The 72,089-nt window shown below is 39.9% G+C and overlaps 2 protein-coding genes across 2 annotated transcripts in view; both read right to left on the bottom strand.

The window, feature by feature from the left end:
- Positions 1 to 26,721, bottom strand: part of prickle2b (prickle homolog 2b) — a 96,273-nt gene extending 69,552 nt beyond the window's left edge. The window contains exons 1-2 of the mRNA XM_026307887.2: positions 26,575 to 26,721; positions 26,090 to 26,175 (exon numbers count right to left, since the gene is read on the bottom strand). Of these exons, the coding sequence (XP_026163672.1) occupies positions 26,090 to 26,175; positions 26,575 to 26,616 (128 nt within the window). The 5' untranslated portion in view covers positions 26,617 to 26,721. The remainder of the gene's footprint in view (positions 1 to 26,089; positions 26,176 to 26,574) is intronic.
- A 3,751-nt stretch (positions 26,722 to 30,472) lies between these two features.
- Positions 30,473 to 70,552, bottom strand: adamts9 (ADAM metallopeptidase with thrombospondin type 1 motif, 9). Its single transcript, XM_026306145.1, has 40 exons — positions 70,181 to 70,552; positions 69,491 to 69,894; positions 67,794 to 67,956; positions 65,405 to 65,742; positions 64,638 to 64,721; positions 64,406 to 64,530; positions 64,075 to 64,115; positions 63,875 to 63,980; positions 62,618 to 62,764; positions 62,002 to 62,143; positions 61,446 to 61,550; positions 60,533 to 60,678; positions 59,950 to 60,131; positions 59,663 to 59,799; positions 58,632 to 58,749; positions 57,954 to 58,049; positions 56,781 to 56,947; positions 56,408 to 56,537; positions 55,369 to 55,495; positions 55,031 to 55,241; positions 54,757 to 54,915; positions 53,922 to 54,083; positions 53,139 to 53,258; positions 51,359 to 51,466; positions 51,111 to 51,278; positions 49,331 to 49,579; positions 48,380 to 48,541; positions 48,076 to 48,252; positions 42,984 to 43,154; positions 40,891 to 41,067; positions 38,534 to 38,704; positions 38,125 to 38,319; positions 37,554 to 37,683; positions 37,048 to 37,142; positions 36,347 to 36,441; positions 36,097 to 36,230; positions 35,626 to 35,717; positions 35,315 to 35,419; positions 34,024 to 34,132; positions 30,473 to 33,415 (listed from the first exon to the last, which is right to left on the bottom strand). The coding sequence occupies exons 1-39, from the start codon at positions 70,275 to 70,277 to the stop codon at positions 34,043 to 34,045; spliced, it is 5,826 nt and encodes a 1,941-aa protein (XP_026161930.1). The 5' UTR covers positions 70,278 to 70,552; the 3' UTR covers positions 30,473 to 33,415; positions 34,024 to 34,042.
- Positions 70,553 to 72,089: the final 1,537 nt, after the last annotated feature.

Below are 72,089 nucleotides of genomic sequence, written 5' to 3'. Positions count from 1 at the left end.
CCCTCCTGCATCATTCTTTAGTTGATCCAAGTCCCTATGTCTCTCAATCACATTACTCATTTGCTGTTTTAGGTGCTCCAATAATGATACTTGATATTGCTGGACTCCACTCACCAAGTGATTAACAGCTCTCTGGGAAAAAACAAACCCACCCCCCCCCGTGAAATGAAGTCAACATGTCAACTCACAGACTTACTTTTCTTTAAAAAGAACCTTTCAAATAAAACAAAAGAACCTTTCAAATAAAACAGACTCGATAAGTCAAGATGCCCGTGTCTGTCACAATGACTGTCATTCTACACTAAGTTTATTGCTTTTAAGGTTGCTAATAACAATGCAATACAATTTATTGGAAAATCAATGGCATAAATTACCCCTGTTAAACGATGTGTTTCTCTTGAAGAAGAAATGCTGTTGCAAGTTTAGAAAGGTCAACATTCAAGGGAGCATCTTCTTGAAATTCACTCTGAAACAGATTACCAAAAAACATATCTATTAAAACAGGGAAAACAGTGGCATTGTTAGGTAGCACTACAGACATTCTGACTACCTGGGTAAGCCAGCTATAGCCAGATTCCTCCTGTAAAAGTGATTAGTTACTCTGAAAACAAATTTTTGTTTCTTTATTTATTTACTTAAATTCTCTTATTAATGCGCAGATACACAACATTTTATTTTACAGTACCTACATTTTTCTACACTATGATGACTTTTATTTACCTTTGCCTGTCATTTTACTGAGCCGACCCTTAACGCGTCAGATATATGTAATGTAATGGCAACTACTTAGTTAAGTTGGCTAACTTGCTTTTACTGCCAATTTTACCACTTCAACATTGGAAGGATGAGTAACAAAAACAGTCTGCCTCGTGCTGCCGCAGCCACCATCCACGTTTCAGCCAGGTGAGTATCTCCATATTTTTGCAAGCAAATGCTAGTTAACTGATGAGCGTTATTACAGTGCTATAATGTGGCTAGCTAATGTCTGGTGATAGGTTATAACTGGGGGGACTAACGAACCGTGTAGTGATAACTTTTGTAAAAATAACGACTTACCGCTCGAGTGACCATCCCTGAAGAATGCGCAGCCTCAGGCTCAGCCAAAGGTCTGGCATTACTTTGGTCGTTTGTGACTGTCCTCCCTCACTCTCCGGGTAAACCATGGCGAGTCGATCCTTCCTCCTCGGCCACTTCAACTAGGAGATGATGTGCGTGTGTCCGCTTTACGTGGTAGTAAAATGAGTTATACACCCTGTACTCAATTGGGCAGCCATCAATTCCACACACCACGCGAAAATCAGGGCTGCGACTGTACATGTTGTTAATGTGACTCAGAAGTTGTTTCAGAGTCAATGCCTCGAAAACGTAGCATAAGAAGCAACGCCAAATCATGTTGGAAGTTATGGTGTTACAGGTGGGAGGGCAAGGTTGAAGTTCTGACTATCATAAAACATGTTACTATAGTAACGCCAGCTAAACCGGCCGTTAAGTTGCCGTAAATGAGAACGTGAGGGTAAGCCCTTTCGCGCCTGCTCTTAGTGGTAAAAAGTAGGTGCTACGTCCGTTGTAGCTGAACAAACAGTAAACATAAATGCTACAGAAACGAATGCTACAAAAAACTAAAGAAAAATGCACAGATAACCTGAAGACAGAATGTAAGGGGAACTAATTGGTGTGCAAAGAGCGAAAAGGTGCCAGTGACATAGTGCAGGTGGTAGGAGGGAATGGTGGAGAGCTATGAGTTTAAGAGTTGGATGGCCTGAGGGAAGAAGCTTCCTTTGTGCCGGGCTGTCTTGATGTTTGGAGCTCTGAAGCGCCGGCCAGAGGGTAAGAGCTGGAAGAGGTGGTGGCTTGGGTGCGTGGCATTCAGAGTGATTTTCGGAGCTCTCACTCTGGAGATGAACAGGTCTTGTAGGGTGGGTAGGGGAACACCGATGATCTTCTCAGCAGTCCGGACTGTCCTCTGAAGTCTTTGGATGTCTGATTTAGAGGCGGAGATAAACCAGACAGTGATGGAGGAGCACAGGACAGACTCGATGACCACTGAGTAGAACTGGATCAGCAGCGTCTGTGGAAGGTTGAACTTCTTCAGCTGGCGCAGGAAGTACAACCTCTGCTGGGCCTTCTTGATGATTAAGGCAGTCGATGTTGAAGTTCCACTTCAGGTCCTGAGAGATGGTGGTGCCCAGGTACCTGAATGACTCCACTAGTGCCACAGTGCTGTTCATGATGGTGAGAGGGGGGTGGGTGGGGGCACTTCTCCTGAAGTCCACAACCATCTCCACTGAGCGTGTTTAGCTCCAGGTTGTTGTGACTGCACCAGAAAGCCAGCTGCTCCACCTCCTGTCTGTATGCAGACTCTTCACCGTCCTGGATGAGACCAATGACAGTGGTGTCATCTGCAAACTTCAGGAGTTTCACAGAAGAGTCACGGGAGGTGCAAAACATATTTTTTATGTTTCTCATAACTTTTGTATTCAAAATTAACACAAAATCTACTTATGAAACAAACAGTAACGTTACTCCATAAAGTAAAAAATAATCTAATTTTTTCATTTTCATTTTCTATTCACACTGACATATGACGCTATCCAATGACTTTATTTTGTTTTAGTTATGAAAATAACTCTTTTATGGATGTCATTGAATCATTCATGATGCTTAATAATACATTTGCATGTGTGTGGCATGCTTCATGTGTGCTGTTTGAATTTGTAGATTGAAAGTTCATAGGTTATTGTGCGGGTGTTAAGATGGCTGGTTATTCCAACATACATTCAGTCATTACTGTTTTATGGCCAGCATAATTAATAGGTGTCTTGCCCAGTGTGTGGTGTACACTTAATATACACTGTATTATTGATGAATGCTCATTAATGGTTATTGTTAATGTCATTTTTTGTAACATTCTGTCTCATACCTGGAATTCATGCCATTTTGTTGCCCCGACAGTTCAAAATATATACCTAATTAAATTTATAAATTCACCTGCTTGTTCAGGTTCTGGTTCGTTGTGTTTTGTTCATAGGAATGCACACACACGTGTGGCAGTGCCCTATAGTCTGTATCATTAATGGGAAACACTGCTTCTAGGGCATGGATTGATCTTGCTGTGTTTGTCTTCCAATGTGTTCACAGCTGAGAACATCAGCAAGGCTATGATGGGCACCCTGTCTCGTGAAGACTTGCGGGATCTATCCAGAGAACTTCTTAAAAGCCATCTGGCGTGCTTGTCATGGTGTATTAGAAGAGGTCAGTTTTGCAGTGCCTTAACTAACCAGCTATAACCAGCAGCACATAGAGCAAAATATTTTTTTTGGAATGGTCAGCCTACTGGTGTGGTTAGTTCTATTTTTGTCAGTTAACTTAATTTTGTTTTTGTTTATTTAGTAGTAATTCTTTTCTGTTGTAACACCAAGGGATAGTCACCAGCCTGACCTTAATTAATTTATTATACCACTAAACACAATAATAATGCAGATATTCATGTATGTACAGTACCAAGAAACCCGTGGTGGAATGTGTTTTGTCTCCTTCCTTGTGACAGTAGGCTGTTGTCAAGTGTTTCAATGTTTAGCCTAACGTTATTCTAACATTAGCCTAGTTAACACTAGTTCATTATCTACTGTTTTACAGGAATGTGGCCAAGAAGACTTCAAATCATTGGGCAATATCTCCATTAATGAATCAACCATGCAACAGACATCCACTGTTGCTAATGCGAGTTCTGCAAAGTACACAACCCCTGAAAAGGTTGTGAAATTATCCTTTCCAGAATATGTATTGCACACTGACACTGAACCTGAGCAGGTCCGACAGCAATACTTTGAGTTGTCCAAGACAGGTGAAGCAGGCAACTTCCAAATGTCAAAGGAGCTCAGATGACAGCTCATCTGAAACACCATGACTAGTATGATTGCAATCTTGAGGGCAAAGGGGGATGGAGAATCACACAGATACCCATCAGAACCAGAAATTACAGTAGTGGCAAAGAGAATAGTACTGTACTATCCCATGCTACAGGACCAAGGCTTGAAGAATACATGGGTAAGTGGAATGCATCCAGTTGATGACCAAAGTGTGTCATATTGAACATTTTAAGTAGGGATTTGAAAAATGTATGAAATTTCTTGTGCAGGTCACTGTGTATGCGCAGCTGTACAAAAGATTGCAAAATGTGAGATCCCCACAAAAAACACTCCAGATAAGAGACATACAAAGAGGTAAGGTTGCAACTAATCATTATTTTCCATCAATGATTAATCTGTTGATAATTTTTCAGATTCATTGATCAGTTGTGTGGTCAATAAAATGTCAAAAATGTTGATTGCCTTTACCCAAAGCCCGAGCAGATGTACTCAAATCTATTGTCTTGTCCTCAACTTAAAAATATATTCACTTCACTGTCATCAAGGCTCAACAACCTAGAAAAGATTCACATTTGTGAAGCCGAAATCACATATGGACATTATTCAAAAAAGAAAATGGACGGCTCAAAATGATCAATTATGTCAAAGTACTGGGTGACTGATTTAATAGTTGACAACTAATTAGTTAATTAATCTTTGCAGCTCTACAAAGAAGCACCGTCTTGAGCAGCCAAGTGACACAGATGAAATTGATACAAGTGATTCAACAATCAATAGATCTATCCACGGAAGGAAGTTGCAGGTTAGACTCAAGCAGCAATGAAAGAGGTTAGTTTCATTGCATTTACAAATTTGCATTCAGGGACAGTAGGATTTTTCAGTATCATGCAATCATTTTTGATTGCTTACATTTTAAACATTTTTCCAGGTTTTTGCACTTGCATGTTTTCTGCAGTTTCCACCTTCACGTTTTTTCAGCAATCGCATTCAGCACAATGTGATCACACCCTACAGTTTTTTCAGAAACTGCACTTTTTTAGTTTTGTTCTGTCTTTTCTCTTGAGAAGTCAAAAAGTGTTGCATTTGAACGACACACAGAAGGTTCCATTGGTCTGTAGAGGTCTTTTACATGTTCTCTGTGGTGTCCATGGGGTTAACCCAACTGTTGGCGATGTAAGCAAAATTCAGTCATATTTTTTTCTGAGCGCCTACTTTGTCAACGAGCCAAGGACTTAAAGTGTATTATCCTGACAGTGGGATCTCTGTTTTATGTGTTTAAGGAAAAGGAAGACCCCAAAGCCTATTTGAAAAACAACCCTCTCCCCTTGTTCAGTCCTGATAGTGAGTTCATCCAACTGCGGGGGGTGTTTGTGCATCTTTGTATCGGTGTACTTGTGTGCCTACATGCAATTTTATGTTATTGCATGACCATATGAGCTCAGAGCAAGTAGTTCTCAGGCATTTAGTATACATAAAATAATAAAAAATTGGGTTTGTTGATTTTTTTTTATTATTAGGTTGTTATGATCAGGGCAAAAGTTTGTTGAAAGATTTAACTCCATGAAAATGTAAACTAATACTAATGTATGATTTTTATGTTAGATTTTTACACACTGTTTTCATGTCAAGATTTTAATGTTAGGCATATTAATTATATAGTTTTGTGTCTTCCAGCTAACGAGCCTGCAGATATTGACAGTCGAGACATCTACAGTCCAGCAACTTTGGCCAAGCACTACAAGACCCTACAAATGTTGTATAAAAGAAAAAAATCCAAACCACCAGGATGTCTCTCATCTCCTGGATTTGGAATTTGCAGCCAGAAGAGCATTCATTGATTCAGATACCATTCGTGAGGAGGACAGACAAGAAGGTTCTAGAGGCCTATTCTTGTTTTAAGGATATTACACATGTAAGTCATTATTGACTGTGTATGATTAAGTTTTTTTCCTAAGTGATTCAAATGTCTGTATTGGTATATTAAATACTCCATAGGTCATGGAAGAGCTTTAACGCATTTTGGACAAGGATAATAGCAATTTCATCGATGAGCTGAAGGGAAGATGGCATGATTTCTGTCAGAAGGTGCAGTTTTTTGGTGTATGGAGAAAGATGCTGAAACCCCCAGTGGGAAAGGACAGAGGTAATGTCCTGACATGACAATGATGTTTTGGTGTTATTAGTGATCAGTGTTTAGCGTGGACCTTCAGGCATGTTAATTGCTAGTGTCTTGTCACCTTCTTTTTTCATCTATGTTGGCCATCCCGTCACTGTTTATTTCTGTATACTTTGTGATCCGATTTGATCTTGCGCATTTTATCAAAATCTCTAAGTAATAAAACTTTTCTTGTACAGCTGAACAGGCTCTTGAGATTCTACATGTGCTGCCATCACTGTTCCCCCTCTACATCTGCTCCTCCAAAGCGGGTACAAGACGTGAGTGAGGCTCTGCATGTTGCAAGATCATTTTACTGAAGTATTGGTGGCTCCCAATGTATTTTCTATACAGATACTGTTTGTTTTAAGCCTTTAGAGACAACCAAAACATTTGGCAGTTTGTGGAAAGAGGACTTTTACTGGTTAGATATCTGTGGCTCTCAATGTTAACGTATGTACAAAAATAGATGCATTACATGGGGGCAGGTATTTTCACCATAAGAAAAATCAAGAAACAAGGCACCTAGTCTTGGTTTTCAGTGTTTTGGAAGGCTAAACATGAACAGTATGCATTGGTGTAGTTAAAAACAGCAGTTTCAGCTGTAGCTTTCTCAGTTCTGCAGTGATTTTTAGAATTTTGCTTTGTAAACTAACTTAACTAACCTTACAACCCTATTATCCTTTGGCTTAGCTTCCAAAATATCAAAATTATCCTTGGAAAAAAAGTACATTTTCCTGACAGATGGTTGTCTGTGTTTTGTGTTGAAAGAAAAAGAAGACTAATGCATACTTGAAGAAGGGCCCTCTCTTCTGTCTAGTCGTGATTGTGAATCCATCCAACTGCCTCCTAGCGGTAGATGTGCCCATAACTACCTTTCCAAAAGACAAGGTTACCGAGGGTGCTTTATACCTTATGGCCTACTGTTATACCCTACACCTTACAGTTTTGTATAAAATTTTAATTTTTTACATATAATTTGAAGCCGTAATAGATAATGAAAAAAAATGGACACTGGATTAGAAATGTATAATATATATTACAAAAGTAATATACATATAAAATATTTATTTTATGAATATTTTATGAACATTATATCATTATATAATTTATTATATTACATAATTCTATATGAATTTATACATTCTATTTTTTTTTGGTTTGTTTTTTTGAAGATGTATTATATGAATCATTACAGTTTTTCTTCACCTTTTAACACAACCGTTTTGGTGGCTGTGGGTGGCTGAGGGTGAACTGATTTTGACTGCCACATGAATTTACTGGAGATGGGTGGAAGGTCTTTTAATTTTGGTTTGATGTATGGGACTGGGCTTGTCTGGTTCCCTTTTTTTATCAACAGCACAACGGTACCTGACTGGTCCTCATGAACGTCTTTGTCTCGACTCTTTAAGGCCTCCCTCAAAGGGTGAACTGATTTTGATTTTGACTGCCACATGAATTTACTGGAGATGGGTGGAAGGTCTTTTAATTTTGGTTTGATGTATGGGACTGGGCTTGTCTGGTTCCCTTTTTTTATCAACAGCACAACGGTACCTAACTGGTCCTCATGAACGTCTTTGTCTTGACTCTTTAAGGCCTCCCTCAAAGGGTGAACTGATTTTGATTTTGACTGCCACATGAATTTACTGGAGATGGGTGGAAGGTCTTTTAATTTTGGTTTGATGTATGGGACTGGGCTTGTCTGGTTCCCTTTTTTTAGCGACAGCACAACGGTACCCGACTGGTCTTTGTCTCGACTCATTAAGGCCTCCCTCAAATCCATGTTGGGCATTTTCTCATTCAGGTACAACTTTTTGGTGGTTGCTAACTGCTCAACCAGATTCTCATTCTCCCTCTTGTACTCTTCAGCTTTTGCCTCAAACATATTAAGCTGTCCAGCTAATGCCTGAATCTGTTTATCTTGCTTTCTGATTATCGAGTGGCACTTTGGGAGTTCCTGTAATTTCTCTGTCTTTGGGACATGTTCCATGTGGGCTTTGTTTTCTTTAGGTATGGCTGAAAGTCGAGTCTCAGTAGTGCCCTTAAACATTTTGATGTCTGTGGTGTTATGCAAGCTAGTTGCCCTTCAGTTTATGTTCTCAAAATGACGAGGAGTGGATGTTTATCGGTTTAGGTGTATAACGTTTTTGTGACCTTGCTGCTGTGAAGAGTCCACATTCAGGTAATTCCATGATGACATCATCCCCCATTTTTGCCTTTATTGCATCATCACATTCCGCCTTTATTACATCATCACATTCTGCTTTAATCGGAAATCCCCAGACTCACCCCCACCCACAGAACGCCACCCTGGCATTCAGCTACCAGCATGTTTTACAAAATAAAGCAGAGGAGGGAATACCTTATATACCTTGTGGATATGTAATGTGTAACATGGACAACCAGAGGGACACTGGGAAGACCGGTCACCACTCAGTGTAGCAAAGCCTTAATGTTTTAAAATTTGGTGATGGCAGCAAAGCTCCTGAAATTTTCACTTTGATTTATTTTTGACAACCACTGTTCATTTCACTTAAAGACTTATGGATATTACTGTGGGGAGAAGAATCTAGACAGACATGACCTCCTTTTATTACAACAGAGCAACTTTGGTGTATATCAGCCTATTCCAGCTGAGCTGAAGAGGTCCCTCAGTGGATACAGAGCTGGTACTAAACTAAAGGCTGGGAGATGGAGATACAGATATTCCCTACCATCCATCATCATCATCAGCGGTAGGAGATGTGCCCATAACTACCTTTTCAAAAGACAAGGTTACCGAAGGTTTTTTATACCTTATGGCCTACTATTATACCCTACACCTTACATACCCAAAGTGTGTAGCCACTCTGCTTTCAGTCATGCAGACAGAAGTCCTTTTGGACACAATCCATGAGAAAGATCTCACATCATCTTACAAGAAGAGCATGGCTGAGTGGAAAGCTTTTACTGATCCATAAAACGGACAGTCAGATTTGGACTATAGGATAGTGCTACCTCTTCCCCTCCAAGGCTACTACAGTTAATGTTTATTGCTAGTAAATACCTCAGTGTTAATTACCAGTGTGCAAAAATATCAGCCAACATAGCGATAAAAAAAAAAAAACCAGGTTGGTTAAATGTTAAAGGCTAACTGTTTATTTGAATGTTACAGGTTGGGACTGGGCTTGTCTGGTTCCGTTTTTTTTTTTTTTTTTTTTTAAAATCGACAGCACAACGGTACCTGATTGGTCCTCATGAACGTCTTTGTCTCGACTCTTTAAGGCCTCCCTCAAATCCATGTTGGGCATTTTCTCATTCAGGTACAACTTTTTGGTGGTTGCTAACTGCTCAACCAGATTCTCATTCTCCCTCTTGTACTCTTCAGCTTTTGCCTCAAACATATTAAGCTGTCCAGCTAATGCCTGGATCTGTTTATCTTGCTTTCTTATTATCGAGTGGCACTTTGGGAGTTCCTGTAATTTTTCTGTCTTTGGGAGGTCTAACATTTGCATTCAGTATTCAGCTGGCTGTTGATATCTTCATGCAGCACTTCAAGCGCTAGCTTAGCATTAGCCTGTGGTGGTATGTAGACAGCTGTGACAACAATAGCAGCAAACTCTCTCGGGGTGTAAAAAGGTCTGCATTTCAGTGACAAATATTCGATGTCCGGGAGCAATGTGACCTAATAATGTCCGCCGATGTACACCAGGCATTATTAATGTATATACACACTGCCGCCTTTGTTCTTACCAGAGTCAGCTGTTGTCTGCTCTGTATACGGAGCGGCCCGCTAGCTCGATAGCCGCATCGGGAACAGCGTTATCCAGCCAAGTTTAGCCAAGGCTACTACAGTTAATGTTCATTGCTAGTAAATAGCTCAGTGTTAATTACCAGTGTGCAAAAATATCAGCCAACATAGCAATAAAACAAAAAACAAAAAAAACAGGTTGGTTAAATGTTAAAGGCTAACTGTTTATTTGAATGTTACAGGTTGAGCAGTTTTACACTGTCTAGTCATGTGCCGGACGATGCTGTGAGTTTGCCTGTGCAAAGATTTTCCTGGTACATCGAGTCAGATGTTGGTCAGATGTTTGTATCTGACTTTTCGCTTTTGGGACTTTTCACTGTCTAAATAAATTTGTGTTGGTTTGCAAAACCTGTTTTCATTTTTTCTGTCTTATAACAAGTAGGTGAATGTCCTAAATCTCGAACAGTATTACTGTTATACAGTTTAAGGTAAACATATTGGAAAATATGTATGGTTTATCATAGCACAAAAAGCATTTCCTAATACGAGTCAAGATTTCTACCTTTAAGACATTTTGTCTCAAAATGCCAATTTCTTATCTTATTTCAAGTATGTGGTGGACCTTAATCCAGAACAGTGTCACAATTGAAACTAAAAATCAGTTAAATATACTTAAAATGAAGATGATGACAAGGAAGAAAAGTTAAAAAAAAAAAAAAAAAAAAAAGAAGGTACTTTTGAGGTAAAAAATATACTATTTTTGAGCATCACAAGTTTATTATGAGACAAAACTTCACAATATTAGTGAAATATAGCTAAAAATGAGTTATAAGAGCTAATTTCAAGATCTGTCCTATGCTTTAAGGCTTAAATATGTCTTATTTCATGAAATCTTTCCAACAGAATTTTCACTTGCTCCATTGGCAGATTTTTTTGCTTGTTACAAGCAAAAATATCTTGTATTAATTGTTTTTTTTACTCGTTATTAGAGGGCCATTTTTTCCAGTGATGTAACTGTTACAGCCTCCTGCAACATTAAGTTCATTTTGTGCTGAACTTCAGAAATGAAGGTACTAGTTTCTTCCATTTTATGCATGCAGCTACAGCGACTGTGCACTGGGTGACCTACAACTCAGTGCTGAGTCTGAATGCATTGTGTGCAGTCACAGGTAACGCACTCAGTCTTTTGACTGCTGCTCCTCTAAACTTTTCCATGGGAAGCTCAGGGCTATGAATCCACTCACAGAGCTAGTTTGCTAACTGTCAATTAAGAATTTCTGTAGCTCTGCTATTAATTCAGCAGTTACCTATTCAGTGGTGAGACAAGGCAATATTTCCCATCACCACTCTATAACAAAAAGTGGATGAAAATATAAGATGAGATAAGATAAACATTATTCGTCCCAGAAATTTAGGTAGACTTACAGTCATCCTTCCACTGACTAAGGTATTGTAGAGCCTAATGGCAGTGGGGATGAAGGATCTCCTGTATCGTTCAGTCCTGCAGCTCAGTGAGGTGAGCACGTGCAGCATCTTCCTGCAGGCGTCTAGGGACCTAAGACCTTAGGAGCAAAAGTCGTCCCTGTCCTTTTTTATATAGGACATCTGTATTTAGTGACCAGCCCAACTTATTTGCAACTGAATTCACACCTTAGCAGATGGGAGCAAAGACTTGTAGCTCTTGCAGTTTTCACTTTTTTTTTTTTTTTTAAAATATTTTTGACAACTGCTGCTCTATTTCACGTAACCACTTATGGATAATACTGTGCGGAGAAGAATCTACACAAGAAATGAACTCCTTTTGAACATTATATCTTATAATTTATTATATTACATAACCATCTGAATTTATAAATTTATTTTTTTTTGGTTTGTTTTTTTTGAAGATGTATTATATGAATCATTACAGAATTTCCAGATTGATTGACTCCTGCACAGTGGAAATCCCTTGCAGGATTTAATCCACTTGGTTCTGGTCATTCTTTGGGTTCAGTCATGAAAATTTTTGTCTCTCCACTTTTTGTCTGACTTTCATCTGTGGACTGCCTCCAAGACCTGCTGGAGATGGGTGGGAGAGGGGTACGAGTGAATTTGTTGTTCTGGATCATTTTGGGAATGACATCTGGTTTTTCTTCACCCTTTAACACAACCGTTTTGGTGGCTGTGGGTGGCTGAGAGTGAACTGATTTTGATTTTGACTGCCACATGAATTTACTGGAGATGGGTGGAAGGTCTTTTAATTTTGGTTTGATGTATGGGACTGGGCTTGTCTGTTTCCCTTTTTTTTTTTTTTTTTTTTTTTTTTAAAAATCGACAGCACAACGGTACCTGACTGGTCCTCATGAACGTCTTTGTCTCGACTCTTTAAGGCCTCCCTCAAATCCATGTTGGGCATTTTCTCATTCAGGTACAACTTTTTGGTGGTTGCTAACTGCTCAACCAGATTCTCATTCTCCCTCTTGTACTCTTCAGCTTTTGCCTCAAACATATTAAGCTGTCCAGCTAATGCCTGGATCTGGTTATCTTGCTTTCTGATTATCGAGTGGCACTTTGGGAGTTCCTGTAATTTCTCTGTCTCCGGGAGGTCTAACATTTTCTGCTTCAGCTGCTCATACTGCGTCTGCTTTCTGCTTATAATCATATTCTTCCTCTCCAGCTCCTTGCACTTGTCGGTCAGTTCTTGGCAATTGACGGACAGCTGTTTTTTCAACGCTATATTTTTTTCTTTATCAGCTCCCTTGTCCATGTGCACATGGACCACTACATTTTGTGAATGGCCTTGCTCCTGATTTTTGATTGTCCGTTTTAGTTGTGTCACAAGGTCACGGCATCTTTCGTTTTCTGTGTGCAATGCTTTGTTGTTTTGGGCAAGTTCATCCTTGTTGGCTTTTTCAGTAATTACTCTGTTTTCCAAAATGCTATTCTGTTTCTGAAGTTCATCTGTCTTCAGCTTGAGGGCAAAGATTTGCTTCTCTAGATCTTTCTCCTGCCTGTTCTTGGCTTCCATGTTCATGTTTCTCAGCACAGCACATTTATGTTTGTAGACTGTCAGCTGCTTACTGAGGACGTTTTTCCCTGCAGTCACCTGGCTCAGTTCATGCTCTTCTTGAAAGAAAGGTTCTTGGTAATCCTTAGAGATTTTAGTTAATTCATTACTTATCTGATCCAACTTACAGTGGAAGGGTTTTTTCTCTTTAGACCAGAAAGGTTGAATTTTCCTAGGCACTCTGGTATTTTCTGATTCACAGTTCTCCATATGGACCATTTGGTTTTTGAGATACATAATCTTATGTTCCATGTGGGCTTATTTTTCAGCATTCAGCTGTTGTTGTAATGACCAGTGGGTTTTTGCTGGAGCTAAGCTAATCTAGCCTAGCTAAGCACTGGCCCTGAACTAAACGGCTAGCAGGATGCTAGCAGCTATAGCCGTACTTGGTAGCGAGGGAGAGCGCTCGTGCCCCATACACCGCACGACCCCGAGCGTCTCGGTAAGTGAATGCAATCTTCTCTATTGACCAGCAGGAGGCAGTGTTCGTCATCCACGACAGTTTATTGCTCAGAAAACAAGCCATCAAACTCGACAAAACTTACAAGCGCTGTCACCAAGCCCCTTTTCCACACACATCGCCCAGAGTCATGGTGACAGCAACTCCCACAAAACAACCCCCACACAAACACGCACAATCCCTCCCTAACACAACCCAAAGTACACAATAACACCAAACAGAACGTAACTCTTAACACATTTGAACAGGTAACACATTTGAACACTGATAACAACTCCCCGGCCAGGTTGCTACAATATTAAGCTGTCCAGCTAATGCCTGGATCTGTTTATCTTGCTTTCTGATTATCGAGTGGCACTTTGGGAGTTCCTGTAATTTTTCTGTCTTTGGGAGGTCTAACATTTGCATTCAGTATTCAGCTGGCTGTTGATATCTTCATGCAGCTCTTCAAGCGCTAGCTTAGCATTAGCCTGTGGTGGTATGTAGACAGCTGTGACAACAATAGCAGCAAACTCTCTCGGGGTGTAAAAAGGTCTGCATTTCAGTGACAAATATTCGATGTCCGGGAGCAATGTGACCTAATAATGTCCGCCGATGTACACCAGGCATTATTAATGTATATACACACTGCCGCCTTTGTTCTTACCAGAGTCAGCTGTTGTCTGCTCTGTATACGGAGCGGCCCGCTAGCTCGATAGCCGCATCGGGAACAGCGTTATCCAGCCAAGTTTAGCCAAGGCTACTACAGTTAATGTTCATTGCTAGTAAATAGCTCAGTGTTAATTACCAGTGTGCAAAAATATCAGCCAACATAGCAATAAAACAAAAACAAAAAAAACAGGTTGGTTAAATGTTAAAGGCTAACTGTTTATTTGAATGTTACAGGTTGAGCAGTTTTACACTGTCTAGTCATGTGCCGGACGATGCTGTGAGTTTGCCTGTGCAAAGATTTTCCTGGTACATCGAGTCAGATGTTGGTCAGATGTTTGTATCTGACTTTTTGCTTTTGGGACTTTTCACTGTCTAAATAAATTTGTGTTGGTTTGCAAAACCTGTTTTCATTTTTTTTGTCTTATAACAAGTAGGTGAATGTCCTAAATCTCGAACAGTATTACTGTTATACAGTTTAAGGTAAACATATTGGAAAATATGTATGGTTTATCATAGCACAAAAAGCATTTCCTAATACGAGTCAAGATTTCTACCTTTAAGACATTTTGTCTCAAAATGCCAATTTCTTATCTTATTTCAAGTATGTGGTGGACCTTAATCCAGAACAGTGTCACAATTGAAACTAAAAATCAGTTAAATATACTTAAAATGAAGATGACAAGGAAGAAAAGTTAAAAAAAAAAAAAAAAGGTACTTTTGAGGTAAAAAATATACTATTTTTGAGCATCACAAGTTTATTATGAGACATAAAACTTCACAATATTAGTGAAATATAGCTAAAAATGAGTTATAAGAGCTAATTTCAAGATCTGTCCTATGCTTTAAGGCTTAAATATAATTTATTGTACTCACACAGACACAACGGGCAGAGGTTTGGAAGTGTTTTTGAATACAACTGATTTTTTGTCTTTTTTCAAGAAATCTTACCAAGAGAATTTTCACTTGTTCCATTGGCAGATATCTTGTATTTATTTATTTTTTTACTTGTTATTAGGGAGCCATTTTTTCCAGTGCATTAATCTGACATAAATTCTTTTGGTATACCTGCAAGCTAAATCTCGAAGAATGTCTCATAGACACAGTTGGGAGCCATCACGCCTGTGTGTCTGCACTCTGGTTGGTCTGGGATCAGCCTCGTGGTGTGGGAAAACCCCAGGGCAGAAGATTAGATGGGTCGGAAACAGGATTTGCTGATTAAAAGCTGACCTCTGACATGGATACAACAGCTTTTTGATTCAACAGCTCATTTAGCTTTATGCGTCTGGACTTTTCAGTCATGTCATTTAAATGAAGTCACTATCATGGCTGGAATGGGATAACATGGCTCTACATAGAGGTCTGCTACATGGCAGAAGACTGATGGGACAGTAGTGAGCCTTGAAGCACAGAAAGTTTGATTGCTCACTGCTGGCATTACATCACCCACTGGGATTAATGTGTGATACAGTTAAACCACTCATGTGAATCTTTTTCTGCAAGACTGGTACAATTCTGAGGTCAGACTGCACTGCATGATCTTGTTTTGATTTTATTTCCAGGTGCACATTTGGCTTTTTTTTTTTTTTTTAAGCCTGAACTATTACGCCTACATGTTCCCAGTGTTTGGTATCACAATCGCAGTCAAAGCTAATTTGTGCTCTTTCAACATCAAATTGAAGAAATGTTACAGTCTGTCTGTAGCCACAACTACAGCAGTATCAAGTTGAGGAATAAATCAGAAAGGGCTTTACAATGAAAGGCTGACCTGCTGGTGAGTTTCTCTATTCTCTGGTTTCACAAGATTTTCAAACTTTACAAATGGAAGGCATAATGTATCTCCCACAGCTAAGACACTCCTCAGTGAAGACTGAACCAAGAACATTTCTTTACACATATCTCAAAGCATTCCACTAATGGAAAAGCGTGGTTTTGATTCTTTTGATGGATGTGTGTCATGTCATTGCAAACTGTTATCTAACACAGGAATTTCACACTGATTACAACTCCCCGGCCAGGTTGCTACAATATTAAGCTGTCCAGCTAATGCCTGGATCTGTTTATCTTGCTTTCTGATTATCGAGTGGCACTTTGGGAGTTCCTGTAATTTTTCTGTCTTTGGGAGGTCTAACATTTGCATTCAGTATTCAGCTGGCTGTTGATATCTTCATGCAGCTCTTCAAACTATCTATTGTTGTGCAGGCAAAAATAAAATTCACCATAAGTGTAACCAATAAGTATAATGCATCAAATCCAGGTTTGCGACTGAGTTTGGATACTGGGATTTTTTTGTGTGTGTGTGATTGCTACAGCTGAATACAGATCTGATTTCGATACAAGAAAAGTGTGTCCCACAGGGCTGCATTCTTAGCAGAGGTCAAAAAGCTAGCATTGTGCTAAAGTTCTAGCTGAAACAGCACTCACTACATAAAACACTAAATCATTTGTTTCAACCATGGCCAATAAAAACCACAAGAACAACACATTATCAATTCTCTGGATATCTGCTCTATCATGCAACTCTTATCTAGTGTGCATTTCTGACCGCAAGGACAGTGAAAAACATGACGCGAGCAAGGTCTGACGTCAAGTGAATAACACCAAACCCTTTGTTTCTTAGTTTTCCCTTCCACTCCTTTGCATGTTTATTCTGTCTATCCTATTTCTTCTGCTGCTATTGTCGTACTGAAAACGCAGCATTTGTCTGGCCTGTTGTCAAGGTAGCAGCAGCAAACCTACAGCTCTCATCGCCTTGGCAACTGGACAGCATGCACAAATAAACTTGGGAAGACGAGTGATAAATGCAGAAGAGAGATAATGTGAGTGCAATGTACAAATATGCAGAGCTCGATGGAGTTTGGCTGGAGCAATAAAGACACTTCTGAAATTAGGGTAACAATGGTTCAATCTGATAATCTCACTGATGACATTAATGATGAGGCAACTTTGTCATTGCTGGTTGCCATTTCCATCCATCTTAATCTAAATGACTCAGTGTCTGTGCCTTTGAACAGTGGCCACGCTGTCTCTTAAAAGCTCTCATCAAGGTACTTAACATCCTCATGTCTCAACTGGCTACAGCAAACTCCAAAGACTTCAAATGTTTTGTGTTTCAATTTTGCCCTGGGGCGCTGTCATTAAGCTATCTTAGGCTAATCATTAGTGCTAATCCATTTGTGTCATGCAATTTATCTCTCTCTTCACCAAACTGTATAATAATATACAACATTTAAAAGATAAATGTGTAACTTTTTTTTTTTTTTTTTTTTTCAACCAGCCAACATAAAAGCTAAACATATCTTTAGAAGTGTAGGAACCTCATTGTCATGACCTAATTTGTTGACAAGAAAAAAGTTCTGATTTGATGTTCTCAACTTCTCATCTAGTTGTAGCATGAGGCTGATTTCAATAAAATACATATCTCCACATTTGTATCGATTTTCCTAAACTTTGGTACAGATATTCATGTACCCCTCAAAAATGAGTACTGCTATCCACCCAAACAATCTAGCATCAGTTAAGGCATGTTATCTTAAAAATGGCAAATTTCAAAATCTTATAAATTGTTTTATAACCAGAGCTTTTAAAATGAACAGCAGTTGTCTTGGTGGGTTCTGTGTGTGTGCTGGTCTGAGGTCTTAGTGAAGCAGTGTATTCATTTAGACCTCTATGTGCACAAGCTGGCCATGCTTCAGTGTTTTTTTCATCTTCTGCTTCCTGCTCTCCTTCCATTCTCCCTGCACCCAGATCACTTGATAGATACCTGCGCAATTTGGCATTGAGAGGCAGCCCACTCTCTCATCCACGAAATACAGCCTTCATGTCGTCCCTGCTATTCTTACTCACACAGACACGTGCATACACAGACACATGGGCAGAAGGAAAACGGCAAATACACAACACAAAGTGTCAACGAACAAGTTGAACAGAAGCAGGAAGAGCATCACAGCTCATCCAACCTATTAGAATCAGCTTTGACTCATGCAGGACTGTGAGCGGAACCAAGACGACACATCGCCCACTCCTCAGATGACGACAAATCACACATAGGAAGAGACAAACGGGGGAGGAAGATGGAGAAAAGAGATTTAGAAAGACAGGAGGTTAAGAGAAGTTTACATGACTTTAATTAGGTAAAAGAGACAAGCAAGCATAATTTAGAACACACAATCAAAATTCAATACACACACATACACTTTACAGTTTGATTTCCAGCTAATTCATTTAGTCAAGTGCAAATGAGGTATCAAAGTGATCTGACAAGACAGCAAATAAGTTCTCCTCAGTGCTGTGTGATAGAGCAGCCCTTTCTCCATAATTAGACAGCAACAGCCAATTCTCTTAAGTCAATATGGCACTTATGCCAACCAATAATCAGTAGGCTTGCTGAATCAATAAACCAATCAAATAACTTAACACCACAGAGTCATCAAGCTCGTCTTTTGCAGTTTGGACAAATGAAGCTTTAGGCTTCACTGGGATTTTGGAACTGTAATGAAAATGGGACACATCATTAAAGCAATGGGAAAGTCAAAGAGAGCCTGTCAGTGCCTCTCTAACTTATGAGATTAACCAAACAAACAAAGTGATCTGTCTCCAGCGTCATATAGGTCTGGGTATTTGACCATTCATTTTAAAAAATGAATCAATCAGATATTTTATGATAATTTATGCATGAGCCAAAGATAAAAGGATGAAGACAGTACAAGAGGCCACATTGCTGTTGTACAATGCTGACCTCTACTGGCTGGTGCAATCTTCAACAGAACATTCTCCTTTCCAAATTTCCCATCAGTTTCGCTTTTTGAGAAACTATTCCAAAAACATGAAATCCATCCATTTAGCACTGCATTTTAAGACCCCCCCCCCACGCACGCACGCACGCACGCACACGAACAGGTGGCTAGACAGCGAGAACGTGGGGTGGGATAAAAAAAACAAGAGGAGGAGAGATTCAAACAGCTCTTTGAAGTGGTGAACTGCTTAAACCTCACTTCAGTGGGCAGGCAGTCTTTAAACTGCACAGATGAGGAGACGCATGGATGGATGTAGGGAGGAAGAGAGAGAAGGTAGCAGGGATAGAGGGTGAGTGAGCTGCAGTGGGCGCTATGATACCAGAGAGAGTACCAGCAGACTGAGAAAGAATGAGCTCAAATTTGTGAGAAAGCAAAGGATAAAAGAAAATCAAAGTGGTATTGAAGAAAAAGAAATGCCATGTTGCTCAGGCAAACTGTTTAGTGCAAATTCACAAATGCTCTCACGCTAAATTAATGAACCAATATTAAAAATGAAACCTACTGATGCATTATCATTGTAAGAGTTCAGAATGTGACAAAGCTGACCCACTAACTCTTTTCAAGCAATCTGTGATTTAGTGTGTAGCTGCGAAAAATCATGAGCACTTGTGGACCTTTGTAGGAGACGTGGACACATACAGTATGTATGACAGCTCTCAGAACAAAAATACGTGGAGTAACTAACAGAAGCAGAATGACAAGAATTAACTCTCTGACCTGGGTGGAGGGTTGGAATTGTAAGCCTGAGCACAGTAAATGCTAACCTGCTATTCATATGACAGCAATGAGCCTGCCTCCCTTTATTTCCAGTGACAGTGCAAAGGCAGTTGAGCACACTAAGCTTTCATTAGGACAGGGATCAACACCAGGGCAAAAATCGAGGTGAATTAGCCTCGCTAGAGCACCAGTCAGAGAGAATTACAGAGGTTTGCTAATGTGAGAAGGACGAAATCTTGTTATATGCGGTACAAGGCTATGAGCATGTTGGTCTAATGACTCACAGCAACGAGAAGGGGCATCACAGTGATGCCAAACACTGTAGCTTGTTTGTAAAATCCAAATTTATTTTTACACCAAATGTTTGTAAGGCTGTACTACTTTGATGCACTTCTATCAGCAAAGCTCTTTCATAAAGAGTGTCATAAAGAACATCACTATACTTCAGAATGTATTTCTGGACTTCTTCCTGTCTGTGCTTGATCCCCTGATGACTGACAGGCACAGAAGGAGTTAGTTAGTTAGACAGGAAAGAAAATACCCCATTAAATGATAGCATTCATTCATTATTTGGTCTGTCTTCATGCATGAGCACTCTATATGAGCGTACACACATATAGACACACAGACAACCTTCTGTGAGAAACTAGACAAAGAATTTTCTGATGCCAATCACTTAAGCCAAGTGCATGAGCACCTGTTAGAGATGACCTTGATAACAGAAGCAAAGAAAAACAGCGGACCTGTGGGTGAGAGTGAAGCTACTGGCTCTACTGCAGAATATGTCAGAAAATATTACAATGTCACACTGATCTCTATACAATACATCTCCTTTAAGACCATAATGAACAGAAAAGGTTGATTATACACCAAACTTCTATACAGCTTAAGAATAGAAATTTTGAACAGAAGATTGTGTTTTTTTTCCAATTATGGATTGTAATGTGTTATCATTTGGTTTCTTCAAAGACAGTTATTTTTATAAATACACGGGAACCTATTGCTACTTCTGGCTGTATCTTGAGACTCCTTCCCATCACCAAGAAGCAAATCAAAATCAATCACTGGTCTTTGATCTTGAACCTGAATAAATGGGTTATTAGCTGGGTGGCTACTGGAGTTCACTGTGCTTAAGTTGGACATGCTTGCCTCCTGCTGGTCACTTTAGTGTCCTTCACCACCATAATGACAAATAGTAGTTTTAAAGGATCAGTTCTCACCTAAGTTTTTTTTAATATCACAAATAAATACTAGATGTTTTAAAACTGTTTTAGATGTTAGACTGCTACAGAAAGGGTTAAAATAAGAAGAGATTACTGAAAAGAGTAAATCAATGTGTCAGTCAAGGAAGGAAAGTCAGATTGGGGAGTTGCTAATAAAAATCAAATTTTCATACAAAATCAGCAGCTTCTCTTGTTATGTATCACTAGATATATCAAATCAACTATTAAATCTGGGGAACAAAAAAAAAAAAGTATCATTATGATGATGAAACAAAAGGTGTTATACTGGAAAGGCAAGAGGAAAAGTACAGTCGTTACAGCTAAAAATATACAGCCCATTTGATCAATAAATTTACAGTCGAGCTCAATTGAGCAAAACTAAAAACAGGAGTGATGAGGGTGCCTGTCAACGTCTCTGAGGCGCAAAGGCTCTTATTTTGACAGCTGACCCTCAAAAACTGTCTAACGTCTCAAAATGTGCTGTTTTAAAAAACAATAACTATTTTCTTTAACTGAACAACAGCATTACACTATCTGCATCGCACAGGATGTCAAAAATATCATGCAATCCTAATGATGTACAAGCCACAGAAAGTTACAAAACCTCTAATGAGCACTGGATACAAGAGCAACCCAACACCTTGCAGGATCTCCTATTACATGTCCAGGACCCACCTCATGGATGGGATCACTGTGGCTGCTGTTGTGCTACACATACAGAGCACTGCCAACACATCCATCCATTTTTCAGTCAGGAAGTTCACAAATGCACCACATACAAATATATGACAATACACAGAGAAATACAGTCGCACTCTCCAGCTCTAGCATCTGCTCCAAGGCTGCCACACTAACTTTATTACAAGCTCTATCGATGCTAGATGAGAGGGATCTCTCGCCTCATGCATTGAAACATAGTGTGTTTTCAAAACAACACTGAGATTGTCTGCTTTCTTTAAATAATTTTTTTCTTTATCTGCACTCAGTATTAAACCACCATTGTGGAGGGATGAGGAAAAATGCAAAGAAAAGGTCCTTTTTCTATTTTTGATATCTTTGTGTTTCTGTGTCGCATCAGTGACTCCTGAATTCTCACACTGGGATTTCATTGGAATGCAGCAGCTGACCGTCAGGCCCATCAGGGTCTCAGCCGTGTGCGTGAGTAGACCACCTCTGATGTCGTGACCGCCATGCATAATTTTCAGGGTCTGAATCACTATAGCCCTGTCAAATGATGTGTAGCACTGGGGTGAATCAGGTAGAATGAGGTGAGGGGGAAAAAAAAAAAAAAAGGAAAAAGGGCAGATGGGAAGAAATGAGCAAGAGATAGTGCAAGAAAAAAGAAAGGAAAAGAACAGCAGCAGAGGATGAAAAAATGGATGGGAAAGGACAGGTTGAGCCCAACACTGTCTGAGAACCCAAAGGTCAAACTATGATTTATATCAGGGTTTCACAGTTGGCTGGGTTTGCATTATCTGTGAACATCTGTCATATATCACATGACCCTGCAGCTCTGTCAAAACACAACCCCTTCCAAATGAATCTCTGCTAAATGATACTGGTTTCAATAAAAAGTCCCTTTTGTCTGATCATTTCCCTTCTGAACCTACTGTATGAGTGTTACCACAGACACTGTTTTTTTCTGCTTGTAAAACAAGTCCAAGTAGGAAGGGGCGACAGCAGGGTAGGGAGTGTTTTCATCCCTGGAAACTAGCAAGTGAGAACACTTACCCCTTCCATGCCAATACACAGACACAGCTTTAGCTTTAGTAAATCTGCTAAGTTACTATTGTGTGGTACCGACCACCAATGGCTTTCTGCCCTCTCGACTTCTTCTCTGCTGCAATAGCCAGAGCCCATTCATATGCCTGGGTGCCCTGACAGTTTTATTTGCCAGGCCATCTTGTTAACACAGTGAATAGCAGGACCGCTCTGTGTTATGCAGATCAGACTGGGTTACTGAGGGGACAGACGTCAGCAAGCCATTCAGTGGCCGGGTTAAAACTCAACCCAAATCCCTGTTGTTCTACTGCAGCCATCCTCTTTTCTCCTCCTCATCACTAGTTTTAGCCAGCTAAAGTTTCAACAAAGGCCCTGTTGCATAAGGACTGGCTTTGTCCAGTGCTGAAAAATATGCGAACCAAACCTACTGCCTTAAATGAAGTTTTATGCTGTGCTTCTGGTTGGAGGGAATAAAAAAATAAAAAAATAAAGTAAATGGCAAGATCTAATGTTATAAATCCTCCTTTGTAGTCTGATTCATCTCTGACTGACCTAACCCTCCCCAGCAGGTTAAGTGTAACCTTTTAAGCATACATTAACTGTAGCTTTAAAGCACTCCGACATCAAGTGGAACTGCATCATATGATCAGTCTGATCAGACAGCACATTCACACTCAGCCACACGGTAATAGGCCTAGTAATGAGTCTCATTAGTACAGGGAAAAATCAATCAAGCCAAAGGCAAACATTAAAAATTCAGGAGGGGCATGCTGTGCAAAGAGAATCCACTCCTATCCCTAACCTGCCTACAACAGCCAACATAGTTTACTAAGTTACACAGGCACACTGACATACAAGCAGCCAGGTAACACAAACTCTTCTTTCATCTATTTGTCTCCTATCTAAATGAAGTTTGCAGAGATAATGGGGTTAGCAGAGCCACCCAAACTTCACTACTACCACCACCCTAAAGAATCTACATATCTTCTGAGAGGAAAACAGTGCCCTCCCTTCCCACAGGCTTTAACCCAACCAGTTATACCAGACAGATTTCCAAAGGGTGGTAGCCAGTGAGTGCCCATCCATATGCATGAAGTGCAAACTGCTCTCTCATAATTTAAAGAAGCAGATGAGCAATAACAAACTTCTGTCACACAGGGAGAGGCTGAACATCCTGCGGACAGTCAGAATTTCAGTTTCTTCTGTTACATTTTTTGGTAAGATCTCTTTAAACAGTTTTTGGTCCTTTTCAGACACTGGCTATTCCGTTTTAACACTCACATTCAAGTCAAGTAACATGTACAGCAAATTCTTGAGGGCAATGTTTTGGTAGGCCTGGGTGATTTTAAATACCCAGCACTAGTCTGAGTCCTGTCTTTACACTGAATGGGAAATGCCTCAACACACTCAGCCAACTTACTATAAAAGACCAGTGTTAAACACCCCCAGGTGCTCAGCTTAGTGGAAACATCTTATGTGGAGACAGTAGGGAAGAGGGGAGGAAGAAAAAGATGAATGAAAAAAAAAACCAAAAAAACAACTATTTTAATCTACTGTATATTGTAGAAATCAGCAATAAATTAGTGAATTGTAAGACAAACACGTCAAGCAGCATGAATTAATTGCGAGAGAAAACTATATGCTTTGCTCTGAAAATAATAAATTAAACACGCACACACACACACACACACACACTGCACCTAAAGTAAGAAATTGAGCTCAATGTAAATCAAATTCAAATCCACTCATTCAAATATAGTTTAGTTTGATGATGGATGCTTTACTAAAGAATTTCTCTAGGAGTCCCTAAAGTGATTTAAGGGTCAAAAGAGAATACATTATATTACTCTTACACTAAATGACGTTTTTTTTTATATAAGATTTGTTTTACTTTTTGCTATTTGTATAAAATTGTAAGATCTCTCCCCTTCAGATAAAACAATCACTTGCTCATGCTCACACTATACCCATAACCTGTGAGTGTGTGGGCTGAGAGTGACAATTATAAATGTAGACCTTGAAAAGTGAGAGGCTCACTAAAGCCATTAGAAATCATCCTCTGAAGACCTCAGCTATGTGCTGTAAATGTAAAGTAATCTGTGCAGATGTGCCAGCACTGCCATCTTTAAACTACGCTGCTAACAAAAGTAAAACCTCTTGTTCTGATCTGGGGACTGCTGGTTTCAACATGTAGCACAGGTTTTATATTTACATTAGAAAAGTAAATGTATTTGAAACCGTCTTAGTCAACTGAACGCACCTGCATTGCCAATCTTCCCATCTCTAACTTCAGGGTCAGTTAAAGTCCACCACATTCCAATATACACCACTGCTACCATATTTTGTAAAATTGGCATGAGAATATGTTTATTGTTGCTTAAGAATGAAGCAGGAAATTCTTTGTGAAATTAGCAAGTTTTCTCCTCGCAAACAAAGACCAGTTGGAGCTATAAAACTGCCTTTCAGCTCAGTCTGCTCGATTCTCCTGTCCACTGACATTTTATTCCAGTTTGCTGGAAAGGAAAAAGTTGACTTTGTATTGTGTGAGTGCAAAGACAGGCAATTAAAGACTGCATTCCTGAGCCCGCTGTTGTCCCTGTAATCATTTACTTTACAGCGAAGGACACTGGATGATCTTTACGGTTTAGAGCCTCCTCTTCCATTGTGGATCCCTACTAGAAACAAAAAGGCCCAGACATAGTCACAGCTGCCATGTTCATCGAAAACAAGATGGATCTTATAAGGTTGAATTTTCTTGTGCCAAAATACTGCAATTTTATGTCAGTAATTCTGATATTATGAACAATTTTCTGGTGCTGCAACTGCAGATTAAATAACAATTAACTTAAATAAAACGATTATACTTCCTTCACACTGCTCTGTGTTTGTTGAGCTTATAAATTTGAACTTCTCCTCCCCTACTAATCTTCTGTAAATCAAGAAGGAGCAACTTGTTCCACACTTGCAAAGGAGGATATGTAATCAGTACAAAATGTGCTTTTCGGCCTTTGTTGTGTCCACAAACTGAGCCCAAACAGCCACCAGTACAGAGACTGTGGTATGGCTCTTAGCAGCTATGTGACTTAGCGTGCTGATAAACTAACAGTGTTTGGTGATCTCCCTGTGTGATCCTTTTTTCATTGCATTAAAAAAAAAAAAGAAAAACAAAAAAAAACAAAACAAACTTGCAGAGATTAGTCACACTTGTTCACACGCTAACCCAAACCACCTGGACCTCATAGCAGGAGCACCTCTTTCTTAAAACACACAGTTTGTTTCACAGCAAAAGCAATTTTACATCCCCCCAGTTGTGGCAGAGCAACAGCCATGAATCCTCTCTGTTTCCATAAAGGCCTCTAGAGTAGAAACTATTACTTTAGAGCACACAGGGGAAGAACAATGGTTTCTTCACAGCACTATGCATGGCTGGTTCTATTCAAAGTACTAAGGGTCTGAGCAGGTTCTGTGTATCCACAGAGTATATTACAGTAAATGTAGAACAGGTTCTTTGCCAAATTGCTAGTGTTATTAAGCTACTTACATGTCGCCGGTTGCATGAAAACATAAAGGTTTTATGGTTTTGTAGTTTTAACTTAGTGTATTCATTTATGTATAATTATAATTTGATATCAATGTTTGATATTGATTGTTCTCCTCTCTATGGGATGGAAACACCCGCACAACACAAAGGAACCTGTGTGGGCATCAAGGAGATGTCCTTACCTCCATTTGTGCAGGGAAAAGCCAGGACACTGTCCTCCACAGGTGAAACAGGGCTGTCCTCTCTGAGGCTCATCTGAAGGTATCAGCTTCAAGCAAACATAAACACGGCCGATGAAGCAAATACAGTATTTTTTATGCATTTAGACAGGACAGTGTTGCCTGCATTGGTTCTAACAGACAATAGGTTGTTTAGGAAATAAACAATTAAAAAGCAACAAACCGTTTGGTAAAGATTACAAGAAAATAAGAGCAAGGAAACCGTGTATTTTTCATCATACTGGCTCTGTTGTTAATGTGGTTTGTGCGTTATCTTAACACAACAGTTGTAACTTGACACCCTTAGCAACGAGACAGAGCAGAAACAAAAAAAGCTTCAGATCAAACACGAATGAACTGCCTGTGTATTATTTACTTAATGCGCATCAACAAGTTGAGCCACGCGCTACGGAAACCACCAAGCCGATAACTTTCTCCTGGTTACCTACCGATCTGCTGGAATCTCTCCTCTTGGAGCTGCGACTAAACATGACAGTCTGATCCCAGCACAGTGAAGGAACAGTCCGCTACTGTCGAGACTGGTGGCGCAAAAAGAAACAATCGGTGCGCGTTCACTGAACAGCGCTCACGCCTTTTCCAAACGAGTCCCGGCTGCGGTGCGATCCTATTAACCTTCATTAATGAATGAGCTGCGCTGTTCCGGGTAGCAGCTCCACCCTGTTTCCTCGCAACCAATGGAAGACAAGAAAAGATTTTCTCAAGAAAACGACAAACTATAATTACAAAAAGCAGTGATGCAGTGGTAAATGGCAGTGTGGATGAGGTCTGACGTCCAGTCTGAGAACATCAGAACGCATAAAGCAGACCCTGTAATCACTGATGAAATAAAGGTTTTATGCTTCAAACAACCTGCCTTTATATGACTTGCAGCAGATTATTATTATTCCCCATGACTGTCCTTATTCTGAAAGTTTGAAAAACTGTAATAGATACTTTCACATTGAGCCAAAACATAACTTAATTCAACTTTGACTCATGGACAGCAGACAGCTTAGAGACATTCCTGCCATCGCTCCCCTGTGCCCTTTCTGACCACCTCCTCATTCACATCTGCTCAGAAAAGATGAATCCCTCACCTGTCTTCATCCCAGCAGAAACGTCTGCCATGTGCCCCATGAGGCGTTTTTTCCTCTGTGTGGCCTGACAGTGTTGTCTCTCTCCTGTGAGTGCCTACTATTTATCACAGGATAAAAGGATGTGAGCACCTCTGGCACAATCATACTGTGAGAGTGCTCGGACACAAAAATGTTCTTACACTACATTAGTTGGGGTTCCATTAAATTAGTTCTAAACACACATTTTGCTCAGGTCTGATCTACACCCATCACATGTTATTCAGCCTCTCTAACATTCAAGCATGCACAGTTTCTTTGTAACTGTAGGATGGTTGTCATGCACAGATGTGGATGGTATTTTAGATTTGTCTCTGCCAGACAGCATGTTCTTTTCTTTCCTGTTCTAAATTGACCAGTACTAAGTTTGCATGAAGGTCACATCTGACTTCTTAGTCACAGTGACTTCTTAGATGCTTTCCTGCTTTAATAGCTGACGTTGACGTTTCTTTGTGACTAAAGGATTATCAGTTATGCTGGGTCAGATCCAACAAGACATGTGGTTAATTTTGACTGACTCTGCAAAGACACTTGTGTAATTTCAGCATGTGGCAGGATTTTTGTAATAAAAATTAGTTTAAAAAACTGGGTCACTACAATGGTACAGTCCTAAAATGAACATAGAGTCTCAACTGTTATTTCTACTAGCAGATCAGACTGGTACCCTTGAGACACTCAGCTGCACCAGTGGATAAGGGGGAAAGACATTCTTGTTACACCTCAGTACTCTAGACAGAAAAAAACAGGAAGACACGCAAATACATTCGCTCACTTATAGAACCCAATCCCCTTCCACATTAAGATAAACACAAACTGTATCTGGGTATCCAAAATATTTGTCTGTGCACGCAGGCCAGGGGCTTACTTACTAGTAAACCTCAGTTCAAAGTCAGCATAGATTACCTTGAGGAATGATGATGATAATGATGATAGGGGGGTGCTGACCCCGTGGACTCGTGACTTTAAAAGTCTCCTCATTAAGTCTTAATTTAAGAGTTTAAACACTGTTTGCAGGATTGAAAACAGCTTGTACAATTTTTGTAAGAGCAAAACAAAACAATGGTTGGAACCCAAGAAAAGCTCCTTTTTTGGTTGTAGAGTAGAATCAACATGGCACAGTGAGTGTCAGTGTGCACAGAGGAAATCGGATTTCTTTAAAATGTATTTATTTCCTTTTCCATTTACCATTGTAAAAATAACAGCCTCCATAAAAGCTCCTGGACTTCTAATGCCATGCATTAGCTCAAATATCTTGCCCAGTGAACTTTAGACCAGCTGAAGTGTGTTTGGGCTGATTTGGGTTTAATAGGCAGTTTTTTATAAGGTGCTGGACATGATGTTTGGAATGTCTGGTACAGCCTGAAGCCTACAGCTACTTAGGTCACAGGTCTAATCCTTGTGGGAAGGTCTCAGAAACAGACAGAGGAGAAAAAAATGCATACTATACTCAAGAGAATACATAGTGTACTCAACAGAGTACACACATGGAGATACAGTACATAGAGAATTAGACTCACCTATTTTGAATGAGTTTGTAAATATGTTTGTGGTATTTACCAGAAAAGTGATATTTGTCATTTTCCTCAACATGGAAAAAATAAGATCCTGCCATCATTCAGTTTGCAAAAGTATTGTTAGAAACACTGGTGTCAAATATTCCCTGTTCTTTGTCCATGTACAGCCCTCTGTTTGTTATTCACACACCTGCACAGAAAACAGTGACCCCTTGCACCATTAGGAGCTGCATGATTTAGATTTCAAACAAAACAAATGTGAATCAGTAAAATCAGTAAAATAAAAATTGCACAAATCTTTGTTTCATGTATATGGCATCCACCAAATTTTGAAAATTCTACATCAAGAATAATTTTCAAATTGCTGGGTCCTCTCTCTAAGCTATTTTTGGAACTAAAAATTTAGCCCAAAAAATGTTTGTACTTTGGGCCATCTGTACAGCCTGCATGCATGTGCTGTGTCCAACACACCCATGAAGGCTCTGTGGAGATGGAAACCATCAATCCACACAAACACACATGCACAAACACTTTAAGGCCCAGCTAATGTCACTTGACACATCATTAACCAAAATAAACCACATCCTTTCATTATCACTGGCTTTAAGGTCCTTATAAATCAAATCATAGCACAGTGCACTAACTCATCATCACTAAGTCAACATCACTAACAACACAATAAATCAGATGTGTCAAGAGTCTTTACCAGTGACTGACATATTATTCTTGTAATGGAAAATATGGAATTACTGGAATATATCCATCAAACTGTTCACTGGAGTTCCCATGCAGAATCAGCTTGGGTTTCAGTTTTGATCATATATGTTGGTGAAAACGTGGAGAAAACCTGGAGTGCCTTTTTGTAATGTTAAGCTACATTCAGCATGAAGCTATGAGCAGCGAGGCAGAGCTCTTTAAATTACATTTGGCTACATTTCCCTCTTTTTCAGGAACATCTGTAATATAAACCCACTGACATACTGCTGTCATCTTTTCTTCCATAGTGTAACACTCTGGGACATTTACAAATGTACTTCTGAACTACTTTATAGTTTAGACAAGCGCTCTGGAGCTGGTGAAAACTGCTCCCTCCCCAACCCTCCTTCCCTCTCCTTTTTCACACTAGTGCTTATCCCTTGCAAAGCAGCCACTCTTTAAACAGCAGCTTACTTACATGGTTGACAGAAATATGGGGATTCAGTCATCAAATATGCTAGCGCTTATTTGTTTTTTCTGTCTATTGAAATTTTCTCAACAGTGAATTTTATTTATTTAGGAGGACGAGTGCTGACACCTGGTAGATTCTCTGATAAGTGACCATTATGATTGCAGATAGACGCTCGATTACTTCCATTAAACAGTCAGGTCACAAGTCATACTGTTATAATAGCAAAAATCATGCAATCATAATTGAGCAGAAGCACGATGGAACCGCAATTTTATGGTGTGAACATCAAGCAGACTATGATATATGATTTTTAGTCAGTGGTGTAGTCGGTAATACTTCAAGGATAAATTGGAGTTAAAATGATATATTAGTGTGAAAAGCAGACAACTATGGCATGTCTCTGGCATTTTATTTCCTTATGATTACCTTGTCCAATCTCATATAAAAATGATGTGTTTCATATGGCAGCACCAAACTTCACTCATACAATATATGCAGACATGACATACCTATAATTTTGGATTTATTCACAAAGAAAATGTGTTGCCAGATGGCTCATTTTATGGTGATACTGGTAAATTCATAGTCATTTTTCATCAAAGCCTATATACATTCATAAAAATAAATATTTGCATATAAAATAAAGCATATATAAAAACACATTTACACTGCTACATTTTAATAATGCATGATACATGTATGTAACTGACATGTGGCAAATGTGTAAAATAAGACAAATACATTTGTAAAATAAGATAAATACACTTAAATATCATAATTATCCCTTAATTTACTGTATGACACCTGAGAGGTCTGTGGACTATATTTTGACATTCACAATAAGAAATGTGTCAGCTGTGACACAAAATGTTTCCCTGTGCGCTTATAAATCATTTTATATTATCGTGTCAGATTAAGCCTGTGAAATTCCCTTTGGCTGAAGTATGAACACTATCACATAAGGTACTGAAATAGCACCATACAAAACAACTTATAAAAGCAAATATGGCTTCTTAGCAAGGTGCACATACAGTATGTACCTTACATACCTATTCTACACACAATTAAGGTTTAAAGAATGTGAAGAATCATTTCTTCTTGTATTTCTTGTTATATTTCTGAATCTTCCTTTGTCTTTCAAAAAACACTGGTTAAGGAAATATATACACAAAATAAAAAGTACCCTGATATTGTTACAAAAACAACAAGTCAGAATGTTGAACAGAAACATATCAGTATGTGCCATAGATACAAACACTTAGATGATGCACTGGGGCTTTTGAGATGCGTCTCACCTGCCGCCACATTTGTCTGGGGCAGTGTGACTATTCTGGAGAGTTAAAATAGTAGTAAATACCTGTTGACTATTTTTTAATGTTCTAATCAAATAAAAGTACATTAATTATTCTCAATATCTAGCATAAAGTGACTGTTAATACTAATTTAAGTTAAGCTAACTATCAGGTGAAATAAAATGCTTTGTTTCTTTTAAAAAAGCTAGACTGGCTGGACTGATAATGTGGTAAAATGGAAAGCAAAATGGAAGAATTGAAGTTTACAAAGTGTTTCTATATAGATGTGGCTCTAGGTCACTTTTTGGGGCTTTTTCATTGTAAAGCTCCAAGGCTGGTTTGTCAAAATGCATAGCTATTAAAATTGCGTAACCCTCCCAATACACTGTACACTGTATAAAAATACTGTATTTTAAAAAAAATTAAATAAAATGTAAATAAGCAAAATATGAATATTTCAGCAGAAATTTAATTTAAAAATAATTATGTAGTATAGCAACAATGTATTGGATATTTTTTTTACTACTACTACAACTACTACTATAAAAAATTAAGTGTTTTTGAATACAAATCCAGATTTTTAGTGTAACCAAGTGTCCTGTACTATAAATACAGTTCTCATATTTGTAGCCAACCACACAGTTGGAATATCAGTTGCAAAGTCAGTGCGTTATGATTATTGTAATTGTGGTCAGACCTCCTGCCTTCACACACATAGAAACTTTATGAGGATCAGCATATTGCGTTAATGGGCAGCAGCAGATCATACAGCATCTCAAGTGTATATATCTATGGCTATGTACAGCTTGGACAGACTCTTAAAAACAAAGCTGGAGAAAAGAATGTGAGGTACATGAGGCAATGGTTTACAGGCAGCATCTGGACAGAAATCGTGCTGGTGTCTCCAGGGATGGACCGGTACTTTATATCTCCGGAGTATCTGGAATTTTACTTTTTTTCTGAACTCTTTTAAGTCGCGCCAAATAAGATAACCTGTCCGCTCGAAAAGCTAAAAGGCTGCATACTACCTGAGAGATATACAGAGGAATTTGGTTCTCTCTGATGTCTAGCAGTATAATCTCTGTGGTTTTTGTAACCTACAGCCTTCTCATTATGAGCCAGTAATGTGTGTGTGCATGTGTGTGTTATGCCTCAGTATGTTAGTGTGAGGGTAAACTTCCTCCCCAGACCTGGACTATAAATCCTACCCCCACAACATATTTTTGGCATATACACACACATCATTTTTCTTTCTATTTGACAAAACATACTATGAACAGTGTATGCTATTCATTGTTAGAAACAATTTTCACCTTACGTTTTGTACTAACTTAAATGAATGAGAACTGACTTTATCCCCAGTCTGCTACCATTTCAAATTACGGTATCAATGTGGATGTCTTTTCCAAACGCTGCTATGGTTGTTGCTATGGCAGAAACACCTGGCTTTTTCTTACAGCGTCTTAATGTAGCAGCTGACCCTGCTACTTGGCAGGTAAATGAGAATGTGCTGTGGTTCACAAACGTACGCTCTCCTCTCCATCTACAGCTGCAGTTAACAGATGGACAGATGCAGACAGAGCACCTGAATACATTCCAGTACAATACAGTTATACAATACAGGATAAACCCAAAGGATGAGAGTACTCCTCCTATTTGGAGCCAGCTAGATACACGGTTAAAGAAAGAAGTTTGTGACATCTGCCTAAGAAATATATTCAAAATAAGAAAATGAACACTTCACTGAAGAACTGCTCAGTTTTTGTATTGGACATCTGTGCATGTGTCTCTAAACCTTGTCTAAATCAATAAAGGTTTAAAAAAGAGTCACTGGTAGGAGTCAACTCACTGTATGTGAACAACAAGCCCACTAACCATTGCGACATTAACATTAAAGGAGAAGAAACACTTAGAAACAACTTACTTCATTTGTCCAAAAGATAACATATGGCTTTATAGGTGTCGTGTTTGGTACTGAAAACAAATCCCTTAAATTATAATACAAAAATAAAAAAGGAGTACAATAAATAAGACATTTTTATCCTGGAATATACATTACTTACACCAGATTCATTTACACTATGCACACATGAGAGTGAAAGAGGTCACATGAAGGACGGGTTTCAGCTCTAAGTCGGCTGAAACACCAAAAAGAGGCCTGCCAAGACGAATTGAGATGGATGCTAAAAAAAACCCCCAAACAAACAAAAAAAAAAACAACACTGCATCAGTTACTCAATGTAAACAGGAACACAGATTGTTGTTCTAATTTCAATATTAATTATTTTTTAACATGTTATTTTTGTGACGCTTTTGTATTATGAAATATTCAATATCCTCTAAGCTGCTGCCTCTGGGAGTTGAAAACCCAGTCAGTAATTTCTAACAAATAAATGTTGTTATGTTCTGTAAATTTTTTTAATATTTCTATTCATCTTTATAGTCTTATTGTTTTATATGTTCTGTTTTTCTTATTTAAATCGATATATTTCATTTCCATTAACTATGAAACACACTGAGAGACACAATACAAGAGTCACATTCCTTGTGCCTACAAGATACCTGGACAATGAATCTGATTCTGATCTTCTGTAAGTTGTATTTGACAATTTTTTTGAGGTTTAAAGACTAAAATATATAGCTCTTTTTAGATTTTGTTGTGTTGAAAGTTACATCAGGTTCCACTCACGTTTTCTGAGTTTCGGTTATGGGGCTAACTCTTGTCTTTTGATTACAGAATGCACCTTTACGTATTTAAGTATTTCGTACATACTTTGAATGCATTTCACACCTATTTGATGGAGATGGATCTAGTCCACTGTCAGATGCAGACTGGAGCCAGAAGACGGTGTACATTTACCACAGTAGCCTCCGCACATTCCTGACACTCTGCTACCATCCTGTGGACAGAAGCAGAAAAACAAGAATTATATATCTTTCTGCTGTTGTGCCTTACAGTATGAGAAGATAGTGATAAGATAACATTTCGTCAGCATTATGGCTTGGTTTATCTTTGTTGAAGTATTGTCACCAGTCACTGAGCTGAAATGTCAGGGTACACAGATCTGTAAAAAAAAGTGTAGGAATGCTCTGTGCTATTTCAAGTGGGCTGAGAGTTTCACCAGTTTGAAATGTATTTGTGACAGTATCATTTTGGTGATGCAGAGATGTGCTTTTCCTGTTCAAAAGGCACACAAAGACTGAGGCCCAACCGGCAGGTTGTCACCAGGTGTGAATTGTCACCAACAAGCAGAGAAATACAGGCTAATTAATCACTAACACTTCAGTGGAACAATTTGAATGCGGCATAATGGACAGTTTCACACAAACATCTAAAGACAAATTAAAAATTGCATCAGAGGAGCACACTAAAAGCACTATCCCACGACATGAAGGCCACAGCAGTGAGTGGTTTGTCTGATCTCCTCTGGAGTGCTTTTCTCCATCCCACTGTCACAACCTGGCTTTATTTAAATTGCCTGGAGTTCCCTAGACTGTGCTGGCAGGCTATGGATATCAGACTGTGAACACTTTTTGGCATCGTCTCTGCCTCCTGATTTTGCCTTGCCAAAAGCACTCTCTTGCTTGATCTCCATTTCAAAAACTGAGGGTGGAGCAGGAGGCGGGGGGTAGTGGGGGCTTGACAGAGCAGCTGGCCAGTGAAGGTTCCTTCTCAGTGAGTTTATTAGGTAAAGTCGAGCTGGGAATACAGAACCCACTTGGGACTATGCCCACTTGGAGCCCTGAAGCCAAGAGAGAAAAGATAGGGGAGGGAAGGAGTGGGTATAAGAAGTAACAGAAGAGAATGGACAAGATGAGGTAGAAGCAAAAAAGAGACAGGTATAATGGACGAGTCCAATACAGTGAGAGTTTCTAATTGTCCTTGAATAATTCTAAGCTATAGATGTTAACAAGGCAGTGTTTCTCTGAATTTCTTAGCTACCTGGGGGCTGAATACCTCACCACATATCACCATGAATTAGTGATGAACTAATTTTATTACTAAATGGTTTTCAAATATAGCTAATACTGTAGTGTCAAGGTTTGCTGTGTTTCTCCATTATGTCACCACTTGCCAGTACCTGTGATTTTCGAACATCAACCACTGCATGGTTGCCCTGGGAGATCCACAAGGTGTCCTCAGCCACCTTAAAACCTGTTCCTGAGAGATTGATCTGGAAGCGGCCCTAGAGTCAACAGAGGATGAATAAAAATAAGATATAACATGGAAATGTAAGTCCCACCATATGCTCTGATAAACTTTAATGTGTGATTTACCATAAACAACAGAAACAGAAAAGAGCACTACAGTCTCCAGAGAGACATTTGTCAGAGCAGTTTGGGTTCTCTTTTTATTTGATGTCATGTACGGTTGAGTTGTTGTCATACTCACCTGTGGACAGTTGGAGGCGCTGTAGCAGTCTCCAGCTGTGGCAAATGGCACACTCTTGCCTTCATGGGTGAAAGCAAACTGCCAGTCTGTAGCTAGATAACAATATAAAGTGAAAACTAACTGAACATGATGTAACAACCATTCTTGGAAATGTATGTCTTGAAATAGCCTTGTGTTATTTAACACACACTAAATCTGGCCTCAGTTTTAAGGTCGGTCTAATGGCAATATCAGTATAATTCCATCTACTTAGAGCACTTTCATTTAATCCCCTTAAGCCTTGTAATTGTGTGCTGCTTAAATAAACCTCGAAGACATCTTGAGCCCATTAATCCTCCTAAGCATGGACATAATTAAATGGCAAAGGAAGTTGTTATTTGAGAATAATGTGGAGTTTCTGTTGACAGAGGATGTTGTTCTGTGGGTGTTTGTGTGTGTCACCTGCCATCAGGATGAGTGTGGGCCACTTACTGATGATGTTCATCCTGCTGACATCCAGGCGGACTTTAGAAAAGGTGGTGATACCGGCAGCACTGTAATCTCTCCGACAGTCACAGTCCTCTCTTCTGGAGCCGTTAGCTGGACACTGATTGGGGTCATTGAGCCTGGGAAACACACACAAGATACTTCACAATTTAGTGGAATGTCTTCATTTACAGGAAGATTTATCAAAAGCACGATTTTGTGATGAAACGGGTTGTTATCCTGTTGACTGTTTTACCTGAAGCCAAAGATCTCAGAAAAATTCTCCATTTCTCCCGTTGTCAAGGTGATGTACTCCTGTGGAGTCCCTGTCTGCATTCCTGCACAGTAGACCTGAAGAGAAAAGGATGGAGGAGGAGTAAGAGGAGAAGGGGTGGTGGGGGACCAGATGGTAGAGGAGTGGTGAAACAGAGGTGAAGAAAAGGAATAGATATAATATAGGAAGACAGAGAAAAAATAGAAATAGAGAATGGAAGAACAATAAAGGTGGTGAGGCGTCATGGAAAAAGAGTGTAATGTTACAATAGTGGAAATTGGTAAAACACAACGAGCATATGTCTTAAAAATGACCTGAAATAAGTAATTTTACAGACAATAAAAGAATTTCCTTGAAGTGCGTCCTATGAAAGATACTGCACAAGGTGTCCAAGGCTGCTTCTGTTTGCAGCCTTGTAGACTAGGGCACAGTACCAAGTAAAAAGCAATGAAGTATAAAAAAGTCATAATAATTTGAGGCACTTTGCGTCGTATTGCAGGGATGCACACAGTCAAACAAACACTGAAGCAAAACATTCTATTGGTGTTTAAGTCATTTGCAATGTCAAGAGAGAAGGCATTAAGACCTGCTTTACAATTCACCCTCTTCACTCATAAAAAACTTATAAAGCCTATAAAATGAGCTTTGTGTATGTATGAGGTAATAAAATCATATAATCTAACCTTGAGTGCTTTTCCTTGAATATTGAGAAGGTGTTCACTGTCTGGTAGGGGGCCCTTCATGCTCTGAATGTCTTGACAGCTGGAAGGAAAATTGCCTGGGAGACACAAAGAAGCAGAATTAAGTACAGTGTTGTATTATGCAGAGATTTAACAAAGCCAGTCATTCATGCTACACACACACACACACACACACACACGCAAGCAAGATTACACAAATTTCAGGTGTTAAGTGAAGTGTGGCAAATTGCTGCATAAAATCAAAGAAAACGAAAAGCCACTTGCTCTTTGATGTTCTCTGCTACCATAGGGAGATAAATACACTGGACAATAAATCTTTAATGTTTGCCTCAGATCATAAATATTTCACTAAAGGCTAAACCTTGGAGACAACTGGTTGAAGTTGAGCCATATCTAATACAGGAATTTGAGATGCCTTCAGTTGGCCTGTACTCAAACCTGGTAGTTTTGACCTTTGGTAAATAGCAGCAGTTTTCTCTGGTACTCACAGCTTGGATTTCTGCAGACTTTTCTGGCTTTTGGCATGGTGTCAAGCGTGCACCCACTGCTTTCCTGACCATCTGCTGACACACACTGCACAGTCCTCTCCATCACTCCATCACCACAACTCACTGAACACTGGAAGGGAGGAAAGGAACCATGACAATATGAAACTACAACCTGTGGATGACAGTGGACCTGTCAGCATTTATCGCTTCAAAGTGGTCTTTTATAAACATCTTATGGTTTTTTATATAGATTTTTGTGATTTTAAGATGAACATTTGCCTGTGATCCATTGTTAACTGGGTTGGGTAAATAACACAAATTGGTTTAGTTTGTGTTGTTTCTTGGGTTTGTGGGCAGTTTAAGGGGGTGTGAAATTTTTTTGTATTCATGGAGTGGATCAGTTGGTCAATCAGATATATCGAGAAGTTTGAGGCTGAATAATGTTGAAAAATATTACATCACTGTTCTGCTAATTAATTGGTATAGCTTTGGTATGACTGCAAACATGCATGTCACATCTTGATAAAATACTAATAGACAGGACACCATTTAGAAGAATGGAGATGCTCACCGGTCCCCAGGTTCCAACCCTCCAGTCCTGTTGTGACAGGCACGGGCCAAGATTACAAGGCTTGTAGCTCTCAGGTGGTGTCCCCGGGCAGTTGGACAAAGACTGATGGTCATACTCATAGTTGTCATTTTCCACATGCACCTCGCTGCAGGAGACCAGGCGCTGGCGGTAGCCCTGTCCACAGCTGGCTGAACACTGCAAGAGGGAATAAAACACTGTCATTAAATAACAACAGTGTTCCTCACAGGAAACATGGGTGATTTCTATCATTTTCACACTGATGATTTAAATAAATAGTCCTTTTGAAGAGTGAAATATTGCTCTTTCAAGGCAAATAGACAATTAGGATCTCAAAGCCTTTAGAGGGACAACATCAGGTAGATAACACAAAAGCCCTTTTGACTCTCACCGCAGTCCATTCCCCTGTGATCCAGATGAATTCACAGGCGTGGTTGTTGCAACTCTCTATGTCTGGAGGTCTGATCTGGTTCACACAGTACATTTCATGGACCTCCCGCTGGTTGTGATCCACACACTGCAGGGTTTGTCTTCGATGGCCCAATCCACATGACTTACTGCACTGTAGTTAAGACAAGAAAAAGGCTAGGCTTTCAAATCGTATGAATGCTATTACTGTATTTGTATATTACAGATGTAACATAACTGGTAACATAACTATTAAAAATATTTGTTCTGTGGATGTTTATATGATGCACAATGTAGCAGCACTTTCATCAAGGGCTTTAGAACATCCAGGATAAACAATCTAGAGATAAACTGTCTTTTTGTGAAGCAGTACTGTAACCACATGATGGAAGGATATCAAAATAAGAGCTGCGAGGAAAGCACTGTGTTGTTAAGTAAAAGAACATGAGCTCAGGACATGGACAAGATCTCATAAGAGATTACACAACTTCTAACTGCTGAATCTTTTAACAGTCCAACAATGTCTCTAATGAAAGGTCAGAGCTGCCTGAAGTCTCAGTGGTCACAATGTCCCTCAGAAGACAAGATTACTTTTCCTTTTAACTGCTTAAATATCTACTTTCATAGTGGACACAATCAGGTTAATAAAAGACCAGACTATATATAAATATGTATGTATTTTAAACAGAGCCTTTTTGGGAAAACTCAATTTGGAGAAGGCTGGAATCGGACAGATTGGAATGCATTCATGCAAAATAAATGGGTCCTCTTCATGTAAGCTGACCAGAGGAGAAAGTTTCGATTTAAAGGAATAGTTCAACATTATCTTTCTGTCCACTATGTAGGAAGATAAATCCAAGAGACAGTTAGCCTGGCTTAGCATAAAGACAGGAAGCATGGGATGAGGACAGCCTCCTGAATCCATTTTTAAACTAACACAAACAGACAGGAGCATAGTATTCATCTTCTTATCTAACTCTTGGCAAAAAAGCAAATAGCTGTACAGTAGGCTAATTTATGAGGCAGAACTCTTCCTCTGAGAAGAGTCAGAACAGGGATTTAGTGTGTCCCAAATATTTGAGTTTGCTCGTACTACTAAGTCATCAAATGTCTTTCTTTTTTTGGCTATGAAAGTAGTGTCCTTAGACAAACTTGATCAAACATTTAAAGCCATATTACTGCTGTGGTAAAGTGTTACTACAATGAGATTCCAAATTGTAATTCAAGTTCATATTTCAGCAAGAGTTCAGTGAGGCCTCTATTGCATCAGAAACACTCTGATGTTACCACTAGAGCCAATTCGAGCTGGTCTTCATCACTTTCAAAACAGCTCAAATACCAGTTTAGGGCTTGCTGCAGTATTACAATATGGACTAATGAAGCCATCTTTCATCAAAGGCTCCCAGGTTTTGATACACTAATACTGACAGTAGACAAAACTAAAAGTAAAGAAAAAAATATTATAAAAACACAAACATGTGATGGCAATGTAAGACATTATTTTTAATTTCAGAATTCAATTTTACTACATAACCCATATACTGTGGGCATGTTAACCACTGCCAGGTGGACTGCTGTACACCTCCAGCTGTTAATTGGGACCCCAGGCAGGAAGCTCCAATCACTTCTCCACACTAATAAGACTCTCTTTTCAGAAAATCCATTTCATGCTGCTCAGTGACCCAGATTCAACATGGCCTGAACACAGTGAAGAGGAAACCCCTGCTGTAGCTGCCTGTTCCAATAACCCCACTCAACAAGGATCTCTTCCCTGTAAACACAGAAAAAACTGCTGAACAGTAAGGTGCCCCTGAATATAGCCTGTTTATAACTGTAGCCTTATGTTAAGCAGCTAGATGCTTTAAGTAGCTTATTCTAGAGGCTGAAAATATTATATACATTTTGAATCTAATATTCAAATTTAACTGAAAATAATAAAAGTCATTTAATTTAGTCAAGTGCTTTAAATTGCAACATGTAACAGGCTCTTTCAATAATTTCAACTTTCATGCGGCACTGATGTTCAAGCCTACGTGACTTTACAGCTGTTAAATCGAATTAGCCAATCAACATCAGGACCGGAAGTATTAATGTTACATCGAAGCGTCAGTGCTGAAAAAAAAAAAGAAAAAAAAGAAAACACTTGACATGCAGCAGCAGCTTCTCCTCCTCCCCTCTGGCCCGCAGACAGCAGTGCCTACCACTGAGAGGCAACGACTCTCATACTTCACCACATTTGCCAAACTCATCCTCTCCAGGGTGAGACCGCGCGCTGAAAGTAACTGTTTCCCCCACACAGGTTTCAGTGTCTGAGGGGCATCCAGACCTTCCTCAGCTTACCGTCTGCCAGTCTCCTTCTTTCCACCGGTACCGGGAGGGACAGTCGGCTACCCGGCAGCTCTGGCTGGAAGCCGGTCTGGAGCGCTGGGAGCAGCCGGTCTCCAGCGGGCTCCGTCGGTCTCCGACCTGGCAGAACACCTCCCTTCGCTGGACGCCGTCGCCACATGATGCTGAGCACTGGAAGCAGGGCAGGTGAGAACTCATTCGGAGTAATAAGACTTGTTCAGCATTTACATCACGTTGAATTGCACCGTATTTCTGCAGCTTTCAGTCACCGCTATATTCCCCCACTATCGTCACATAGCTCGTACTTAATGGTAAGTTTTCTATTTCCTGTGGTATTTTATTGTTATGTGGTCTGGAGAGTGACTGTTCAGTTTATTTATTGGAATATAGTTGTGATTAATTTTATCCTGTTTTTTTTTGTTTTGTTTTGGTGGGGGCCACTGATTCACTGTGTCACTTTGCGTCCTTTTACTTTTGGCCTAACGTCATTAGGCCAGTGTGCTCCAGTGTTTATCCAACTATTTGTTTATTTCTCTGTTTTGTTTCAGATTAAAGTTGTATCTTCCACTGGCTTTGTTCAAAGGTATTATTAAGGACATAAGTAATGTCTAAATAATTGCAAGCAGGCCTGCAGGGTCCTATTTAACTTATATGATTGAAGTTAAATATGTATTTTAGGATTTATAGTGAAGTAAAAGTGAAGGAATACAAAGCTAAAGCTTAGAAAGCAGCTGGATTTACCGAACTGTGTCTAAGCTACAGTATTTCTACAGAGAAAACAAAGAGCGGGGGAAGAATCTGTTTTGTTTCCTGCCAATTTCATTCAGCCCTTTAACCCTTGGCTGAATCAGTCACATTATTTCAAAGCTTATATTTATATTTTTGGAGATAATTTTACAGTAATTAATGTTTTAAACAGATGCTATTGATTATAAATAACCTGCACTGCACTGATGTTAATGCAATGCCAGTAATTCGTTGTGTGACAATTTTTGAAGTATATTATGACAAAGAGACACTATTGACAATGACATTGTGTTCTTGTGTGTGGGGTGTGTGGGGTGTGTGGGGTGTGTGGGGTGTGTGTGTGTGTGTGTGTGTGTGTGTGTGTGTGATTTTTTCAGGTAAAGGACATATGCAGATGATCAAGCTGAGGGAAGAGCTCACTTTATTAGATGAGATCTAGACCTACTGAAGTATAATTTTTTACATGAATCTATTTAAAGGTCATCAGTTATTTGTCTTTATGTCATAACATGCCATCAGTGTGTATCACAACATACTTCATTCTAAATTCTGGGTAATCATGCAGTATTTGATTAAGAGCTTTGCGTGCGTATCATTTTCTCTTGGCCTGTGTCCTGCTCCACAGCTGTTTAGCGCAGATGGACATACTCTCTGACGTATGAAGCACAGATGTGTCTCTGTGCTCAGACTCCTGGCCCGTGGGGTGAATTTAAAGACAGAAGACAGAGGAGGAGAGAGACAGACAGAGTAAAGGGAGAAGAAGAAAAAGAACAGGCTCTTCGGCAGCCCAGGCACACCATTTGAGTGGCATGATGACGCTGTGAACTGCCTCTTTAGCGGGGCATTAAAATAAAGGACCAACATGTGGTTCCCATTTGTGGAGGCAGAGGATAGAGAGAAAAGAGTGAAGAGGTAAAAGAGATAAATAAAAAGTGATCAGTGGGGGAAGGAGCCAGAGGAAGAGGGAGAGAGCGTAGATTTTCACTGGCTGCATTTCAGATCACACAGATGGATGAATAACTATTCTCCTGCCCTATTTATTGCAGTGTGGTGTTACAGTCCCAGCATTACACTACCTCAAACCCTTGGTTTCCTGTGATCCAGAGTTATGCTGTAAGCCTACAAAACCACCATGGGATGTGTGAAAGCACCCTGCTTTATTTAGTGGCCTGGCATGGTGCATAAATACAGTCAGGATTAGCTGCACATGTTTTCACACATACTTACACATTTGCCAGCAAGCTGGCAAGCATTAAAGTGGAAAGAGAGAAAAACATGTGTGGCAGCGTGAGAACAAGAGTGGTAGTGGAGGGTTTTATAGCAGGGTCAGAGAGTGCTACCTCTCCCCAGCTGCCGGTCTTCCACTTGGGGCATCGTCCACCTCGGCAGTGCTTCTGCTTGCTGGGTTTGGGAGACAGATGCTGGCAGTTTTCCTCTGGGACGGGGTGGCCTGACCCAGTCACACAGCTCACCTTACGGGACTTGAACCCTTTTCCACAGGAGGCTGAGCACTGCCAAGAGGAAAAGAAGAAGGTAAGTAGATATCAAAAGGTAAAAAGGTATTAAACTTGTAACTGTCTTGACATACACACACCAAACAAAAGCATTTCAGATGTTTCAGTGAGTCAATTGGCATGTATGGGAAACAATAATGAGCAGAATCTTTGTGTATATTTATATCTGAATCAACATGATAAAAAAGAGCAGCAGCGCTATAATTATATGTACGTAATGAACATGTAAATTTCAGTCAATTTGTGTATCTTTAACAAAATAAAAGTGACATGAGATCCAGTTTCACACCGGTAGCTGGTCCAATGAAAAAGTGTGCCCACATGCCCCGGTAGCAGTTTGTTTTACCTCCGGGTTCACAGAGTTACTCAAAGTCTAACTCAGTGTGACAGGCAGACACACATACACACATACACACCACACTCACACTCACACACACAGCATTGCTACAGGAGGGAGTGGAGAAGGGCTGGACTATGCCCAGATAATCGGGGGTGTTGAATATGGGGATGGATGGAAAGTGACAGGCTCAGAGTTGAACGAGTGCAAGGCCCAGTGTGTGGTGCTGCCCTGACCAGTGAGGGACTGTGCTGGACAGGAACATGCTGTAACCTCTCATCTCATTCAGGGAGGAGGGTAGCAGGCCTCATGAAAGGAGACATGAATAAAATCCTTATCTCCCTTTTTAAATCTAGGTATCCTTCACAAGCCTTCAAGTGTGCTACATTTATTGGAATGACTTGTGTCAGTCGAGTGTTTATTTGTTCAATAATAAAGACCAAATGGTGACTGAGGTTTATTGTGGTTATTAAATTTGAATAAAAATGACTTTTTTGTGGGTTTTCTTTGAAAATTTAATGAATTGTAGCATACATAAGTAGAAAACTGACTTTGTAGTTGGTTTAAGTCTCTTAATGTGAAACTATCAAATACCACTGACTTTATCAACCAAGATCAAATTTTTATTGTTTGCCTGATGTAAATACAATATAAGGTAACCCATGTGTTTTTAGTGAAACGTAGATATTAAATTGGGCTTTCCAGGGCTATTTTACATAAAGGATAGCATTTACAAGCCAAGGCACTATTCTGGTGAAAGGAGAGATTATTCCTCAAGAGTTTCATATACATTTTTACTATGGCCTTCCTGTTGTTGTGTTGAAACACCCTAATAATATCTTGGGAATCTGTGCAAATGGACCAAGTGAAAACGCCATGTGTTTTATCAGTACATGGACACCCCACCATGAGAGGGTTCATTAACTGTGCCCACATGTCTCTGAGGTTCTGTAATTATCCAGAATAGTGAAAAAAAAAATTGACATCACTACTTGCACGCACTTGACCTTAACATGTCTTACTCCATCAGTAATTTACAACAAACATAATTTTATATACATCACAAAACAGTGTTATTGCTCACAAGAGATTTCTCAGTGCAGTTCTGAAAATGACTAATTCTTCAAATAGAATTTTATCACTTTATTAAGTGAGGCAACACTTTGCTGACAGTGTGAAATGAACCCTTACGCCACATCCCAAACACACCACTTTTCACTGTCAGTGCAGTGTTTGGGAATCCTATTGAACTCATCTTTTTATTGTTTTTATCACTGGATCATAAGCAGTTTCCCAGAAGTCTGCCTATATTGATGGGATAAACAGGGAAGGGGCCCATTCCCAGATCAAACGTGATCCTTCACCCACCAATACACCACTGTATTGTCTTCCTGACAGCCCCCCTCCTTTCAGAGAGTGTCGCTGGCCCCCATAATGGTACACTGTCTTCAACACACATTAGACTGAAGTAGAGGGGCCTGACAGGAAGGGGCAAAGGGCACTGGCAACTTCATAGCTAAACACACACCACCAAGTGTCCCAGAAAAAAGTTGGGGTAGTGATTAGAAGAGAATGAACGCATTAAATGAGATGGAAAGTATACTGAGGCATTGTTACCTTGATGGAAAAGCTTTGAACTCTGACAAAGATGGTAAAAGCAGGGCCACTTAAAGAGGTCAACACAGGCCCTGACTACATAAAATAACAAGGATATTGCTCATTGATTTGTGCATTTTTATTGAGAAGAAAACTCCCATTCAGCTTAAGCTGTTTGCCAGGGCTCTCTCTTTTAACCAGTCAGGTAAAACACCACACACTGTAATTACCAGTGTTGGAGTTGGTAATCTTGAGTCAGATGTTTCATAATAGCACTTAACAGCAGCATGACATTGTTAGAAGAAACGAGACTGTTAGTGGAATGGATGTTGTTAAAGGTTGTTACTTGCAACAGTTACCACTATTTTTAACTTTTGTGGAGTGCCAATTGTCAGCAAATTGTATGTTTTGTTTTTATTTTGTTTTTCCTTTTTCTTAGTTTTTTGTAGTTCTTATTGCCTTTTTCTTAGTTTGCAGTGACCATGTCTGTCTCCTTGTATGCAACATAAATGTTTTGTTCAAATAAGGATGAAAAAAGCCTTTTATAGTACCTCTACTTCACTTTAATCGTAACCTTTTCTGGAAATGAACAGAATTCCAACAAATCCATAAAAAAATTAAATATTGACACAACATTATAAGGAAGTAACAATAAATACAAGTAATTACATAAATATACAGAAATCTTGAAACACACACTAATACTGCCATTGTGAATGAAACAAGATACTTATTTCAAGAGCCTGTTGATATGATGTTTGTGCTGTACTGCTATTTGCATTTGCATAAGTCTGCTAAAAATGAACCTTAACAGAAATAACAGGATCGGTATAATACGGTCATACTGTGGTCTCCTTTCACTGATTCGACCTAGATCTGATTAAACGCTGCCTTACAATCACACATGAGGGAGTCTTTACAAGTGATAGTTCTCATTAGTTAATGTATAATAAAAAATGTCCTCAGTGCTATGTTGCAGGCCCTTAAAATAAGATGTGATGTCAGTGCAGACATTTATGACCAAGAGGTGGAGTAAACTGGGTGGGCCACAGGCAAAAGTTGTCCCCAATCACAGACTCACAGTTTTTACAGTGTGTGGCAAATGACACACACCTCGGATCTGTGTTTAGGGTCATCAGCTGCACTGGATAGCCTCAACAACTCATGCTTAATCTTTGCCAGCCTCCAGTGCAAGGGAGGGAAAGATAAGGCAGGGGGGCAATCATAACAGAGACTGAGGTAGACACATTAGGTTGGCTCAGAGTAAGAGCTCTGGATACAGAACGCCATTATCTTCCCTGTGGTCACAGGTGTCACAAGTTCAGAGTATTCTCTTAAAGGTTAAACATGAAGTTTGATGAACATTCAACATTATTTCATCAACTTTGTGATAAACTTTGCATTTAGCTGGTTTAATCAATCCTCTAACTGTTCAAGAAAAGAAATACAAAGTACAGAAAAGGCATTCAAAAAGCAATGGCCACAATAAACACCTAACTGATCAAAAATATGACGGTTCATTTTTAATATTAAAATTTCATATCTCCCTTGTTTGACCAAAGCACCACTCAAGTGGAGGTTATAATAGTTTAATGGCTAATTGAGTTGTATTTTGTTCTAAGTGAGGTATTGTTGAGCATAGTTTAATTAGCAAGTTTGAGTTCTTACTGTACAAAGCTTAACATTAACTAAAACAATATAAATACTCTCATATCAAACACCTTTTGGAGCATAGAGATTTGTTTTTGCCACACTAAGAAAATCTGGGTCAAAACCTTCTGCCAAACTGGAATACAATGGCTATTAGTTCTAATTACCACAAACTCTGAGAGACACTTTATTTTACAGTGTACAGCTGCTGTTTGTTGGTGTACTATGGATACTGGATGCTTCAGAAACATGTTAGCCAGTACATTCATGCTTCAGTGCCAAAGTCAGTCAGGCGTTTCATTACAGAGGATAAACTGTAAAATTAAGTGTCTAAATAAGATTAGTAATATCTCAAAAAACCCCCACATGCCTTGAGACAAATTGAATTCATGATACAACAGCCATTTTCAAGATGTAGAAAGATGTACTCTATATATATATATATATATATATATATAGAGTACATCTTTCTATATATATATATATATATATATATATATATATATATATATATATATATATATATATATATATATATAGAGTACATCTTTCTATATATATATATATATGTATATTTATATATATGTGTATATATATATATATATATATATATATATACCACAGCCCAAAAAGAGTCCTATCTAAGTGTTCGTAACAGAACACCAAACTATGTTGTCTAGCATCACATATTTGGAGATTATGGACCATTCTTTGGATAATAAAAGAACAAGGCATCATGTCATATATACCTGATATACAAAAACATTCATCAGTGTTTCCATATGAACATTAATTGGCTAAATGTGCGAATACAAAGAACTAACACTCTGCCCAAAAAGTTAATGCTATATACAAAAGATAAAAAAGAAAAAAAAAAACCTTAATAAATTATCTTTTAAAACAATATTGTACAAAACTTACTTTGATTTTGATACAAAGTCATCCTGAATTTTTCAAACACTAATGCAAGGCTCAACAACATTTTTATGATAACTAAGACTGATAAAAAAGATCTTTCTGTTGTTATGGTCACAGCTGTCACTGAAGCACTTAGTGATGTACTTTTTTTGGCATATTGCAAGTGAGCGTATTTACTGGCAAGAGAAATTAACTCTCTGAATGTTGGCCAATCACAGGCATCAGAGAGAGAGCAGGAAGTGGAGGGGGTTAAAAATGAGTTAAAAGTAAAAGTAGAGAACCAAGAGTATAATTTCTCCAGTGCAAAAACACCAGAGTCATACTACTCCTTTAAGAATGTGAAAGAGTAAAGCTACAGGTATATCAAAAAACATGAGGTTGAAATACAAGACAGAATATTATTTGTTATGAGCGTACCGAGCTCCATGGGTCTGCGCTCCAGTGGAAATTAGATGGGCATGGCTGAGTATTGCACTGCTCATGATCTGGTGGCTTGTCATGGATCTCACAGCTCAGCTCACTGAAACGTTCACCATTTGGACGCTGACACACCACCAGTCTTGTCCTTATCCCACCTCCACATGGTTTTGTGCACTGAGGACAGCAGGAGCAGAGGTTGTTTTATATGCATCGATATGGCCAAATGTTTTTGATGTAAGTGGTCATCTCATTTAAACAGCAGATTACCATGTAAACAGCAGTAAAGTGCTGTTTGTCTTACCTCCCCCCAGTTGCCGTAGGTCCACTGTGGACATGGTCCTGACTCACAGGATTGTTGCTCATTGGGTCGACTGCGATCATCACAGCTGTTGGCAGGGTAGCCATTCTCATCCTGGCACACTACTACACGCCGCTGGAAACCTCCTGCACATGTACTGGAGCACTGTTGTTGCAGAGAGAAGCATACTGTCAAAATGACAATTCTCATAAACACATCTTGAATGTAGAGGTGTAAATGATATACAAAGATATGCTTTCATTATTTACATTTAATTTAGAGATAAACATAAATGTGCAAAAACACTAGTGGGTTAAATGTACATATTTTGAGGAATAAATTTGCAGTATACACTATTGTCTGCAGACAGCACACACTAGTACAAAAACTCAGAACAATAGTAAGCGCCACATATGTCACATAAGTGCCCATGTCTGCTGCTATATTAAAAATAGATATCCCTGGGACAGAGGAAGGAAGACTCACCCAGAATAGGTTTGATCGCTTCCCAGAATTATTTAAAGGTCAGAGTTATATTTGGACAGAGATTATCACTAACCCATATTTTAAAACAGCTGAACAGCTGATTTCTGTACTTTTTTTGTAATTTCCAATGCTTAAACTACCTCATGGACTTTGTCTCACAATAATTTCAGTTAGGACACCTTAAAGATATAGTTTGATATTTTGGTAGCTCTTATTTTCTATACAGACATGAAGGTCATATAGATCTTCCTATCTAACTCTGTAGTGATAAATGTATTTCCAAAAATCTTTTCACTATTCCTTTAAGCCTGTGACTCATAGTTGGTTCAATCAATTTTATCAAACTTCTAATGTTTAAGCTGAGGGTTTGCCTGCACAAGGTGAAACACTATATTTCAAGTGTAAGGCCACAGAGAAGTGGTTTGTTGAACATCATGATGTGATACTGCTGTGTGTAAGATGCCTCACCGCGCCCCAGGGTCCAGTCCGCCATTGGTGGGTATGACTGTAGGGTAAGTTGTTCCTGGTGCTGGAATTTGGTGAGGACGGCAAAGGTCTGGACTCACTGGAGTGGGACGGGCATTGAGACATAGCGCAGTCCTGCTCTGTGGTGGGACGATCATCTGGGTCACACTCACTATCATTTACTTCTTGGTCATTGAAGTTGACACACAGTACCTGCCGTGTTGTCTTCCCCTGGCCGCAGGTTACTGAACACTGAAAACACATAAACATAGCGGATAAATTTTAAAGACAACACGGCATATGCAATATACATATACATACTTTTACACACACACACACACACACGCACACACACACACACACACGCACACACACACACACTCCTCCCAGTAAATCTAGTATTTGTGTGTGTGTGTATGTGTGCTTGCATGCTTATACATTGTGAAGATCAGTTTGAGTTTCAGGGAATGAAGACATTTTGGCCAGTTTTAACTTTCACATTGGGTTAAGACTTGATTTTAGGGTAGGTTCAGGTTAAAGTCAGTTTTAGGTTAGGGTAAGGATTGGTGTTAGGTATTTAGTTGTTATGGTTAAGGTACGGGTTGGTGTTAGGTATTTAGTTATAATGGTTAGAGTAGAGAGCTAGTTTAAGTATCTCCAAAACTACAGCAGTACTATTGTGTGTGCATGTAGCCAGAATAGTCCTTTGAAAGCATTTTTGGCATTAGGATGAACTACTTCCTTCTGGGGGGGTCAATGAGTGTCTTTGGCTTGGTGCTATATGCATGTGTGTGTGTGTATGGTGAACAGACTCGCACTCTGGCTGTTCTGTATCAGCCACCACTCTGATGAGAAACATCTGTAAACAAGACTAGAGCCCTTGCACATCCAGCTCCAGAGACGTCTTTCTCCAGATCTTCTCACTCTCTTTCTCTCACTCTCACACACCCATGCATGCACATGCAAACATGTGTACACACATACACACACACATACACCTTCTCTAGTCTCATTCCAGCTTTGGGCTCATATAAGCATCTACAGTGTGTGCACTAATTGTCAGTCTGGTGAAAAATAATGTAGAGAAGGTTGATGAACAATTCTTGTAATGACAGTTATTGTCCATATAATGAGATCTGAGCTGATGCTTAGGAAAATGGTTCTGCACATTTCCACTTATCTGAAACATTTTGAAAGCTTACATGAATTCAGGCACAGCAGCTTAACATTATAATACTGAGATAATGCACTTTATAAACATTGGGTCAGGTCCACCCATAATGAGCCACTTATCCAGGGTCAGGTCACAGTGGCAACAGGTTCAGTAGGAGAATCAGATACTTCAACCACCTCAACTGGTTCCTTTCAATGTGTGGAGGCAATGGCTTTACTCTGAGCTCCCTCAGGATGTCTAAACACTCTAGCCTATTCTCTGTGGTATAGCCACCCCATACAGTAAATTGATTTCAGCTGCAGGTATTCATGATCCCAAAGTGCATGAATAGAGGTGAGTGTTGGAACATAGACTGGTAAACTGAAACTTTGCCTACTGACCCAGCTCATTTGTACTATGGTCCAGTGGCATGCCCGCATTACTGCAGATGCTGCAACAACCCATCTGTTAGCCTCACTCCCTATATTACCCTCACTGGTGAAAAAAATCCCAAGATACTTGAACTACTTGCTTGGGGCAGCAACTAGGCTCCCAACCCAAAGGGATCAATCCACCAAATGGGTCAGAAACAAGTGAATAAATGATGATGATGCTGACAGAGAGTCTTACCACTGTCCATTCTAGCACTTTCCACAGTCCACAGGCCACTACAGTGCACACTTCTCTGGCAGGGGGTTTTGGTAGGTGGGCACATGCTGACTCCTCTGCCACACCACCGTGGTTGTCACGACAACTGACGTAGCGCATCCTTGTCCCTTTGCCACAGCTGGCACTACACTGTTGTTCAGAGAGAGAAGTGTTGAAGCAGGAAACCAACAAAAAGACAAATGGACTCAATGTGTGACAGGACAACCAACCTGGGTCCAGGAACCAAATCGCCACTGGGTTTTGTGGCTCTGGTGGGAGGGAACTTTGATCCCTGGGGGGACAGTGTGACTGCTGGGACACTGGGCTAGTTCACAGTCCTGTAGAAGAGCGGACACATACAGCCATTCATGCAGTGATTAACAAAATGAATATACTGTAACAACATCTGTCCCTGACTGCAGAATACCATGAATATCAGAGATAGCTCATCTGACGTGGGACGGTCCTTATTAACAACTTTAATTCCTTCAGCACTGCATTTGAGAGCAGTTGTGTTTCCCACCGACCCTTCCCCCCTGCCCACCTTACCAAAACAACACTAACGGGGTACCACCCATCAGTTTAAACTATGGATTGTGGCAGTAAGCCACTCAGCATAAAGCCCTGATCCCTGTCATAACAGGTCATAGTGGAGTGGTATTCAGGGCTCCAATGCCCATACTGGCGTGGTTGTAAACTCCACCCCCTAATCCAACCCCTTGTTCCTCACCTTCCGCCCCAACCCCCCTCCTCCATGCCCTTTGTTGCCCTCTGACCCCCAGTCTGTAGGAATGAGGGCCTTAATCGTGTCGCATAGGATCTGAGCAGGCTCCACATTCCACACTCTGCCGCGTAACAGAAACATATAGGCCATGAGGCCTATGCTTAATTTGCTCTATGCACATGTTCTGTTAAAACTGGTATACATTGATAGACTTTGTAATTATCATGGGGTTTAGTGTAAGTAATAACACAGGTAAACTAGAGCTTTAATAAATCATATAATTAGCACAAGTGGTGTTCATAACTGTTAATTATGTTTCCAGTCTAAGTGTGGATGTATCGCGCAAAGCATCTTTTGGTTCAACCTGGGTCTTCTTTGTACTTCAGACCTCCATCCACCTGACCTCCTGTCTCTTTTTTCTAAGCCTTGCTTGGTGGCTTAGAACTGGTAGTGGTGGGAATGGCAGCCTGGTGGCCCACTTCATGGCTGGCTGGTTAGAATCACAATGAGGTGGGCCGACTGCTTCAGGGTCACTGGCTCTGCCAGTCCAGGCACCGGAATTAAGAGGCATTGCAACTAGAGGGGGCCTCATCATGCTCAGTCCTCTGAAATGGGTTTACACTCCACGCCTACAAAACAAAACTCCCATTCAGCTCAAAATAAGTTTCTTTGTGTTGCTGTACCTCTTCGTGTTTGCATGAAATGCGGCTAAATAAGTAATTTCACATGTAATCCTGAGTAAGTGAAGCTCTTCATGATCGCAATTTTTCATTACCAAATAGGTGGAGGAGGTAGACCCAAATATTTCATCACACTAATATCCAATCCATTACACATCATTTGTGATATTTCTACATACCTAAAGTTTATTTAGGTCTGTACTAAGAGATGTTTTGAAATGAAGACATGGATTCAAAAGAATAAAAATGTGAAGAGTTTCTTGCATAATAAAGATATTTTTAGAGTAACACTATGAAGTTAGTTCTGCAACGTTGGAGCTTTGTCCTTTGTCCTGGAGTCTGAGTGTCTGAATGTGAGGCAGAAATAACTTCTGCCTTTGTCTTTCCCTCTCAGACAACGTGCCTGTACTGAGTCAAGATGGAAATTAAATGCATGCGTTTATCTGTTTGTTCTGGGAACATGAGTGTGGCTGCAGCCTGTCCGCCTCACAGTATGAATCACAACTGTTTATCACACAGTCAGAAAAGGGTAGAGTGATTGTGAGAAAGATTTTAGACAAATAGTGAAATGGTTCAGAAAAGGGAGGGAGTTAATTCCCTCCTTACCTGGGTGTTGGTGGGTCGGGTGGCAGCGTTACATTCAGTGTCATCCATGACGACACCATAAGAACCAACTACACACTTCACTGCTCGCATCTGGTAACCTGGCCCACATGAGGTAGTGCACTGGGTTCAGAGAGGGAAAAAAGAGAATAGTGGGGAAAACATTAGCAACAACAAGCAACAGAAAAAAGAGCAAGGAATGGAATTTCAAAATAAAACAAATCAACCTATACACACACAAAAAAACACTTAAACCAAGTTTAGCATATGTAAAGGGTTCTGTTACCCTTTCATTACCCTGACAAACATCACAGACTCAAATTTCAAGCAGAAACGCTTAAAGATCATTTACATAGAGAACCTTAGCTCATTGACATTACTCTTGTCCTTCTTCCAATGTAGCTGATGCAGTTTCTTCTGCCTCACTGCGTCCAATGAAACAGGGTCAAACTTGTGTAGTGGCAACTTCAACTACCATTTGACCATGCTTCATTAAACAACTTCAGATATACCTTCATGTGCACACATGCTATGATGTGCTATGCACTGTATGCATAACCTATTAGAAAGAACACTCCTAACAAGGCTATCCACTGCCTTTATATATTTATGTTTGCAGGATGTGCTTTGTGTCTAAACAGAAAAGTACACTGTTGTCCTGTACCACTGCATCAGCATTGAATTCCTAACACCAAACATTGTCTTGTTGGACCAATTATTGACAGGTTTGAACAAAGATTACAAGAGTATACAGTATACATTACTATAAACACATGGGTAACCTACCTGTCCCCAAGGGCCAACCTGCCAGGAGGCACACTCCTGTTGCTGGCACGTCTGTACTGACTCAGGTTTAGACGCGTCACAGAAGCGATCATCTAAATGATCCTCTCCAAACTGACACCATGTCTGACGGTGCTTGTAGCCTTTCCCACATGTCACGAGGCACTGAAAGGTAAATATTTCAGGTTGTAGGCAATTATATGTTTGCACCTGCCAATCACGGAACCTGCTGACACTCAGGATAATGACAGAAGATCACTTGTGTAAAGCAGGATATGCAAATTCAAAGCAAAACGATTGTTGTATGGGGTCAAAAACAGGGCATGTTTATTTATGTCTAAGTATAGTGCATGCATGCAGTACACTGTAGATTTATTTGTATTTAGTAATACCACATGGGAGATCTGAAATATTCCTGGAATGCAGCCTCAAGCTTTGCAAAGCCCCATGGTCTACAATGTCTAAACTGTACAGCAGTTATGTACACTCTTACCCTGCAATCACCAATTTCCCAACACTAACTGCAGTGAAAGGAGGGGAGTAACTCTCCCCAAGCTGAGACATACACAATAAACACTAACATGTTACATTTGACCCAGATCACTGCTGGCGTCAAACTTCAGCATTTACAGAAAAGTCTGTTTCTTTTTAAACCCAGCTTCATAAACATCAGGAAGTTGTTGTCACAGAAAAATGTATATGCACCAGCCTTAGTGTACGGAATTGCACTGTATGTCTGGACAGAAACTCACAATGAAATTAAACAGGATCACTGGCCAGTACATATCATACTGGGCAAAGAGAGTACAACATAGAATACAATAAGACCTGAACTGACCTCAGACCAGTCGCCAGTTTTCCACTGTGGACAGAGGAATTCATTGCAGGGCTGGACCGCTAGCTTGTCCCTTTGACTGCATTTGCTCTCATCACCACCAGCTGCCTTTCGACACACTGCCCCTCGATGACGTGTTCCCCCACCACAGCTCTTAGAGCACTGCAGTGCAAACATATGAGTGTAAATATATATAGTATACACGTTCTGTAGTAAACTTTGGCAAACATTTGGATTATGCTCACATGCAAAACCCACACTCCCTAAAAATGATTACCTCTGACCAAGTTGAGTACTCCCAGCCACCTGGATTACAGTCTCCATGGCAAGCTTCCTTTTCGTCAGGTTTCCGCTGACCACTGCAGTAGCGCTCATCAACCTTCTGGGTATGGCCATCTGTATGGCTGATTTTGGCACAGTATATTTCCAGGGTACGATATCCTAGGCCACATTGGGCTGTGCACTCACTCTTACGGGCCACATACCACCTGCAACAAAGGTGTTAGAGTAAATCACTGTCAGCATTTTTAAAAGACCAAATGAATAATGAATAATAATGATTTGTTGGACACTTCATATAGGTTTGTAAAGGTTGGTTAAATTGGTAAGGCAAACCTGAGTTCACAATCAGCGTTGCAGGGCTCAGTGATGACGGTAGGTCTGGCTGTACCATGGCACCTCTGGTCTGACACCACCACTCTGTCTGACTCTCTGCTACAGAGGATCTTGCGCTTACGCTCCCCTATGAAAACACAGGGTAAACAGCTAAATTTAAAATGGCAACATTTCTCTTAAAATAAGTATAGGCATAAAATGTTAAACAAATTTTGAAATACTGTATACAGAGTCAAATTAGACAAATTAGAGTTGCAGTCTTGGAGCTCATTACTTGAAACTCCCCCTCTCCTGCCTGGCTGCAGCTTCTATAAGATCCTGCACATATGTATCTCAATCAGAGCAACAGGTGCTCTAAGTGCATAATACAATAGATCATCATAGCAGAACAGTGAACACCAGCAGCAATGTGTGTGTTTCATGTTTGCTCATGTTTGAAATCCCTGCATTGAATCACAGTGCAACTACTGTACAGTTGTGGAGGGATTTAAACCTCATGTAGCTCCAGGAAATAGATTCTATATCACTACCTCATGTTCCCAAATTTGCTATAAGAGCTCAGTGTGGCCCAGACTGACAGAAAACCAATATAAATCAGAGAATCAAAAAGTGCTAAGGGAATTACATGTTAGCCACTTATCCTGTTGTGTGATTTCTCTTTGTAACTTATTGTTGGTTGTTGAAACGAGGCCTTGGCAAAAAAGTGGGGAAAAAGATTCTCAGACAAAATGTTTGAGTCATAACACATAACAGGTTTTCAAGTTTACCTGCAATCCACCTCTGCACACCCACATATCCATAGTCATGCCAGAGAAAGTAATCTGCTGCAGCGTACTTGTCACTTGTTCCAAATCTTTATGTTCAGCATGAACCTGTCAAATATAGCCACACAATCCACTCTCCCCTATGCCTTTAGTTTAGTGGTTCCCATGTCTCCACTCTCTGTTCCTGTTCCATCTCATCTTTACTCTCACCACAAGATTTATCATTGAACACTCCCGTCACCTTACCCTGCCAAGCCCTTATGCCTCCCCCTCACCTTGGCACAGGCGGCTGCACTCCTGCCAGGGCCCATAGGCATTCCAGAAGAACTGCTGAGGTTTGTCCTCTATTGGGACATTAAAGGAGTACCTGACATCTGGGTTGTAAAGGCTCCCCACAGACAGCACCTGTGGGATAATACAGAAAATGTGATATACATAATGATACATTAGCCTATGGGTTTATAAGATCATGAATTTTACATTTCTTCCAAAGTATAAGTGGAAGTGAAGCCTGTAGAATCATTTAAGTGGCTGCACTCAAAATATCATGCAAGTTATCTTTTTAAGTTAATTCATGACACTGCATGTGAACTACTACAGCTTTGCATCTCTTACACAGCATGCTAAGGCCACTATGACAATCATTACCTGGACAATGATGTCCTCTTCGATGCGGTCAGTACAGTTGATCCTCTCAATGACATGGTCAGAGCCAGTGTACTCAATGATGGCATTTCCTACTTTGATTTCCCTTTTGAACATGCTCACTACAAAGTCTCCATTGAGCAGAAACTCTCCACGGTTATTTGATATGGCTGCAGGGAAACAGAACAGAACTGTCACAACTGTCACTTAGTGTGCTTGATGCCAGGACCACAATGAGCAGTATGTGGTGTAAGATCAAACTATCCCTGTTAATTTGGGACAAAATAAACAAAAACGTTCTTATGACATCAACTAACATGTTAAAAATAGCATGTTTTTGTAAGTGGCAGTGGTTAACATTTTCATTTATAGTAGAAGGCCCCTTACTGGGGTAAAATAATCCTCTGATTCTGGAGAAATCCCATCCAGAGGCATACTGCTCTGTTCAACAGCCAGTCTGCTGTGCTCATACACCCTAATGTGATTATGGAGTTAATTTCATGCCTTTACTTTCCTCACCATTTCACACATTACACTAATATAACCATGGAGAACCACCCTCATTATGGCAAAATCATCCCACACTTTGGGCCTCTAATGACTTATCCTTACACAAATACATACAAATAAACACAATAAATGTTCAGAAGTTTGCATAGTGGTGTACGGTAAAATTGAGCATGCAAGCAACAACACAAGCAACATGCAGACATACCCAAACTACATAAACGTAATGGAATTTCTCAACTTAATGGAAGGGAACCCAGTGGGTTATCTTAAACCCAAGTATTAGCACATGTTCACTAATAGCTGACAAAGAAACCATATCCAGACTGATAGACGGGCACACTGAATGGTACAGAAAATACACACCTACTGTATGACCACACACACGAAAGCTTATAAACTAACTCTCATGGTGGAATGCTATCCACATGTCTAGTTCTGGCTCATTAACATGATAGCATGTGCACAATATACCAACTCCTTGGCCCTACACCACTTTGCACTAAAAGTTAAATACTACCACTCGGAAAGGCAGGCAGAGACAAAACATGCAGGTCAAAGAAGAAGCATTTTCAACATCACAGTGCTTGAGAAGTGTATGTAAACAGTATTAAAATGGAATTACAGTAAAATAGTAGCTCCTTTTAAACAAAATGATAGCCGTCTTACCGAGGTAGTTGTCATCCTCCGGTTTCCCTGAGTAACTGTGTTGACGCACATCAATATTTGTAGCACCACTGGGTATTCGCACTACTTCATTATAGCCTGTGAATGGCAAGAATGGTTTGTTTAGGTCAACATTACCAAGCTCCATGTTTGCAGTGAGTCAGCCCTAATCTCACTGCTATTTATTTGGAGAGCAAAGCTCAGGTTAAGAATTGGAGTAATACTTGCTGCCATTTATACTTTCTACAAGTGAAATCATATGGTACATCTCAATTCCCTTAAACAGATTCATGTTTCTTTCCTTCTTTTTGACTTTTCCTTGAGTTTTAGTCCCAGCCATGTAATATGCAAGGAAAAACTGCAAGGAATAAAGAAACCAAGGAAACATGTTTTTAGTGGCTTAAGATGTCCTTTCCTCCACTCCTTCACGTGAAGCATCCAAGCACCAACTCATTTTTGAATAAAAGGCATTCTAATCCAAAAAGATTTCTGTGACGGATGGTATCGTATCCTTGCCCATGTCTCCCCCAGGCAGCTTCCTCAATACTCATAGCTTTGTGATGGTTTTCAAGATGGTGCAGTGGAACCACTTTCAGGCTGAATGAGGATTGAGGAAAGCTCAGTTAAGGGCATTGGGATGTACCCATTGTATGATGAAGTATGTGGTAGGCTGTAGCTCACCATAGTGGACAACATTAAAGGTGCCTGCCACAGTTTTGCAAGAAGAGTTGTCACCTCCGCACACACCACACTTGTCCCTCCTGGCTTTGGAGTTTAACACATGGTCACAGCCCGCTTGCTGCTCAGTAAAGCATCAGAAGGAAGGGAGAGATAAAATGTCAAATAAAAGCACCAGGAGAAAGGTGGTAGTAGTAAGAATGTAACAAAAGGGAAAGTTTAAAATGTAATAATCAAGGAAGAAAATCATATGGAGCAAAATGTAAGAGAGAAGGAAGGAGTGGGTATTAATAGCATATTACAATACGGCTTTCAAAAAGACTTATTTTTCAAAATAAAATATAGGATTTTGTTTTGCTAATACACTTTAGTTCAGTTTGCTAGGGAAAATTTCAACACTGCAATGTTAGTATGTCACATTAATGCCATTATGCTTCATTATTTCTTTATGAAATAAGCACAAATCAAATCCAGGTATCCTAAAAATAGTTACACAAGAACCATATCACTGATGCACATCTGAAATACATTTATCTCAACAGAAACACACTCAAAATAGAATCAGCCTCCTGCATTTGTTTGCAGTGAGAGACATTTGGATTTTTCATTAAATCAAAGAAGAGCTTAGCTTTAGTGCCATAGCACTAAAACTAAGCTAAAATACATTTGCCAAGGCCACAAGGGCAACTTAATGAACCGCAGTCTAACCAAAACACTTTGTGTGGTTCTCAGTGAACACACACAAACCCACTGCTTTTTAAAAAAAAATCATAGTCATGTGTATCTTGTCTGTTAGTAATCAAGCCTTCAAACTATGAAACCTTGATTACTCTCTGGCAGAGATGGGGGTTTGGCCAAGGATCGAAATATTTTTGGAAATTATTTGCTGGAAGGATGCAGAAATGATTCTATCCACTCCAAAAAGTCACAGAGCCATTAGACAGTATATAATTATGATACAAAAATGTGTGGTGCATTTGCATTTGAATAAAGCAGCTGTGAGTTTTAAAGTCAATATGAGTTAGGAAGCTCACCCTGCACAGGCCCTGGACACAGATGTCGTTGGTATCAGGTCCGCATGGCGTGCCATCGATGACCCTGTCCCTGAGCTGATAGTAGGCTGTGCTGCCTGCCACCCTGCAGAATAGCTTACATCTGTCCTTCATCAGGACTGACAGAAAAGACAAATAAAGAAAATAATGCTAATGTTAATACCAGTGAAAAGCAACACTAATATTATGCTATTCACACTAGTTAAAGGGAAAAGGGTGCTGATAGAGAGAGCTAGCAGAATTACAGTGACTCAAAAAAGGACTCTCACTTCCGCTGTACTTGGGCACCCAGCGAACATTAGGAGGTAGACCGTTAATGTTGAAGTGCCGGCCATCAAAAGCTGCACACTGCTCCTCTCTGAAGTCCCTTTTCTGCTTGGAACAGGGCTCAGAGTTGCAGGAACGAAACTTCATCCGGCGACCAACACAATACATTCCTCCATTCCTGGGCCTGGGTGTGAAATCGGGGAAGTGAGTGGACAATTGTTCTAATTTAGTAAATATGTTGAGTAAATGGTTGAGCATTTCAATTTCAAACCTCCAGTCAAACCTTTATCCAGGTGCACATTTTCTGTTTTACCCTAATCACAATAGTACAGTATGTCAATGGCATTGCTTTTAGACTCAGTCTCATCATGTATTACTCTTTTCTATCTGTCCATCAAACCAAGAGGAAAGGCACAATTCATGATCTCTTCATTCACCAGGAAACATCTGCCAGCGAGCCTGTCATAATGAACACTAGCTATGGAAAGTATTCTCTTAAGGATGTTGATCCATGGAACATTGACTGTGGCTGAAGGAAACAAGGTCTACTAGGCATGCATGACTACAAAGAAAAGTACTGCTCACACGGGTCGGTTGCATTCGCGCACAGCAATCTTGATTCCACCGCCGCATGTCCGCGAACAGGTACCAAAAGGACTCCAAACTCCCCATGCCCCCTCCACAGGTATGGCATCTTGCTCTTTGACTATGCACAGGCCGTGTTTGCAGTGCTACAATGAAAAAGAAAGGAAAAAAGAGGAGCAGAATGAAAGTGTAACAGAAAAAGTCAAAAAAAGTTAACACATGAAATCTTGACCATGAAACTAGCAACACATCCATCTGCTCTGCTGCACTTTGATGCTAATCTGGGAGAAATTATACAACAAATGGAAAAAAGAGGGACAGAAAAAGACATTTCACGGCTGTGTCTATTTGGAGAAAAGACAAGAAAATGTCAAGCACAAAGCTCATAAATATATCTCAGTTCATAACAGGAGGATAATCTTACACTGTTGAACAAACAGACTCCATTTAAGTGCTTAATGTGGCATAGCATTGGATGAGAAGCTGGTATAAACACGAAAGGTTTCAACATGTGTGTGTAGCATTGGCTTTTGTCACTTTCATGTCCACTCAGTCTCAGTGGCAGGACGCAAAGGGTTCGTGACAATGTCCTAATTAAATAATTTAATGCTACACGTTTGTTACACTTTTTAGATCAATTACTTACATACCAGCCATTTTCTAGAGTCTATATTAAATTGATTTTTGGCAAATGTTTGGACATGTGGTTTCTTCTGAATTAAAAGTCCTGTGAACTATTTTATAGTCATGAGTTACTGGTAAACTTGTAAGATCAAAACAAGGAAATGCAGGGAGGATTGTCACGTCATGATTGTTCTAATTAAATGCAGTTCAATTCCTTACTTCTTGGTGATGAACCTTATTGTTATGCTCCTATAAACATTATCTGTTTACACATAACCATAACACTTACCTTTCCAGGTGAGCACTCAGTGCCATCTGCCCATGGCATGTGCTGGGTTCTGCAACCCCGCTGAGCACCCTCTGGGCTGGTACACCACAGCCTCCGACACTGAGTCTTTAAACACACACACATCAGAGCAGGACAGGGCACATCAATGGTGATAGTTTTGTTTAAAAATATGGACAAAAAATTGGTAAAAATCCAATTCATGATAGATTATCAAACATTATAATAGAAGGTGAATCTACATGCCAAATATACCGTATAAGCTATCTCACCTGCCAGGCTTCGCAGCTAGTAGCTGGCATGACTTTTTAGTCTGGGCAGAAAACATGAGCTAAGGAAGCTATTCTAGACCGCCAGATGTTACACATAGTTTGTGTTCAGTTAAAATTAAACAATAGAGGGATTATTAGATGCAGTGATTGTAGCTTGACTGTATCTTAGAAAGAAGCATCAGTGACTTTAAAGGCTTCAAATTCACATGTGATCATAACACAAGAGGTTTCGCTCAGAAACCCATATGCGCATGACATGTTTAGGTTTGCACACCAAATCCACTTACCATATAAGGGCACACCTGCGTTCCCGGCCCAAATATCAATTCACACTGTTTATTGACACTGTATATCTGTCCAGGCAGCTGCTGCGGGAGACTGTACGGCCTAGAAACAGGCTCGTCGAGCAAGCACTCACCATATCCTGTGCTATTAAAGAAATAAAAATAAAATGACTTAAAGAAAAAAAGAGAAAAACAAAAGACACAGACAGAAAAAAACACTCAGTACAGTCGGAGAGGTAATTTCTGTACATATATAGAACCCCAACTGTACACGCAGCTGGCACAACAGCCCTCAGAAAAGACAGCTTATTTGTATTTATAACCTATCCATTTAGCTACTGCTATGTAAGATGGCTAAACTGCATATAGTATGTATGAATTACACTATATTTGTGTGATCCCTGTCATAGCTCTATGATGCAGCCTTTTTAGAGGATATCCAGTTGGACTTTTAAGTCTTGTGGACTTACTATTTACCACTTATTTACTTACTTCTTGGCATATCATATTTCATTTTAGGCTGTTTGAGTTGTTTAGTGACTTCTCCAGAATAGTAAAAAATCATGATCTAATTCTCATGCTTGTTTGGAAAACTGCTGAAGAAAAGCATATGACATACTCGAGGAACTCTGTGATGTACTTCCTGCTACACTTAGACCACATCCAAGGGTTTGTGTTGTAGTTAAGTGTGGGAGCCATCACATGTTGCTGGTTCTTAACGCCATCCTCTTTACACTTGTTACTGTCGTCATGAGGCATGTTGAACCTAGCAGAGAATACAGAAAAACATGGTATCATACACAATATTACATTAAAAGATAAAAAGGAATGGTTGTTCTCAAATGTTTGGAGTTTGTGCTTGAAAATACACAGGCCCCTTGCTTTTTATGAAGAGGAAACGTCCTTCGGTGCAGCAGTGTGGCTTGTGATGTGGACTGGTGTCTTTATAGTTGTTTTTAGACAGCGCATACAAATAAACCAGGTTCGCGATTCACAGACGTCATTTTAAAATGAAGTGCATTTTAGTCTCTGCATGGGATTGGTAGAAAATAAATTTCCCAAAAGGCAGTATTACAGTGACGAAAACCCCTATACTCTTTCTGACAGAGACATTTTGTTTTTACAGCTTTAATATTTTAGTGTTTGCCAAACCAAAAGAGACAAGACTCCAATTTAAAACTAATAGATTTGTACTTTAATGTGTTTATTTGTTTGGTCATACACTTTAATTTTTTTTTTTTCATTTTATTTAACATTATATTTTCACTCTGTGTTGTTGCCTTTGTGAAACTCATTCAAAGATGCAGTTAAAATAAAGCAGAGTGCTTATAGAGGCTGACTGACTGTGGGGACTCTGGAGAAATCACTATTCAATTGTGAGCACTGGGCAATAGACACAGTACAAGATGTAAATATGATAATCACAGCACAATTAGTATAAGCGAAGAATTCAAGCCCACCTGACAGGTACCAAATAACACTGAGCTCTGGGACTAATCACTTGTCAAGCATGTTGTCACCACTTGATGCGGATAAACATGGAATTTAACAAATCTACCTTTTGTTTAGTGGTTAGAAAGGGTATTTGTTAGAGACGAATAGGCCTGTTAAAGTCTGTAACAGTCTCCACCATGGCAGCCTAAGCCCCTACCTTACTAGACTCCAATTTACAGACTCATAAATAAAAGCATCAGCAAAGACTAAGAAACATTTGTCCGACAATGCAAGATTCCATGAACTCCATCTACTGGTATAGCATGTGTGGATTCCTAGAAAGGCTTTTGAAGCTCTATGTCTCTCTGAAGCCAAAACACTGACATTGTAGGAGTGATGACAGTATCTGAGATTAAACCAATCAGAAACATGCTGTGCTTACACATGGCCAAGTTCATGGGCAATGGTGAATGCTGCGCTGAGTCCATTGTCCTCGCTTATGCTACAGCTCCTGTATGGATCGCACACTGTCCCCAATTCTGCAAGCCCTGAGAAACACCATCTGCATTATTTTCTATCACAATAGTCATCACCAACGTATACCAGCATATGGTCAACTCATTTTAAAAAAATTCCACTTACCTAAGGTGTCACATTTATCCCTTGCTCTACATATGTCCTGCCTGTGGTGAAGACAGATAATAGGTCACAGTCAATGGCACTGAACTAAAGAAGAACACTTCTACAAACTTCAGGGATCTTCCTCATTTATGTTCATTGTAAACAGCAGTTCCAATCAACAGGCATCTGGACCCTATTTGATCCAAACCTGTGATCTCTAAAAAGGTGTATACTAATTACAATCATTACATTACATTTGGAACTACATTTGGATCGTGGAGTATTTAAAAGAGCTGAAAACCCCTTCTAAGATTATACTGTATGTAGAAAAAAAACCTGAGTTTTTTTGTACCTGGTGATGAGGATGGCAGTGTCGTGATGGGAGTGGTGGTTATCATCCAGAATGTTCTGGCTCTGCTGCCAAATGCAGAAGTTCTTTAAAGTGGTCTGTGCATTAAATGAAATGACTGGACCATCCTGAGAAATATGCAAATGGAAATAATAAAAGGTGTAATTTCACAGATGAATATGTACACCACATCCTCATTTTAAGTATATCAGCACAAAGAATTCAATATTCTTACCAGCTCATTGTTCAAAATGACTAACTTTACAATCACTATGTTAATCAGGTTGCCAATGCTGGGGTCCTGGTAGATAGAAGACACCTAAATGACAGAAACAAATTTCAAGCTTAAATGTCTAAATGAAAACATTTTGAAAGCAAGATTAATTTTAATATCTGGAACAATAAATTTAAATGTTTTCTTCAAGTTAACCCAGCTGAAATGTGACAGTATATTTCTCCAACTCTCTAATGCAGTTACAAGCAGGTACCAGGGAATTTGGCTTAATAGGAGGATCAAGTTGATAGTAGCCTGAGCACCTGTGGGGAAGACAGCCTTTTCCAAGTACAGAATATAGGTCATCTCTGCCTCCCCCTGAGGACTGTCGGCCCCAGATGCCTTGCGGAAACTGGTATTTGAAGTGGCGGAGAATATGTAGTCTGTGTGACATACCTGAGCTTATTTTTTAACATTCATCAAAGCTGTCACATTGGCTCTCCCTCAAGCTACCCTCTCTTCCCCCTTTGCTGTTTGAAAGTGGTGTTTACCCCTGCCCTAGGCTGCCCTTTCCCTCCCATGGCCCTCCTCCAAAAGCTGCCTGAGTGACATGAAAAGCAAAGCTGAACAGGTACATCCATTTAGAGCACCAGTGTGCACATACACAGCTACTCTCTATTTATATGTATACAAGAATAAGAGCATATGTGCTCTCTCAGCCAACCACCTCCACCAACCAAACACTCTCTGCTAGTAGGTATGAAGTCATTCGACAGAGCAGAACTTACTATGGACATTAATGTGAGCATGTAGTGCTGTAGATTGCTGCCGTGATGCTCCACCATTTTGCTGTCGGCCACCAGCATGACTTCAACAAAGCGCGGGTAAGAGAGGAAGCGCTTTGATCTCCTGTGAGGTCCTGAGTCACCGCTGCTATCATTTGATGGTCTAGCACTAACACTGCCGCTCTCTGACCTGAGCAAAGCATCACTGGCCAGGGCAGCACTCAATGACTCCATGTCACTGAATGCACCAGCGTTCACCACAGGAACTGCATTAGACACAGTGGTCACCCCAGCCACTGTCTTTCTCTTCAGCTTGTGCCTCTTATGTCTGTGTTTGTGTCCTAGACAGTGAATCCAGAAGGAACAGAGCATATGTAAACATACAAAGATGCAGGGCTGATGGAAAACAACAAAGAAGGTATAAATCAATGTTTATCATGAAGATGTGTTTACAATTATGCTAACGCTGTAGTTTCATTCTTCAAAGATGGAGATGCATAAAGAGAGATGACTGTCTGGAAGTGGATATTGTTAAAATATGTTGCTGCCTCTTTCTCTCTTTTGTTTATTGTTGCTTAAGGAGTGGGTTGACAAATGAACATGGCCTGGAGTGCTTTTTTTTTTCTCTTTCTCTCCCCTTTCAGAAGAGGCGAGAGAGGAGGGCAAAGAGTTCAAGCTAGGTAAACCTGGCACCCATCCACAGGAAAAAAAAAGGGGGAAAAAAAGTGAGCACAAACTGCAGCGTGCACACCAGAAGAAGTAGTCCAACAACTGGGAAGCAAAATTTGAGGGGATACCAGTCTGACTTCAATCATGAGATGGCAGCATGCTGAATGCCACTTGTGTTGTTCTCTCAGCACATGCAGATCACCCTTTCTAGGACTGTGGGTATGCATCAGCACATATGAGACAGTGAGCCAAACTGCAGCATTAGTAGATCTGTTTCAGTATATATGATTTATGAATGAGAACTGATCACTGGACTTCAAAGGTTCTGAAGTAACAATGGCACTTTATACAACATTGAATCACTATAGGCCAAAAATAAGCATTTGTCACATTTATGTTTCTTCAGACACATACACAGAATGACCCACAGAGAAACACACACAAAGTACAAAGCATGTGAGAAAACACACATTCACAAACATTTACACACAGAGTGAAGCTAAACATCTGTAGAAAGATGTCCAGCAGACAAAGGGAAAGTATGTCTAGATTTACTTTCTTATGTTCTGATTATTTGAGAGTTTCAAGTTGGCATCACTTTGCTATAAAACAATTTACACTGTATGTTCATAGCAGTGGGTCTATTCAACTTTCTTATCAAAGAAGCAGAGGAAGTACAAGAGTCAACAGGAAGTTCACCAAGTAAACTGAGATGGGATGATACATGGCTGAACTTCCAAGTGATTTTGCCTGCATGAGACTTGGAAAGCTTCCTCACTACTATTCTGCAGCTGTAGGCACAAACTGTGCAGGCTATGACATGATGTGTAAGCCAAATAGTTTTCACACCAGACTTTCACTTTAATTCAGTTATTGCACTTGTATTTGCAGCCTACTTATAGGAAAAATGTCCTGATTGCACAGTGCCATTTTATTACCACATCACAATAAGTTTCACAGAACAAGTAAATGATTAACAATAGTTTTACTATGTAATCAAATATCATTTTTCCTTTAAGGATTTTTTGTTTTATTTTCTATTATTCTATGATTTCTGTGAAGAATCTGGCCCTAGTGAGTCATTTTCTTCCTTTTAAACTTTCTCTTTCAAAAACTACATGAATATCCAGGCACATTGTTTTGCTTGTTTTAAGATACATGATTTTAAAATAACAATTACTACAATTATTGTAATAGCTCAATAAGCTCAGTAACTATTATATAACTGCTTCCTGTTACAATCTTGTAGGTGACGCAATGATTACGCGTGGTTACGTCTGTGGGAACCATGACTGTCACATAGCGCACGCACATAGAGCCATACAAATGACAAATTCTCTGCTCACAGTCCACATGTATCCCATGGAAACACTCAAGCACTTACATGCACATAAAGCAGCCACATTCACACAGCTCGGGTACGATTGCAGTGGAGCCTCTAGAAAATCCATGCTCAGAAGTGGCAAGGGACTACTTAGCTAGAGAGAGGGTTTAACGGGTTTAACTCAGATACTTAAGTCAGCTGATTGGTTAGAGCGCCACAGTAGTGAGGTTTAAACCAGTGTTGTTTGCACATAGCATTAGTTTTACATGTGTGTGTTTGTGTTTGCAAGTGTATGTGTAGAGGCTTTAGGGTCACATCGATCTCATCTTGGCTGTTGTATGGCTGTTTCTGTGCAAATTGCATGGATGCCTTCCCATTATATAATAAACTACAACTAACCTGAAGTGTCACAAGCTGAGTTCTCCCCAGATGTCTCTCTCTTGGACGCATTCTTCCTGTATACAATATGAGGTTTCGTGTGTTCCTCTTCAAAGTCTTCTCCTTGATAGCTGTGTAGGGGCTCCACAAAATACTCTCCTTCTGGAGACCTGAAAGTGCCAAGCTGGAAAACAAACAAAAAAAAAAGTAAAGCAGTGAGACTACAGCCATCCTTTTTCTGTAAATGCTTATTTATTTTTAAAAGTCAGCCTAAGCAGACATGGAGAGAAGTTGCAAAACCTACACAGACAAGCCTAAGGGCAATATGTTCTCTCATATATCTTTTTGCTATTCAGTGATCTACCATACCAATCTGATGCAATGTATATTTATAGCAAGCAACACTGGTATGTGGTTCATTTACTATTCATTAGCGATGATAGCAATGCTGAGACCTAGGGGCTTCCATGAAATAAGTGAATTTGCATGCATGTAAGAATGGTCCCAAAATTGAAGGAAAAAGAATAACAGGCCTGTGATGCCTATCAGGAAAACAGTGAGCCTTTATGCACAAGTGTGCTGAAAGTCTTGTTATATGTATTTTCACATGATGTGTGGTGTGGCAGACTAACTTGGAGGTCTGTGATGTTATAGATAAAGTACATGCCAAACCAAACACATTTGACTTGTTCATTAGCTGCAGAGAAGTATCATGGCAGCCCTGGGGCAGACTATACAGGTTCAGCATTATTATGTTTGGCACATGTCACACGTAGACATCCTGACAATAAAATGACAAAAAATATCCTCAAAATGCAAGTACATGTGTGGAGAGGTGTGGACTGTTCGGTTAAGCAAGACATCTTTCCTATTACTGGGCTAGGACCAGCACTTTCAGTTGACCTGTGAAGTTGGCAAGGCAAAAAAGAATCTTCCTACATGTTTCCCTGCCAGAACACAAATGTCACATTATTTTAGGATGAAGAGGAACAAAAATGCAGCTGTGACCAGCAGTATTGTTCCATATTTTATAGTAAATTTGCACTTAGGGATCTAGAATAAATAAGATATGCTCAAAAACGTCAGCTCTGATTTGGCATTTGGGAAGAAATCGACCCCTCCCATAAAGTGTCACTCAGTGGTTTCTATGTATAAACTCAGAGCCTTCTTTTACAGCCAGGGCGTGGGACAGCACGTGATGACGTCAGCACTACCCTTACTCCCGCCGTACTAGCGTACGTACAGACGTCACCGACTACGAGGAGACCGGACAGAGGCACAGAAATAAGAAGTAGAGTATCTATTGAATCTATTTTCAGTCTCTTATTCTTTGGAAGTGACTTCGACACATATAAACATTATCAGGTCGTGCAGTTTCAGTTACTTTTCCTAAATAGTTTTCCAAAAGCGGCGTCAACTTCACTTAATTCTGTTTCAAATATTAATACAACTTGTTAGTTCTTCGCAAAGCTCGGCGCCGTTTACTCCTTTCTAAAGACAAGATCCAAGCGCAATAATGGCAAAAACAAAAAAGTATGACACGGTTCATACAAAAAGTTTTGCACCGTGTGCAAAGTTTTCGCAAAAGTTGAGATTTGATTTTTAATGGAATGGTTGGCTGCGTTTCAAATCTTGTGTAAGCAATTATTGCATCTAAATGGTGGAAAAGAAAAAACACCTGATTAGCACGACGGGACTAATCTTGCGTAAAAACTCACCAGTCCGGAGCACAAACTGATGACCGCGGTGTGTTCTGCTTGTGCATTGACATGTCCTTTATAGAAGCAGTGCCTTAACTCCGTGTCCTCCTCCTCCTCCACCTCCACCTCCCCATCTGTTGCAAAATCCGTTATGTTATCTGTTCGAGGTACTCCAAGTATTGTCACAGTGTAGAGAGGTGCGATAAATCCTGAATCCAACGTGAGGTTGAGGTGGTAGCTCTGTCCGAAAGCAGAAATCCTGTAGTGGATATTTGGCGAGGCCCAGTGATCCGTAGTATTGCCGGTGCTCTCGTCCACACTTCGTCTTTTCCTCTTGAAGTGCACGCTGGTCGGCAACTTATCACCGGCTTCATTCACTCTCACCGGCGTTACAATCTCATAAGCGCTGATTTCCTCTGTCACTGGGGAACAAAAGCAATAAGAAGAAGAAGAAGACATTAAAGGGTGAAGTGGTCCAAGTAGCATTTGTGCAAATCAAAGAGCCCAGACGTGTTAATCGATGGATGGTGATTTAGATATAAGTCCTTTCTTGAAAAAGCAGCAGTGTGAAAGCATCGCAGGGTAATGATAGTGAAGGTTAGGTATCTGGAAAGTGCTGCAAAGTCTTATCTGAATGCAAAACTCATTCATTCTCTGCCCTCCGTGTCAGAAAGCAACTCCACGACTTGTCAGAGCGTCATACTTTACCTGTGCTTGAATTCAAAAGCGAACCCTCTGTAGATGCGAGTACATTCAAAATATCAGGGAATAGTAGGAACCCCAAGCCCCAGAAGAGCACATGCATGATTGTCCACGTTCAGAGGAGCGCGGCAGCCTGTATTCTTGTAGTGTAGTGTATTCCTCTGGTTATTCCGGCTTTGCGGTCCGCCTGACACATTCACTTTTATTATCCTCGGCTCTTGAGTAGATGGTCTCTGGCCGGTGAAGTACACTGCTGGGACGTGAGCGCTTCGCGGATCCCCTGGCTAACATGCATACTGCAGAGAGAGGTGGGCTGCTCAGTGCGGTGGGCTCCGCTGCATGTCTCTGTACACCAGCTCTCTCCTCAGCTAGGGGCGGGACAGGGTAGACTGCTGCTTTAATGAAGCCTCTCCGGTTATATATACTGTAGTGACAAGGGTGGTCACATACTGTTTGGGCTCCGGGGGAAGTGAAGTCTGTTTCCCCATGGATATGTGTTTTCCCATACCTTCATCTGAATCAAGACTTCCCCACTTCCAACTTTTATGCTACTTAACCGGACCCTAACCCTTTTCTAACCTGTTACCCCTGCTTTCTTATGAGCCTGGTGACCATAAAGTGCCCCCAATACCTGACTATGTAGCTATATAAGGCAATTCAGTTGTAAAAAAAAAAAAAATACAATTGAGTAGATTTGGGTTAATGAAGTCTTAGAAGAGTGGGCAGTCAACCAGTGTAAAGAGCAGCTCAGTGACCATGACACCAAGGTGGACCCTATAATGGAACAGCCAACCCTTGATCATATAGGCACACATAGACACCTTGAAGCTCAAGGGCTCACAGAGTGACAAGCCGTAGTGATTTGAGATCATAAGTAGGTGCTGGAAAAAGGATTGTTTGGGGACAATGTAGCTTTATGAGCCGTAGTCACCTCAGCAGAGCACTGTAACAGGCCCTGGGGAAGTCTTTGTAGGTACCTTTGTTATGTGGAGGATCAAAGGCCAGACTATCCAGTCTGGCTCCTGTCCCATTCATGCAAACCCACCACACGTACTGACAGAATTCACTTGTTCTACTAACCTTCTCTGACATATTACTAACAAATCATGAATCACTTGATATTACTCCATGACAGCTATACTGGCAATTAAAGGTGCAACATGTAAAATGTGCAGATTTAGTGTAGCATGTAGTGGTGAGAATGCAACCTTCCAGGCACCCCTCACACCCCATCCCCATTTCAGGGTGCTACGGAGGTTACAGTGGCTGTCACTTTTAAAACAAAATGAAATTGTGATTCCTTGTCTAGAGCCGGTGTTTGGTTTGTCCATTCTGGGCTACTGTAAAAACATGGCACCACAATATTGCTGCCTCCATGAAAGGAGACCCATGCCCTATGAAGGTTTAAAAGTCTCATTTTAAGATCAAGAAAACGCAGTGATTGGTATTTTCCAGTGATACATACATTAATGACATCATATTTACGGATATTACTTTCAACAGTTACACATTACACATCACACATTGATCCTTTAAATACCAAATACCAAATTGCAATACTCATGGCAAATTTGGGCTATTGAGAAAAACCATTTTTACACACTGTCCACCACAAGTTCATCTCAACTGAAGAATGTCTCATACAGTGGTCACCACGTGCACTGGGATGATGTGCTGTGAAACACATCAGGTGGCAATCTCCCCACTGCATCCTCAAATCTGCATCCTCACCATCTTATCACGCTGACAGAGCAAGTGATAAGTGGGTCTGAAAACATGACTGAAAGTGTATGTTTACACATTAAGGGCAAACCATGGAGAACACACATTGTTGAGTATTATCTTAAAGATAAGATTGGTCTTGTTGAGAAACATTGCTTACAAAAGGTAGTCTTGTTCTTAATAATAGTACACA

Source organism: Mastacembelus armatus, chromosome 5, assembly GCF_900324485.2.
Source record: "Mastacembelus armatus chromosome 5, fMasArm1.2, whole genome shotgun sequence".
NCBI classification, from domain to species: Eukaryota; Metazoa; Chordata; class Actinopteri; order Synbranchiformes; family Mastacembelidae; genus Mastacembelus; species Mastacembelus armatus.
The sequence above is the reverse complement of the archived record's forward strand: the minus strand, read 5'-3'. Positions and strand labels throughout refer to the sequence as shown.

Coding starts and splice junctions, on each gene's coding strand:
- adamts9 (XM_026306145.1), bottom strand. CDS start 70,277: ATGCATGTGCTCTTCTGGGGCTTGGGGTTCCTACTATTCCCTGATATT. Junction 69,895..70,180: donor GCTTTTGAATTCAAGCACAG/GTAAAGTATGAC, acceptor TTTGTTCCCCAG/TGACAGAGGAAATCAGCGCT. Junction 67,957..69,490: donor TCAGTTTGTGCTCCGGACTG/GTGAGTTTTTAC, acceptor TTTGTTTTCCAG/CTTGGCACTTTCAGGTCTCC.